The sequence below is a fragment of the Monodelphis domestica genome, chromosome 7 (genome assembly GCF_027887165.1).
Source record: "Monodelphis domestica isolate mMonDom1 chromosome 7, mMonDom1.pri, whole genome shotgun sequence".
Lineage (NCBI taxonomy): Eukaryota > Metazoa > Chordata > Mammalia > Didelphimorphia > Didelphidae > Monodelphis > Monodelphis domestica.
The window spans coordinates 192,745,605-192,817,693 of NC_077233.1; the positions used below are offsets into that span (position 1 = coordinate 192,745,605).

The 72,089-nt window shown below is 35.6% G+C and overlaps 1 long non-coding RNA gene across 1 annotated transcript; it reads right to left on the minus strand.

The window, feature by feature from the left end:
- Positions 1–32,439: 32,439 nt before the first annotated feature.
- Positions 32,440–58,382, minus strand: LOC103093605 (uncharacterized). The gene is made up of 3 exons (XR_470030.3): positions 58,171–58,382; positions 56,748–56,849; positions 32,440–33,203 (listed from the first exon to the last, which is right to left on the minus strand). It is a non-coding gene; the product is annotated as an uncharacterized LOC103093605 (long non-coding RNA).
- Between the last annotated feature and the right edge of the window lie 13,707 nt (positions 58,383–72,089).

The following is a 72,089-nucleotide window of genomic DNA, read 5'->3' on the forward strand; positions in this document are numbered from 1 at the left end:
GAAGAGAAGAGCAATGTCCCCCCAGCACTTTCACATTTAGAAGTCATTAAGAACAACTTTGGGCCCCATCATTGGGTAGAAAACGATGACGCTTTTCTAATATGTTTCCTCTTCACATTCTCTCACGGAGAGACAGGACTTCATGCATCTAGGGGGCTTTCCATCGCGTAGACCCACTTTGTGCCATGCCTCTCATGCAATAGGCATTTAATAAATGTTGAATCCAGTGGAATGATTTGAAGGGAAGTTTATCGACTTGAAGGCCAAGCTCGTGTAGCACAAAAATCAAGCAGAGAGCTCTGGAAGCCTAGTAGACTTAAAAGTCTCAGCCTCACTTTAGAAATGCTAAGATGGATTTGCAAACAAAAAATGAATTTTAAAAGACAAGTATAGACATGCTCTAAAATTCTCATGTCATCCCAAGTATCTGTGTTTATTTGGTATTTTGTGATTTTTTTTTAAAAGACACTGCTTGTCAAGCCAGAACAAGAAATAGTGTTCAGTAGTATATATTTTATAAGCCACAAAAGGAAAAAAAAAGTCTATTTACTTTTTTGAACAGATGCAAAACAATAGTTGATATATTAAAAGTAATGATCTTAAATCTGAATGCAAGTAAGATAAATCTCAGTTTGACCATAGTGAATGATATTGGTAAATTGCTGATTGACCTTCCGTACAATACTTTCTTTACCTTTGGTGAAGTGGGATTAAGAGCTCCCTTACTGCTTTTGAATGCAAGGTAGGACTTGTATTACTTGGAAGGCATTAAGTTTTTAACTAATCTTATTTTGTGTGCATATAATATTTTATTTTTAGTTATTTAAATTTTTTCCAGATTATATATAGTTATAATTTTTAATAATTGTTTTCTGGCATTTTTGAGCTATGATGGATATCTTCCTCTCCCTCTCCCTTCTACCCATTTATTTATTGTCTTGGAGAATATGTATAATATGTACTTCCATGTTCATCATGTGAAACAACATACATATCACTTACACTAGAAAAATACATGGAGACATGAGAATTTATTTTTCATAGGCTATATTAATGTCTATTTAAGGGTCTGTATTAGAGGGGATTTTTGTGTGTTCCTTTGTCTGGATTCTGAATCAAAGACTGCTTTTTACCTTTTCTTTATTCTTAGGAATCCTGATGAATGTCTTCATTTTAACAAAATTTCCTTAATAGAAAAGTGAGGCAAGGATTCTTTTGCTGATCTATGTGATCTTTATCATATGGGAATGAGAAGGTGTAGATAGTTTGATGGATCACCTCTTTATTAGTTGTTTGCCAGTTAGAGATGTCTTCAAGAAAGGGGCTGAATAATCAATTCTTAAAACTCTATATTTGTGACTGATGGAGTTTTGGGATCTTTGGTCTCTTGAGGACACTACTAACCTATTACTTTATTTACTATAATGCTAGCCTAATAATAAATTGATATTATTACGCCAAACAAGTTTTTAATTTAAGAGAGGAAATGAAGTGGAGATTGGCATGCTCCCATCTCCATTCAGATTCCATCAGTGGTTAGCCTTTTTCATCATGAATCTTTTGGAGTTGTCTTGGATTCTTGTGTTAATGATAATAGTTGACATTGACAGTTGCACTGCATAATGTTACTATTACTATGTACATCATTATTCTAGTTTTGCTCACTTCAATTTGCATCATTTCATATGTCTTTACAGATTTTTTGTGAAGATCTTTTTTGTTTCCTTTTTAATTATTAAAGGAATCAGTCTTAAATTGCTTAACTACTTTTTACAGAACTGAAGCAATTCTCATGTTTTAATTTTTCCTTAATTCTATAGCAGAGGTAAAATCAGTTTCATAGCTTACTTCTATTTTAATGACACTTTAAAGTTTACAAAACACTTTTGGAAGCTGGTCGTGAATTTGAATAGGGTGCGGAGTCTAGAATCAAGAAGACTCAACTTCAAATTTGGCCTCAGAGACTCTTCCTGTAATCTTGGGCAAACTAAGCCTCCGTTCATCTTAGTTTCTTCAACTATAAAATGGTGATAACAACCATACCTACTCCCAGGATTATCATTATCAAATGAGATGATGTTTGTAAAGCGTATCATAACCTGGCCTAGAGTGGTGGCTAGAGTGCCAGTTTGGGAATCAAAAAGATCTGAATTAAGTTGTTGAGTTGACTTCTGACATTTACTGACTGCCCATTACACAAGTCCCTTGATCTCTTACTGACTATTGGCAAATCTCTAAGACTCTGAGTTGAGGAACATTGGACTGATTTGTATTGGTAGAGGAAGTTTCCTAGCTTGGAGTTGCCTATACCAGTTAAATCACATATCAAGACAGACACAAACCCCAAAACCCCAGTCCTGGTGAAGTAAGTTGTTCAGACACTGTACTTTCTCATTTTTTGGATTAAGAAAGTGAGACTCATAAATATTAAATGACTCACCCAATATCACACAGCTAGCCAATGTCAAGAGTAGAAATTGAAGCCCATGTCTTTCTGATACCATATCCATCACTTTACCCACTATGACTTGGAAGAACTGCAAGGTTTCCCACAAAAATAGCTATTGAAATTCTATGTGATATACTATATTTATAAGAAGACCAAATTGATTTATCTTGAAGCAATGGGTTAATAATAGAACTAGACTGCTCCCAATAAATATTATGATGCAAAGAATAAATAAATTCAGATTTCATTCCTTGCCCCCAAACCAAATCAAAATAAAACATATATACATACCAACTGGAGGAGGGGGAGAAAGGTGAATTTATTTTGGAATAGGGTTATAGATAAATAGAATATTTTGTTGCCCAAACTCTTAAGTGAAGATTATTGACCTACAACATCAATATCTCTTCATACCAAATAAATTAGACAAATATTTTGTGAAAGCCTCCTATATACAAAGCAGTATGCTAAGGTTATGTGAAGAAAATGAAAAGGTGGTCCCTGTCCTCACAATTATGAATTAGTTGGATGGCCTGCCATTAATCAACTATGTATCCTCTGGTCCATGGTGATGAGTACCAGATTATACCTGCTCAAGGCAAGTTCATAGGATTCAGGGCTAGAGGGGACCTTAGAAATTTCCCAGTATGGTAATTCTTAGCCTGGGGTCTGTGAACATTTTTTTAAAATCTTGATCACTGTATTTTAATATAATTGGTTTCCTTTGTATTCTATATATTTTATTTTATGTATTTAAGAATGTTATTTTGAGGATGGTTCTATAGTACCCAACTTTTTAGATAAAAAAGGTTAAATATTCCAATCTAGCATAATTTTTTAATTTGGTAGAAAAGGAAGTCAAAGCCCAGGAAGATAAAGTGATTAACTTAAAGGAGCACAAGTCAGCAAAGATTTGAACACATAACATTTAATGACAAATACATCTTTCATCAGCATCACAAATGTTCCACGTGTCAACTGTAAAATTAGACTGGATTATGACCTCTAAAATTATGTCTAGGTCTCTGATTCTCTGTGCACCTATTCAAAATAACAAATAAGATGAGACAAGATATATATGGCAAATGTCAAGAGAATGATATAGATATGAAGTGGGAAGAATTAAGTGAAAAGAGAATTGGGTAAAACTTCCAAAACTTGTGTTGATTGAATGAATAACTTTGTGTGAAAAGTCTTTTAAAGTTAAAAAAAATTTTGGAACTATGCCCAAAGGGTGCTAAAAGACTGTCTGCCCTTTGATCTAGCCATAGCACTGCTGGGTTTATACCCCAAAGAGATAATAAGGAAAAAAAACTTGTACAAGAATATTCATAGCTGCACTCTTTGTGGTGGCCAAAAAATTGGAAAATGAGGGGATGCCCTTCAATTGGGGAATGGCTAAACAAATTATGGTATGTGTTGGTGATGGAATACTATTGTGCTCAAAGTAATAATGAACTGGAGGAATTCCACATGAACTGGAATGACCTCCAGGAATTGATGCAGAGTGAAAGGAGCAGAACCAGGAGAACATTGTGCACAGAGACTGATACACTGTGGTACAATCAAATGCAATGGATTTCTCCATTAGTGGCAATGCAGTGATCCTGAACAACTTGGAGGGATCTATGAGAAAAAAACACTATCCACATTCAGAGGAAAAACTGGGAGTGGAAACACTGAAGAAAATCAACTGTTTGATTACATGGGTTGAGGGGACATGGCTGGGGATATAGACTCTAAATGAACACCCTAATGCAAACACCAAAAACATGGAAATAGGTTCTGATCAAGGACACATATAATACCCAATGAAATTGGGCATTGGCTATGAGAAGGGTGGGAGAAGGGGAGGAAGGGAAATAATGTGATTATTGTAACCAATGCATAATATTATAAATTGACTAAATAAATTAATTAAAAAAAGAAAGACCTGAAAGAAACTAAAAAAAATAAAGTTAATTTTTTTCCAGTTTATATAGCAAAGTGACTTTTAATGATACTTTCCTTACATTTTGCAGTCCTCAGAAGTCTTAATGGAGGAGACAGATAGAAAGGTAAAGAAGAGGGATAAGATTTCAAATGCTAGGGAGGAATAGTTTTAGGAAGGTTTATAAGACAGTTTGACTAGAGGGATTAATTCCCTTATAATAGGGGCTCAATTTTTCTTTTTTTTCCCCCCTTATATAATAAGCACCTCATTGGTAGTCTGGTGAACTGAAGCTGAAAAATCTCTTCTCAGAATAATGTTTTGTTGCTTACATTTTTAACTGAAGAAAATCTGAATTTTATTTAGATATCAGAAAAAAGTTGTTTTTTTTTTCCTGCATATAGATTCCTGAACTCTATGAAATCCATCCATAGCCCCCAAGTTAGGAATCCCTCTCCCACTGGAAGAATATGAAATAAGGTTAGAAAGGCAAATTGGGACCAGCTTTTGAAAGGCCTTGAATACCTGATTCAGAAGTATGATTTTTTTAAGGGATTGAAAGTAATTGTTAATGATTGAAGTGAAATGATGTGTAAGGGGATAATTTTAGGGATTTTGACTAATATATTATCCTTATGGTCACCAGGGATTAATTCAAATCCCAATAAAAATACTAAAGTCAGTTAGGGAATTTTATGTTGGTTTAATTTAGAGGGAAGGAATTAAGAAGAAGAGAGAGAGGGAAAAGGGTATAAGGCCTAGCCTGAGCCAAGGGGAGTTCAGAGACCTTCCAGCCATGAGGCCTCCTCTGAGATGAGGGGCCTCCTAGGAGGATGGCATTTTTAGGAGGTAAAGGAAAAAAGGAATCAACCTAAACTCCAAGAGAGCTCAGGGAAGACACCTCACCTGACCCACGATATTAAGCTTCTCCCAGTTACCATATCAAAGATGCTCACCGCCAAACCTGGACAATAGCTGCAGCCATGCAAAAATGCCAAGATGCCAAGCATGCTGCCACCAGTCACCTCTCTGACAAAAGAGACCAGCAAGAGGAAGTGACCAAAATATATAGACCACTTTTATATCACTTCCTGTGTCTCACATGTACCAATGGTAACTTAAGACAACCCAGGGGGTCTGTCAGTTGTTTCTGATTTGTCATTTGCTAGTACATGTCTGTCATAGGCCATCCTTCTCAACACTTAATCCTTAAGTAGGGGTGTAGACATTCCTGTTTTGTTAAACTAAGCAGGATAGAGTAAATCTAAAATTCACAATCCCCTCTGATGATGATTAGGAGTCTAGTCTCCCCAACTGATCACGAAACATAATCATCCTGCACCTCTAAATTCTTCTAACTGCAGGTGCATACAATATTTCACCTTCTAAGAGGAAACTACAATAATGAGATAGAAGAGGGGAATAGAAGAGAGAGAGAGAAGAAGAGAGAGACAGCAAAACCAATGTTTGCTAGGCACATTGACAAAAACCAGTTAGGGGGGAGTCCCCTTTTGGTATAAGACTATACATTCAAATAAATGTTCAATTAAATTTCAGTCCAATCAACCACACCCAAAGTTCATTCTGGATCTTCTTGATGTAGTGTAGGTTTTCTGGCATCTTTCTGCAACAGTTCATTCTCTGGATTTAGGAGTTAGCAAGCTTCTTTCATTCTAGATCTTCCTTGAACAAAATTTAAAATCTTGGATTTTTGTTAAAATACAGATTAAAATGATGGTTGGGAAGATTTCACACATTGGGAACCCACACATATTCCATGTACAGACTAGGTCCAAGCTATTACTACTCCCTTTATCAGGACACTCCAATTGTTACTTGGAATGTGCTTCAGTTAATGTTCCTCCTGAAGCATAGAAGGAACTAAGCATAGGCAAAGCCCATGGCTTCAGGCAAAAGGAGGTAGAAATAATTAATTAACTAATTGATTAATTAACCAATAGCCATTTGTTGAGCACATACTATGTGTGATGTGGTATAATAGATAAAAAGATACAAAAGATTAAGTTTGCTTCTCTACAGAAGAGGACCAGTGAAGACCATTTGAGCTGGCAAAGACCATTGAGGCCAACTTCATTTTACATATGGGGAAAAGAAGATCCATGGAAATAGAGTGACTTGACCAAGGCTTGTCAGTGATAGATCTAGGACCAGAATTCACGTCTTTTGACAAATAGCATAATGCTTCAAATAGAGTTGAGAGAGAAATCTCATTAAGGTGATAAAAGGAAACTTCAAAAAGGCTGAGATAGTGAACTGGGTCTTTAAAAAGCAGAAGAGAGGAGAAGAGCAAAAGGGAGAAGAAACATAAGCAACATTTCAGAGGCAACATTAGAAAAAATGTATTCCAGTGGAAATTGTGATTTGCCTAATTTGACCATAGTTTATAAAAGTGTAATGGGAAGTAAGACTACAAAAGTGGGTTGGATTTAGGTTGTAGAAGGCTTTGAATGCTGGAATAGGAATTTGGACTTAATTGGGGGTCATATAAAAAGTATAATTAAAAAATTCTAAACTTAGTAACAATTAAAAAATTAAGCAAATAAGATAATAAACCATGAAATCATGAATTCCAAATCATAATTTGTTTTAAAATGGTTATATTAACTTGAATAGTAGCAAAATGCCCAATTACTTCTTTGGCCTATTTTCTTTTTAAATGTTGTTTGTATTGTTATTTTTGCATAATTATAGTCAGTAATCTACTGTTCTAATACTGCTTTCTTTACAGCATCATTTCATATATCTTGTAATATCTTACAGCTTTTGTATTTGTTATTTCACATGGCACAATAATATTCTATTATATTCATATGGCACAATTTATTCAACTATTTCCCAATCATTAGAAGTAAAGCTTCTGTCCCCCAAAAGTAAAGTAAAAGTAAAAGAAAAGTAAAAAAAAAATTAGTAGATAACCTTTCCCTTTTTCAATAACTCCTTAAGATACAAGCCAAATAGTGGGCTCACTGGGTCAAATGATATTAATATTTTTGTAGCTCTTATTATATATAGCCAGATTGATTTATAACATTTTATTGATTTTTTTTTTATCACCTACATTTCTTACTGTGCTCCTATCCCCTCTTCCAGAGGACAATCCCTTATTTTAAAAAAGAGAGAATTAAAAAAAGAGGGAAAAAAGTTCAATAAAACTAATGCACATTTATGATGTAGAATGAAATGTTCAATAACTTTGGTCTTCCACATCTACAAAGAAGCAGTTTTCTTCTCATATATCTTCTTTGGGACCAAGTTTAGTCATTGTAATTTTGAAACATTCAGTCTTGATTGTTTTGTTGTTGTTTTTATTATTTCTGTTTGGCCAAATTGATTTCTAAACAGATTGTATCTGTTCATGGCTCTAGTAGGAGCTAATAGAGTGACCACTTTGCCATAACCCTGCTGGCAATGGATTTTATTTCTGTTTATATCTATTTATTGCCAAGATCATGAAATAAGATGATGAAATATCTTTAGTAGTACAATGGTCTTTGATCTATCGGAAGTAATGTGAAGTATGAAGCCCTTTACAAACCTTAAAGCACTATATAAATGCTATCTACTATTGAAAGAGGGTATTCCATCCATTGGAGCTGATAACTGTCAATTGTATAGTGATTAGGACACTGAACTTGGACTCAGTAAGGGTTCAGCTAAAATCCTTCCTCAGACACTTATTGGCTGTGTACTCTCCCGAGACCTCAGTTTCTTCTTCTGGAAAATGAAGGGTTTGTACAAACTCAACTCTAAATTCCTTTGCAGTTCTAAATCTATGTTCCTACAACCTATTTCTTGTTTACACTATCTTCAAATCCTCAATAAAATGTTTATCTAATCCAAATGAGCTTATTTGCTCCTTTCATTAAATTTTAGGCCCAGTTTATGGTCAGTTTGCAGAACTTGTTCATGGCACATGTGTTCACGGATCCACTCATTAGGTTGCCTTTATTTTTGGCTTTTTCTTTGTAGATTTTTAAGTAGATCTTTTAAGTGACTATAGATCTCATTGAGGGATCATTGTAATCAGTACAATGTCATTAGCAAGCAGCAGCATCTAGAAGTAATATCATCTAGAGGAAAGCTCTCTTGCATTAGAAACATACATAGGATATGGTGGTGGTAAACTCCCTCTGTGAGCAAATATCTTCTATTTGATTTGTGCCTCAATTTTTATTAATAAGAACATCATGGAATAGTTATTTATGTGATTATATATGTGAAGTGATCTTACATAACATTAAAGTAGTAAATCAAAATAATTTTAATTTATATTTCTCTGATTATTAAAATTTTAACCATTTTCAGGTGGTTATTGACTTTGTTTTTCTTCTTTCAGAATCTGACTTCATATATATATATTTATAATCACTTCTCCATTGGAGAATGAATTTAAGATTGACAGTTTGTGTCAAAATTCATTTCTCCAATGACTCCTTATCTTTAAAGAGATCCTTAAAAGTAATGTCACTGGCTCCATTACTAACCTTGTCACTAACCTCAGGTAGTGTTCTATTAAGTTCTATTGAGTTGGAATGGGTTAACAGATTGTACTTGGTGTCCATTGATTGACTTAGCTAAGAAAAAAATGTCTCATTACCAGTAGGTTTCCCATGAAGTGATGCATTATTTGATGATGGTAACCCATAAAACAAAGAGTATTATTCTTCTGTGACTTTTCTGCTTCTTCATTGCTGGTGGAATAGTGGAAAATGGGGCAAAACACCCTTAGAATCTCATGGTCTTTAGATACTCTATAAATATTGATTCAACTGTTGGTCCTTTAAATGGGAGCACTTTGTCCAATGACTAATGGCCTGATATAACTAATGGAAGAATAAACCATCTAGTTATTGACATTTTCACTATAAATGAACACAGATGATATAAAGAAGTTGAAGCTAAACAAAAGGAAGGCTCTTCGTACTCTTTGCAGAGAGAAATAAGGGATGTGATCAAATGTAATTTATCATGTATCCAATACCATCAAGAAACATAATTTCAGGGGATACTTAGATATTTTGCCTTGTAATTTTCTGGATGAGTATAAGCAAAGAGGCCAAAATGAAGATAACTGCAGCTTGTCTGTCAACATATATGCGGAGGATAAAAAAGAGACACATTCTTCTAATATCAAGATGCTCCAAACCAAGTCAACATACAACTTGATACTCAGGAATTCCAATATGAAGGTAGATACAGAGGAGGACAGTGAAAAATATTTTTAAAAATATGGTTCAAAATTCATTGAGGGAGGCAGTTAGGTGGCTCATGGGATTGATCCTAAGGTAGAAGGTAAGAGTTTAAAAATAAGAATTCATTAAGGAACATCAATGATTTGTAGACTACTCAGAAGCTTAACATCTGTGTATCATAAGATTTTTTTCTTCAAAAAAGGGAAGGAATTTTCTCAAGTTTAAGTGGCCAAATGATATGAACAGACATCTTTTAAAAGGAGAAATATATTATCTACAGGTATATGAAAGAATACTCCAAATCACTAAAGAAAAGAGAAACATAAATTAAAACAACTGAGGTTTTACCTCATGTCTATAAGATTAGTGAAGATGACAAAAAATGAAAATGGTAAATATTTGCTACAGAAAGGCAGCCAAGAAGTTAATACACTGGGGGGGGGGGTGTTGTGCAGTCATTCAGGCCAGCAATTAGGAATTATACTTTAAGAGTCACTAAATTGTGTATACCTTTTAACCCAATGATACTATCACTGAGCATTTACCTCCAAAGCAGAAAGAAAAGTCCTATAAAATACCAAAATATTTATAATAGAATTTTTTAAGGTAACAAAGAACTGTAATGAAAATTGGATATCTTTCAATAGAAGAATCATTCAACAGATGTTGGTAGAGTATTTAAATGTAATGGCTTGTTATTAAATTGTAAGAAGTAATTAATATGAAGAATTTAGAGAAACATGTGTATACTTGGCATGCAGAGCAGAGCAAAGTAATTAGAATCAGAAGAACGATTTATACCATGACCAAAATAATGTGAAGGAAAATAACCTTGAAAGGCTTTAAAACTCTGCAATGACGACTGGTGAGTTCCGAGTAATAATGCTGTAGCATACTTTCTCTCTCTTTGCAGAGATATGGTGGATCATAGGTACAAAATGAGACATACATTTTCAAATGTGACTATTGTGCTCATTTGTTTTGCCTAACTGTGCTTATTTGTTACAGTAGAGAATTATCTGACAGTGGAGCAGAGGGAGGAGGGTACCAAAGAGGGACTCATTGGGAACTAATAACAATATAAAAAAAGAGAGAAAAGAACTATTGGGTGTCCACACTAAGTCTGGTACCAATAAAGTGCTACCTCATGAAGGTAGTTTGGGAAGGAGAGTCACCAGACTTCTTAAGAAGGGATGTACTGGTCCAGGGCAGAAAAATAGTAGGTCAAAGCTCCTGTGCCAGTCAGTAGAGGGATTGGGCCCATCAATGGTTGATGCACTTCCAAATATGGGCAAGATAGAGAGACCTAATCTCTAAAAAGGAAGAAAAATAAAAGTAAACAATGAAGAAAGGAAGAAAAGAAAAGAGGGAGGAAGGGAAACATTTACAAAGGAAAAAAATGTTGAAAGACATTGGACAAAGAAAAGCATGGATTAGCACACAGAATGAATTTGACTATACCTTAATATGCAAGAAAGAGATTCTTACTGATAACAAAATTATTTATGAATCACTTGTTTATGTATAACCAGACAATGCATTAATTAGAGAAAAGGTAAAAATCAAAGGATAAACATATGAAGCTGTTGCCTGAAATTACAACAGTTTTAACCCAATCTGTGTAACACACTTACAGTACCTATAATCCAACCCAATAGAATTTAAACTCCTTGGGGACAGGGACTATTTCACTGTGATTTTTGTTTCTCCAGTGTCTCAAATGTAATAGGCACTTAATATAGAATTTTGGATTGAATTAAAGGTGAAGAAGCTATTGAATCCAAAGGATTTCTAGGGTCACTGCTCTTTCCTTTTTCACTCCCATCTTCTTGGGGGATGTGGTAATATCTTAGTAAGTTATGAATAAATGAAGTCATCTGTTTGGCACCATGATTACTTAGAATTTTGATGCAGTGAGATATGCCTTTTGCTATATTGAATATACCTTAGAGGAATTCTTTCTTTTACATTGGACCAAAAATATGAGACTCAAATTCACACTAGGGAGTTTGAAGTCATGGAACTTAGGGAGTGGCATCCTCTACTAGATGCTGAAACCTGTAGAATCATAGGAAGAGTGACGTGACAAAGGTGATCAATACCTGGAACTAAATATGGTGAGCTGGGATGATGCCTACCTAGAGAGCCAGAGAGAACTTCATGATAAGAAGCTGCCTGAATCCTTATTTGATTATGACTGTAACTGAGGTTATGTAGAGATCTTTTGGAAAAGATTGTTCATTGGGCAATCTAAAAAAAATCCAGGAATTCTAATATGAGTTCTATTTTGTTTTTATCAACTCTAAAGAAACTTTCCTTCATTATTCTGCGAAATGCATACTTGCAAATATAGTTGGCATCAGAATACTGGAAAATTTCAGGTGGTTATTTCCACATATTTTCTGAGTAAGAATTATGAGTCATAGAGATTAGAAAGTGAACCTGAGCCCTTTGCATTGTGAAATTTCTGACACAAGAATTAAATATTTAGGAGCTTGTCTGGAACTCAATGAAGTACAGACTTGCATTTACAATTGTCATATATTGCAGGTAATCCTTGCAGTTCCCAAGACTGGCAGCTATAGGCCTGGTACTATTACATGTGTTGGAGATGAGTGATTGAAATGAATTTTTAATTGGAACACATGAATAATTATGGACAGCTGCAAAACAATATTGTGGCTATATTTGTTGCCTTTTAAGGACCCAAAAATATATGTAAGTATATAAATATTATATGCATATGCACACATATTTGTACATGCAAAAATCTATCCTTTTGAATCTTTATTCTGTCTTCTAGAGTAAATATGTATATGTAAATATATATATCTTGAAACATATTATATAACAATGTGTGTACATATACATAGTTAAATATATGTATTTGTATAGATATGCTTCTGCACATATATATGTGCATACATACATAGATAGATATTATGCCAGATCAGATAATGTATATCTAAGCTGCTTATCTTCTGTTTTTTAAATTTTCATTTCCAAGAAAAATGATTTTCATATAGTACTAGCCAAAGTCAGGAGAAAAAGACATTATAAAATTCCATTCAAAGTAATTATAAAACAAAATATTTGGCGGTTAAATTGCCATGATGCATGTAAAATTTATACAAATATAATTAAAAATGTACTTTTTTAGAAAAAAGGAAGGCAAGTAATTGGACATAGATTCACTGCTCTTGGTTAGGTTGTGCCAAGAAAATAAAATTGATGACACTATCTGAATTGATTTATAGATTTAGTGCTATCAAATTACCATGGGGATACTCTATAGATTTAGACAAAACACTAACAAAATTCATCTGGGGAACTGATGGGCAAATAATAGGGAAGTAAATAATAGGAAAAAATGCAAGCAAGAGGCTTATAGCATTAGTAAGCTGTAAAATACACGATTAAGCAGTAGTCATCGAAATGGCCTTTTACTTGTTAAAACAAAACAAAACAAAGCAATAGAAACATAAATTAATCAACTAACCCTCAGTAAGTATCTACCATGTGTCAGGATCTATGTTAGATATAGAGGATACAAATACAAAGAATGAAACAATATTCACTTCCAAAAGATTACACTCTAATGGAGGAGAAAATAAATAAGTGTAGGTACACACAAAATACATATAAGAGAATAAATACAAATAAATGCAAAGTAGTTAAATATAAGGTAATTTGAGAGGGAAGGCACCAATATTTGGGGGAATCACATAAAACTTAATATAGAAAATAATGTTTGATCTTCATCTTGAAAGAAGAGAGGGATTCCATATGGTTAAAGTGAGAAGTGAATGCATTCCCCAGGGAGTTTTGGGGGACAGTCAGTATAAATGCCAAAAGATGGGAGATGGAGTCTCCTGTGTAATGAACTGAGAGGGCCAGTTTGCCTGATCACAGAGTGTGGCAGGAAGAGTAATGTACATTGTGACTGGAAGGATAGGTTGGGGCCAGGTTGTGGAAGCACTTTAAAAGCCAAACAATGAAGATGATATTTTATCCTAGGGGTAATAGGGAGACAGGCCCTGGAGATGATCAAATAAGTTGATTAAATGGTCAGATATATGCTTATTTCTGAGGTGTAAATGCCCACTCTGAAAACTGATCAGTCTCTGGACCCAGTTCTAGCTGGCTCCAGCACAATCCTGGTTATATCTATTGATATTTTTCATATGAGATCTGATGCGTTTAAAAAATTATTAATTCATTTAAAGATATAATGATAAATTCATTATGTTAATGCAAATAACATTTTAATGAAAATAACTATTTTCCAAAACAAAAAATTAGCAAGAATAACATTATTGTTTTACATATTTTTGTAAATCTCTAATGTCTGGCATAATAGAAGGCAGCTGGATTCTCATGACTGTTTCTGTATTCAATCTGTTGAGATGCATTGTTTTGGTTGAAGTATATAAATAAAATCATGCCTCACATACATATATAGTTGTCAATGGGAGGACTACTTTAATTGGCAAATAATGTCTTAGTGTTATTACAAAAATAATTTTGACCTCACGTTTCCCCTGAAATGGTTACAGAACTCCCCCTCTCCCCCACCAGGGTCCACAGACCATACTTTTGAGAAATATGAGGCTAGATTGTAAAGTATTTGGAATGGGTTAGATTGCCAGAACCATTCTGAGAGTGGTAAGAAACTGCCCTCTCTGAGATTCATGAACTACCCGAAAGAGTTACTAATGAATAACATTATTGAGCCTGAGTAATTTTGTACTCATGGTATTGATGTATTTTTAAATATTCCAGATAAAGAATGTATTATAGTCTTTGTAATATTATGGATATATTACATTGTTTAGATTATTATAAGCAATTAGAGGGACCATCTTTAGAAATCAAGTTTTGTTTAGTATTTTTTATTTTTTATAGCCAGTGCAAATGGAAAATGAACTGGATTTAGAATTAAATAGAAGAGTAGGAAAGGAAATTGAGGATGGTCTTCCTATAGATGGTGAAGTCTTCTAGATGACCTCTAGATGGTCTGTGACCTAACTTAAATTATTTTGATAATTATACTTTAAGATAATTCATTTCCTTTATAATCTATGAATTTTATTATACACTTTTAGAAACATTACTCTTATAAGAGGACATAGACTTCATCAGTCTGTCAAAGAGGTCCATGACACACAAAAAGATTAAGAACCTCTGGTCTAGATATTCTTATATTGGAATAATATTGGACTGAATGAATCAAGCCTCAGAATAATGTATGCTTAATGAGAACCACACCACTCAAAAATGTTTGATCATCAACATCTACAGAGGAAAAACCAAAGAAAAGAGAATGTCTTTTGTTCAAATTATGATATGAAGTTACATAAGCAACCTATAGAGCTCATTCATCAGTTGCACTTATTTTGGATGAACACATCAAATAGAGACTCATTTTAATCCAGATTTAAGTATGAGAAGAGTGGACTGGATAATTTTGGGGGAAATGACAAAAAATTTTTCAACCAAGCCTCTCCTGTAAACAAATTGCCCACATTTTTGTTAGCAGTATTCTTTTTCTGCTGTTGCATGGCTTCTAGTCATGAAATACTTCAGTATATGAAGAAATTAAGTTGAAAATCACTCACAGGACAACTGAGAAGTGCATTATGGACAAAGGCTCACTACAATATATCAGAAAAGGAATTAGGAAGGAGAAATTATGTAAAGGATATCATTAAAGAAATGTATGATTGAAAATGAAGTTGGGAAAGTCATGGGTGAAAGTGAAGGATACTTGTTAAGTTCTGTTAGCATCTTCAAAATGCCAAAAGAATGGGAGAAAAGCCCCCAGGAATCATATATGACAGGGAGGTATGAATTAGTCATGTTGTATTCTATATCCCAAGAAGGAATTCCTTCATGGATGAGGTCACAGATACAAATGAATCTTTGAACTGAATTAAGATCTGCCTTCTTAAATAATCATTTTGGTCATGTGAAAAAAACAAAACAAAACAAAAAACCCAATTATTTTTATCATTGTTATTGTTGAAATTCAATTCCCTTGAGATCCTAAATGTTTTATTTCTGTACATTTAAGAAAAAATTTATGCCTTGAAGAGAAGTCCATAGGCTTTACTAAACTATCGAAGAAGTACATGATATACAAAAAATAAAATGATGTGAAATCACCGAATCTCTGAGATGGAAGAATTCTTAGACCCCATTTAGTCAAACCCATACCTTAGCAAGAATTCTCTATAAACACTGATGATAAGTAGTCATCCAGCCCCTGCTTAAAGTCTTCCAGGTAGAGAGAAACACTATTTCCCAAGGCAGTCTATATTTTTATTTTTTTAAGGAATTATTTCCCTTCATTGAATTTAGGTCACTTTGATTCCTTTTTAATACATTGTACTTGGCTTTGTCCTCTGGAGCAAATAACAGACCTCTCTGAGCCTCAGTTACTTTTCCTGAAAAATAGCAATATTGATTCTTGATAAAACTATAATCTACACCCATAGTGTTGCTGTGAGAAAAATGCCTAGCAAATCTAACTTTTTAAGGTTAAATCTAAGTTTTTCTGCTTGAGAGCTGAATGACTTTAAATGAGACAATGACTCTTCTTAATCCTCAAATTTTTATCTATAAAATAGGCCAACAAAACTTGCCCTCCTATTCTATACTATGGTAGAGAAGTAGAAAGCCAAAACAGAGTAAAGTCACTTAAGGCAAAAAAAGCACTCAGGTCACACTTGACTTGTGTAAAGACAGAAGAAAAATTTCTGATTGTTCCATAGATTTGTGCTTAAACCCTAAGTAAAGATGGAAAAACATGGGCAAAACATCCTTTAGAAAATAATTTGTGACCACTGCCACCTCAGCAGTAATTCAAGTTTAAAAGAAGAATTAGCTCATGCTAAAATGCTTTCCTTTACCAGAGGTTTATTATATCTGTCTGCAAGTGCTGAACATAGATTCCATGTGTCAGTATCTCATACCTACAAAGAATTGACCACTTCAATTTCTGCATTATTTTTTCCCAGAAAAAAGTATACTTGCATTTAAGGGTCACTATCTCAGAGACTGGTCAGTCATTGATAGGTTTTGATCTGTATTATTGGAGGGAGTGTCCATATTGCTGAGATCACAGAAATATTTAAACAGCCAACTGAAAGAATGTCGAGACCCTATTCTTAGAGCAAATCCTATTATGTTAACGGCTAAGTTCAAGTTTCTTGGGAAAAGTTGTCATTGAGGAAAAAATATTCCATTGAGATATTGTCTATTGATAGATCTTCTCAGTGGAGAGTTGATGATTTATGACAATGATTTCATCATATATATTTAAGATATTGTGCACTGTGGAAGGAACATTGTATTAACAATAAAGAGGCCTTGAAATTTGATACTGGTTCACTGTGAACTTGAATAAGGTACTACTATTTCCTTGGACCTCCATTTCTGGATCTGTAAAGGGAGATGATGAATTAAGATAGATTTGGGTGATTTCTGAGGTTCCTTTGAATCAAAATTGTCTAAAGTCTCTAAAGGAACTCTCCATTATTAACATGTTTAAAAAGTCACGTTTTTGTGTGCTTTCTAAAAAAATGAAACATACAGTTTATCAGTACAGCTGCTCCTGATTTAAAAAAAATCATTCTGATGAAATTTGGTCCCAGTGTAATCTTTCATGATGAATTCCTGTAGTTACAGGTTTGAAATTTGGAAGGTTATTGAGTTCAATATACCAATGAATCCATGTTCAAATAATTTTTGGACCTTCCCATTAGGGATACAGATCACAAACTGTCTATGCAATTGATTATAATTCTCTCATTTTAAAAATGAAAGATGTGACCTAAGAGATTCAGTGACTACCCCAGAGTCAAACAACTAGTCTGAGGCATGATTCCAACTCAGGTCTAACTGATTCTATATCCAGTGCTCTGACCACCACACAACACCACCTCCCTCCTTTTCTTAGAAGCTTTAGTAAAACAATCATTTGTGATGTAACTAAAACTTCCATTAAAGTTAGAGTATTGAAAGAGATATGAATTCCAAAGGGATAATTTGTGCCACATACCTCATAGAATCATTGAGAAGAAAGTAATTTGGAAACCTCAAAGAACTATATAAACATGAGCAGTTTTTTTTTGTCTTTATGGAATGACTTGATTTCCTTGCATCTTGGTCATAGTCAATTCCATAAGATAATAAAGTGGTATGATAGTGTGAGGGAACATTTGAGAAGTTTCTACCTCAAAATATCTTGCCTACTACTTGTTACTATGTCTTGTGTTACCACAGTTAGATTATTATTCTTTGAGTCTTGTATGCTTTTAGATGTCCAAGAAAGGAACAAAAAATTTTCACAGAAAAATAGTAATGAAAATAATTTGCCTCAGCTCCCCTTTATGGAACTCCCTTCCCACTATCCTGTAGTACTCTAAGTTAAGTGAGAGGCAGACTCTTATAGGGGCTAGAATGCTAGGCTTGGAGCCAGAAATATTTGGATAAAAAGTAAGTTTCTGACAAACATTTACTGTGAAAATGGGCAAGTTACTTGATGTCTCTGGGCCTTTGTTTTCTGATGTGTAAAAAAAAAGAGGTCTGGATTAAACTACCAGCCTCCAACTCTATGATTCTAAGTGACCTTATGCTTGACCCCATCTTCTCTTTTCAAAACTTGCTTTCTGAATGGAGCTGACATTGGCTACTCATACATTCACATGAAATCCAGTCAATGAGGCAGTCTACAATATTAGATAGAATGTTGATCTAAGAAGATTTAAGTTCAAATTTGACTCAGAGATTTACTATGAGATTCTGGACAAGTTACATAATTTGTGGGTGCCTCATGAAATTCAGACTTAGTCCATCTCCAGCTATGATTGGTTTTACTCTGTCTTCTGTGACTTCATTGTCACCTACCTTGCTATGCCATGTATACATATTCTTTCCTCCTTGCATCTCCCATCCCAAATCTGACTCTGTGAACCATAATCAAATTAATTTTGACACTCTTCCCCAATGGGGGTATATCAATCAAATCTCCTTTGATCCTACATAGTATCCCTGCACCTTTCAGAGCTAAAGATCACCTGTTATAATAAGCCTCTCCTCAGCTTGTGTCATTTCCTCCATTAAAGGGTAGGGATTACCTTTGTGTTTTTCCTCCAGGGATTAGCACAATGCTTGGCACGTAGTAATATATTAATAACTTCCTTTTTATTCATTTAATGTATTTATCTTTTAAAATATTGCAACCTGTGTAGGAAATAAAAAAAATCTTCAAGTGTTTCTATATGAATTAATTTGATGTTTCCTCTCTCAAGGGTACTTAAATGAGAAACTTTATATTTAATTATGAGATGAGAAACTTTCCTGCAACTTAAAAGCATTTCAGGCACCAGAGAGCTAGTGGGAGAAGGTTTTATGTTTGTTTCTTGATAGCATAGTAACCCTGTGCTATCAAATTATATCTGTGACTGAATATTCAACTTATAAGGCTAGTTTTATTCAAAAGGTTCCATTTAAAATGCAGATATCTCTGGGATGGGATGGATAACATCTTAAAAAGCAAACAATTTAGATGGAAGGAGTGAACAGTTAGCTTTTCCTTTGGTCCTATTGGATTGGGGCAGAGAAAAGGCATTTAGAGGACAAATGGGACAATCCCTATTGCTTCTTATAGAGAGCCAGTCCCCCCCCCACCCATTGGGCTCTCAACTTATAATGATAATGCTGATGAATACAAGCTATCATTACAAAAAGTCTCTGGATTATTACTAAATTTGCTAATGAAAGAACCTCATGTTGGTAAACGGAGGAAAAGAACTGTTTAATCTTACTGTACACTGGAGCGAGTCCTGGCGTAGAGCTAAACTGACCTGTCTGAGAGTGAGTATGTGTCATGCCTCAACTCTCTCTAACTGGCCAGGTCTCTGCAAGTTGCTGATCTTGGCCTTGACCATCAGTCAGGCCAAGGACAGGATAGCTCTCTCTTCCTGCCTCTTTCTCAGTAATTGCTGATGAGATCAATGCTAACCACCCTTTATTTCTTGATTTCTTTATCTACAAAATGAGGGAGCTGGACTCAGTGACTTTACGTTTCTTCAGTCTTCAAATATCTCTTGATTCTGGTATCCTTGTTATTCTGAACCATAGACTGGTTAGGCTAAAGTTCCCTTCACTGACCACTATTCTATAATTCTTGTCAGCCTATAATTCTTGTCTCTTCTGTGCTCCTAACATACTCTTCCTTACTTTTCTATTGTGTCTTCTAAAATCCCAATTCCTCTCTGTAAAAACAGCCACAACAACAACAGCAACCACCTATTTTCTTATTAAATCTATTTTTACAGGAAAAATACTCATTATATTTTATTTTTCCTCTTTCTTTTAAATTTGGATAAGGAGGTGTGGAAGAAAGAAAACATGTTTGCTAACTAAAAAGAAGAAAAGATCTTATTCTTTGGGGGAATATATATTTAAAATATATTTTGGAAATCTTATTACATATAAACATTTTATTATGTATTATTTTTATCTATACTATATTATATGTTTAACATGATTTTGTTATATATGGTCTATTATTTTATTATGGATATTTTCCCAAAGAATATATATATATATATTTAAATAAATAAGCATCTCTTTATGCCAATTCAAAATAAAAAAAAACTTTTAAACTTTATATGTATATATGAGCCCATGCTATCTAACACTCCCCTCAATATAATGTAAACTCTTTAGGGGCAAGGATTATTTCATTCTGTCATTGGATCTCTGGTTCCTAACTTGAATACAGCATGAGACAGGTGTTTAATAAATGTTTATTGAATTGAATCAGTGGAAAGATTTGAACCTGTACTACACATTTTAAACAGCTGCTTTTTTCAAATTTTCTTTTCCCCAAGAGGAAGAGTTACAAAGTATTTGATACCAATTGGTTTAGTTACTTCCAATGTGGGAAGACTATGGGTGGGTGGCAGGGTTCTGAAATCAAAAGTATAGAACTGTCATAGGCTTAGTCTGAAGGCCTCATTTAAATCACTTTTTTTCCCCAAATGATACTGTGTCTATTCATCTTCTTTAAGGATTTGTGGTGAAGTCATTTCATTCTTGATTTTATTCATTGCATTTGGACATAATGCAAAAGGATAACTTAAAAGAAGGAGTGATAAGTAGGGGTGAAATGTAGGGATGGAATTGTACTTTTTTGGACTAACAAGTCATTAAAATTCATTGTGTTGTTTCTGGAATTTGTTGTTGCCAAATTGTCCTTTCAATAATGAGTGAAGTTAGTGCTGACTCAGCTGCTAGTGGATCCTAAGAGACCTTAGGAAAACTAAGGGATAGTAAAGGACAAAGTCATGAGAAAAAATACCTCCATATTTTATAATCTTCCCTGAAGATGGGACCCAGCTCTAATGGTCACTCTGCATCTTATAATAACTTGCCAGGAATTATTAAATGCTTTCAGTTTCACTATTTTAATTCAGTTTGAAAGCTTTTCCATAGCCTTGACATTGGTGAAGCCTTGTCAATAATAGTCAACAGGGAGAAACACAGAGTAGTTGCCAATAATTGGCAACCATTGGGTCCTAAAGCCCATCATTGTATCAACTATTTGAAAAACACCTCTGCCAGCACCAACTATGAATTTACAGGATTCAAAGGAAAGGCCATTTTTGCTTTTTGGGTTGGGATTACTTCAACTGTAATTTTTGTTTCTATTGATATTAACTGCAAGATAGGGGAAAAATTGAGTATTGGGAAAAAAACAGTTGGAGGATTCTGAAATTATTTTTTAAAATTAGTTAGGAATGAAGACGGTCTCCCATTTTAATAATGATCCAAGGCCAGACATCTTGTAATCTACAATAGTAATCTCTATACTTTTACTGGGATTGTTATGCAAATCTAGAGCCACTGCCAAGTTAAATGTCCTAATGGACCACTTGTGTTCACTCTGTGGTGGTGCTTTCCGAACTAGTATTGGACTGATCAGCTACAGCTGAACAACCTCTACCCTGATCCCAATGTTTTGTTGTTATTTGATCTTCTTTGAAATGAAAGATGAACAATAAAACATATGCATGGATTCCACTGTGGTTCTATGTTCCTCCACTTGTATGGTCTAAGTTGATTTACACATTTACAATGAATCAGGCAATAAAGCATTCACATTATTATATCCTCTTTCAAGAGTGTACAACATATTGCTTTATTGACAAACAGTAGCTTGAAAATATCCTCCCTTCAGCTCCCCTAGCCTTTTGTTATAAACAAAACAGACCATTTTTAGCCTAATTTATTATAAGACACAATTGCTGAATGAGCAGGTTCTGGAACTTAACTACATTCTTTTAGCTTTGGAAGGAAGCCAGGGATATTTACTTTAAGTACAGTGCAATCTTACCATAATAAAATACTGTATAGGAAACATTTTCCAATAACTGCTTACATTAGTGTGTTATGTAGTTAGCCATTACTGTACTACCCTGGGTGCACTATATCACAGAAAATGCTAAACTTTAACTATTTCCTCCTTGGGGAATCTGAAGGATCATTTCCCCCATATTTGGCATGGATTCCTCAGCTAGAGTCTATATCTTGTCCAACTGACACCTACCTACAGACTATTATGATATGGCTATACTGTTCATGTGTTTGGGTAAATGCTCATGGGGATACATGTGTATAGAAACCTGGACCCACATGCATAGCATCCTAAAAAAATAGCCTATGACCAACTTAGCATGGCATACACACATTAAGTACAGGAAATACCTCTTCAGAGTTGCAGACACTGGTTTGTTAATATCTGTGATTACTTTCATATGGTATACTTTGGGCTGCTAAAACACAGCTGCCACACATCAGAAGGGACCAGAAACAATCTGGCGCTCTACTCTACAATAAAATGGCAGCAAATGAATTTCAGAAATCCCTGACATCAGTTATGTGAACAAGCTTGCCTTAGAGAGTGTAAGTTTCAAATGTGCAAAATATACCAGGAACTATCTGCGAAAGTTAGCAATCAACTCTTTATCTTAGGCATCTAGTCTAACTGGAATTTAGGAAGCAATCAGTTTATAACATCTATTGAAAATATATGTAATTTTGCCCAAATACCAGATATCCTAGTAGGTATCACACAGTGCTAAGTAGGTGCTTAATAAATGATTTTGGACTTGATTCCATTTGTTGATTTGACTTAATTTTCCCCTTGGGCTTTCATAGGAATAACTGATGTCTTGAGTTTGAAAAATCAATTTATGTACTATATTTCACTTGATTTTCAAAACAACCCTATAAGGGCTACAGATATTATTATCTCCATTTTACACTTGAGGAAATTGGAGTTTAGAAAAGTTAAGTTGATCATAACTTTCAGGTAGTCTAAGAATTCTTATATTGTCTCTTCTCAATGTGTTTTCCAGGCCAGTTGTTTTTGTAATAAAATGTTTCATATTCTTTTCTATGCTCCCAAGGTGATTAGGAAAAAAAAGGAAAGAAACAATATGTTCTAAAATGTTCAGAGCAACTCTTTTTTTGTGGCAAAGACTTGAAATTGAAGGGATGTCCATCAATTGGAGAATGGCTAAACAAACTGTGCCATATAATTGTGATGGAATACAACTCTGCTATAAGAAATGACAAACAGGTTAATTAAAAAAATTTGGAAAGACTTATGTGAAAATGAAATGATCAGAATTAAGGGAACATTTTACACAGAAACAGAAATACTGTTTGAAGAATGATTTGCATACATACATCTCTAGAGAAAGAATGATAAAATAGAAGCATAGAAAGATGAAATTAGATATGTATGTATATGTATATGATGCTTTCTCTAGTATGGGGAGGGAAGGCAGGATGGGAGTCTGGGAATTTTAATGTAACAAACAAATTAATTAATTAATTAAAAAGTTGACTTGCTTATGGTTGCACAGCTGCACAACTAGTACTTTAATTCAATTCAATATAACTGTCGATTGATAAGTACCTACTAAATATCAGTTGCTGCACTGGTGGTGTGGATATCAAGAAATAGTCTTGGAGCATAAGGTAGGATTTGAACTCAGATCTTTTTTATTTTAAGTCTACTCTCTGCACTATCCAATTATAAAAATTTAGTCTTTCTGGAAAATAAGTGATTTATTAAATTAAAAGGGAATTGCTGTTTTGACTTCAGACAATGGAGATTCAATTATAAATCTGGAAAAAATCTCAAAAGGTGATTCACGTTTATTCCTAGCCTCTAATTACCAAGATAATCGATCTAGGCCAGGTAATATCTACACTAGACTTTCTCCATGAAAGAGTTTTTGCAGCATCCTGCAAAAATCCATTTGGTCTCACACTATTCATCTAAGAAGAAGGTGGGAGGGGTTTGGAGAGCATCAGGAGCTATTCTGCTGAATGTAAAAAAAGTTGAGATTTAAATGGCATTCTGCCCTTTACTACCTGAAATGTAGTAATGGCTTGTTCTAATTAAGTGTTACTTTCCATAGTCATCATTTAAGAGGAGCTCAAATACAGGCACTTTCAATCAAGGAGATAAACAGCTTGACTGTTGTGAAGACATTTACAAATGTAAATAGAGAGTGGATCATTTCTGCTATTGTGTGAGATCTGGAGATATGTCATATAGTCACTCTAATTGCAATGAAAGTAGAAAAGAGCATTTAGAATGGTGGAATCACATATACCATCCAAGGAACACAAATGGATTTTAAAGTGTTATTGGAAAATGGAAATTGTTACTGAGGTGCTAAGATATTGGAACTGGGGATTCAAAAACGAACTGCAAAGTCAGAGAAACAGAAAACAATTTGTATGAACTGACAAACAACAAAGCAAGTGGGTCCAAAAGAACAGCATATCCAATGACTATAATAATAGAAATGAAAATTACACTAAGAGCAATCAAACTCAGTTTAAGCTCAATGACCAGTTTTGCTTCTGAAGAACAGATGGTTAGACATATCTTTTCTCCTTTTTGGTGAGGAGGTAAGGGCACTGTGGATAATGGAATGCTGCATATACTTTCAGATTTACTGTGTTTGTTGTCAATTTTTGTTGTTAATAAATAACACATAATAACAACAGCATTTATATAGCACTTTAAGATTTGCAAAACACTTTATAAATTTTGTCATTTGATACTTATGACAACTTGGTGAGGTAGTGCTATTCATATCTCCATTTTTTAGATGGGAAAACAGAATAAGGGAGGTTATATGACTTGAGTAGGGTAAGAAATCTAATAGGGATCTGAGCCAGAATTTGAAGTCGTCTTCCTGCTTCCAGATCCAACACTACCTAGTTTCCAATAAAGAAAGATTTATAGTGAGGAAAGAGGTTGGAAATTTACTGTGGTGTAAAAAAGGCATGCATAAACATTTAAAAAAATTAAACACACACAAATTTATTCAACAATAAATTTTTTAAAAATGATAACTTTGTGCCTGGCTCTGTGCTAGACACAGATGCAAAGTCAAAAACAGTCCTTATTTTAAGAAATTTACCTGAGTGGTCAATTTGAAGTAGAGGCTTGTGTGATACTTTAAAAAAATCTGGAGTATGGGTAGAAGAAAAAAGGAGGCATAGAAAAACATACATGTTTACATTGTGTCAGCCTGAAAAAATTCACAGGAGCTAATGGTGAATGCTTTTAGCACAATTTTTATTGCAAATAAATGTCAGTTGTTAAAGTATGTGCACATTTTATTGAAATACCCTGTATATTATTATTGTGGTTTAAAGCTCAAATTCAGGGTGAATTGAAAAGTTCCCTGGATATAGAAAGCCTATTTCTGCTTAGGAATATGGCTTTACATTTCTATTACTTGTTTCTCTAATTGTCTTGAGATTGTACCCAGTCATCTCAGAAGGAAAAAAAGGGATATTTTAAATATTTCTAATGCTATTTGGTTATTTTTGTCTTGGCTTTTTGGCAGTGTATTAAGTTATAAAGCACATTAAAGAACAATTCCACACCAAGAGGGATCCTAGCCCATCTCTTCTTCACCATCTTCCTAATGCAGTGTTGTTCCAAAAGATTTCAGATCAAAAGGTTGCTGATCAGAGTCATATTTCAGGTTTTTTGGGAAGCCAAAAAGTGCCCCAAAGTGGAGGAAGAACATTCCTAAAAATATTGGAAGAACATTAATATTTGTTGTACATGAGATATGGAGTGAAGTAAACATTTGAATGTAAGAGGTAAATGATAATATCTCAGGAAAGAAAATTTCCATTTGATGAATGCTTAACTCTTCTATGTGTATCTGTTTGTTCAATCTACAGAGAAGTCTTCTTCTTCTTCTTCTATTTTTTTTTAGTACTTTCTTGGAAGTTCCAAAATGTTCTAGGAAGACAAAGTTTAAGTGGGTAAAGTGTTAGGTCAATTTTCTTTGAGAGCGTCCAAGTGCATACTTTCATAGGTGAATGCTTTGTCTGGACTGGTTAGCTCAATAGAGGGTGCTCAGCATTGATTTTTCCCCAAACTCCAGTCTTATCCCAAAAGTATTATATTCAGCAATTAAGTTCAACAAACACAGATGCTGCCTACAAAGTATAAGGCATTAAAATTATGTATTAAGAACAGAAAAGAAAGAATAGAATTGTCTCCATCCTTTCTGTTCCCTTTGGGGGTGGGGAGGCATTATATATGAATTTGAATCAAGTAGAAAGATCTAAGTTCAAATTTAATCTCAGATACCAGCTGTGTGACGCTAAGCAAATAGCTTAGCCACAGACTGCCTCAATTTCTTCATATATAAAACGAGAATTAGCACCTACCTCCCTTGGCAATTATGAGGAAAAAATGAAATACTTTTCTTTTCCTCCTCTTCCTCCTCCTCCTCCTCCTGCTCCTCCCCTTTTACCTCCTCCCTTTCCCCTTCCCCACCCCTTCCTCTTCTTTGTCATCTTTTTTCAGCTAAATCTAGTTTTTTAGACAGAAAAATGAATTTGTTCTTTTGAAAATAGTTCCAACTACAGGTTCAAAAACAATTTTTTTCTGATAAATTCAAATGAAGAAAAACAAATGCCTTATGTTTGACATTCCCATTGTGCAGTGAGCATATTATAGCCCCGCTTTCCTATATATGAATACTTATTAGAGTACTATACATGTGTATACATATGCATATGTGTACAAATATACAGAAACCAACTATATTTACATTTCTTTGATATATACATATATGTGTACATATATGTATGTATATTTTATAGGTATATATTATATATATTTATTAGAAATGCTAATTTCATGTTTGACAAATGAGTGGAGCATATTCCCATGAGACATTGCCCAAGAAGAATCAAGGATGGTGAGAAAAGCTGTTTAAAGAAACTGAGGATAGAAACAATTGTGACATGATCCAGTTTATAAAAATAACTTTGGCTCTGAAGAAATACATAAGCTGACCACAGGACTGGCAATTTGTAAAGCATAGGTAGCAGGAAACAATCATTGAGGAGAATTTCTCTATGCAGAGATAAAAGATCTAGGGAAAGAAGATGATAAAGAGATGCTGAGTGGAATATAGGAGAGACTACAACCACCAGATCAAAGTTTAGGTGGCTTCAAAGATGGCAGTTTTGATCTGTAACTCGAGGATTATGTCTGGTGTCCCCTGTGGCTACCATAGAGAGGAAGCTGGCCAGCTTTGGGATAAAATAGAGAGGTAACTATAAAGTATAGGTTTTAAAATCTGACTTGATTTGTTTAGTAAAACTACTATTTGGATATGCACTAGTACATTGTCAGTAGATGGGTGAATTGGTCTAATTTCTAACTGTTCTAAATATTGTTTGGAATTATGCAAAAAGAACAACTAAACTGTCTACAGGTTTTCACTTAGTGATCCCACTATTGAGCATAGACTTCCAAGGAAGTCAAAGACAGAAAGAAATAGTTAAAATGTAGCATAGTAGTCCTAGTATTGCTTTTTTTGTGGCAGCAAAGAGTTGAAATAAAGTGGGCTCTTAGTGATTGGGGAATGGCTGGACAAATTGTGGCATACGAATGCAAGGGAATGATAGTGTGGCATAAGATAGAATGAATGTGAAGAACCCATAGAAACCTAGAAAGGCTTGTGTGAAATGATACAGACTGAAATAATCAGAACAATGTACATACAATGACTACAGTGTAAACCAAAAGTTCAATAAAAGACAGCTGAGTTCTGAGTGAAGAAAAGGTAATAATCAATAATTGCCTTGCAGAGCACATGAAATGCTAATACCTAATAAATATATCGGAGAGGTGAATCAGCCCCCCCCCTTCCTGACAAAGTGGTATGTAAAATACAAGGAGAAACTGGTTATATTTGAGTTAAACTTTAAAGGGTTGCTAGGAATTCCATTTCTTATTGGTATTTAATAAATGTTAATTCACTGAGGCATTAAATTTTTTACTTATTCAATTTTAGTTTTTAATATATAATAATATACACATGTTCTATTTTAAGTATGTAGTAAATTAAAATAACTCTGCTTTTCCATACAAAACAAATTCTCAGAATAGCTATGTCCAAAAATGCATCTCATTCTTTTTACCCTCTCCCTCTCTCCCATCTCTCCCCTTCCCCAAAGAAGGCAGATAATATGATATAGGTTATACACTTATTATATAATATATATTTCCCTGTCCATCATGTTATGAAATAATACACATATTGCTTATACTTGAGAAAATTTCATGGAGGAAATAAAATGCTTTTGGACTCTATTCCATCTAGTAGTGGATATCTTTTTTAATCGAATTACTTGGAGTTATCCTTGCCATTGCTGATAATAATTAAGTTGTTTACAGTTGATGATCAAATATTATTGTTGACTGTGCATAATGTTTCTATGGTTCTGCTCACTTCATTTTGCATCATTTCATATAAGTATTTCTAGGTTGTTGTTAGGTTTGTGTGTGTGTGCGTGTGATCATCTTGTTTGTCATTTCTTCTGGCACAATAGCATTCCATTACCATAGTATACTACAACTTCCTTAGCCATTCCCCAATTGGTGGGCATTCCTTCAGTTTCCAGTTCTTTGTCACCATAAAAAGAGCTGCTATAAATATATTAGAATGCATAGTTTCTTTTCCTATTTCCTTGATGATCTTGGGAAATAAACCCAATGGGTAGGAATTCTTAAGATGAGGGAAAAAGGCATTACAATCATAGAGAACAAGGTATCAACAAAGTCACAAAATTATGGAAAGAATGATGACATAGAGAAATCTAGTATGGAGAGGAAGGTAATTTGAGATGATAATTAAGAAGTAGGATGACATCATATTAAGGATATGATATAAATATGGCTCTTGGATATAAAGAAGGAAGGAAATATTAAGCATCTATAATGTGCCGCCAGGCATGTGCTAAGCATTTTACAGATATTATCTCATTTGGTTCTCACAACAACCCTGAGAGATAGGTGCTATTATTAACCCTTAACTGCTATTATTATTATTAACTTAATTTTCTAGTTGAGGAAATTGAGGCAGACAATGGATAAATTACTTTCTCAGGATCACACAACTAATAAGTGTCTGAGGCCAGATTGAAATCCAAGTCTTCTGGGATCCAGGCTAGTGTTCTACACACTGCCTACCTCTAGACAGCTACTTTTTAAGGAAGAAAAGTTTGAATTATTTTCTCAGACAGCAGGGAATCACTGAAGATTTTTGAGCAAAGAAAAGGTATAGCTAAATGTATGCATGAGGAATACTAGTCTATTAGTGATGTGGAGAATGGATCGCAGAGGGCACTGTGTCAGTACTAAGACCTACTAGGAGGCTTCTATAATAATGCATGTAAATATGGGAGATAAAACTCTATCTTGGAATTAGAAGACTTAGGTTTGAATATTGACTTTATATGCATGACTGTGGGTACCTGCCCACTTAATCTCTCTGGGTTTGATTTTCCTTTGCAATAAAAAGACGGATTTGTACTAAACAGTATCTAAAGCCCTGTCAGGCTCTAAATCAAAGGGCCCATGCTCTCCCTGAAAGAATGCCTGCAGAAGTTACCAATGATGCACTTTGAGGAGCCTTGGGTCTTGGGGCATCTGGTCTGGTTTCTTCACACTTCATCAGAAAATCCAATTACTAACAACAATTCATACCCCAATAGTTAATGGAGGTTGTAATGTCACTGGAGACTGTCTCTTGCGTTTTCACAAAAGCAGGGATCACATGAGTGGTCCAAGAACATTTCTGTATAGTTTAATACAAATATATTTTTGGAGCAGGTCTGTGATTTTATGAGTACAGGACATTATGGAGCAGTTAACTTCATCAGGAGGTAGGGGATGAGGGCAGAAGGACACTCACCAGATGCCTTGTAACTATTTGCTTTCAAACAGGAGCATGAGAAGGTGAGTTTTACTAATCATGAGTACTGATGGGAGGATTCCAACTGAAGGGTTTTTCTGTTGGATGTTAGGGCAGTGTCATCTTTATTTACAAAGGACAATGCATTGTAAAGTAGGTGAGGGCTTAGTTATTTAGTGAACTGATCATGGTTCCTGAGAAGTAGTAGTCCAATACAGAATAGCACAACATGATCTGAAAACCAGCTATCAAAGCTTGCTCTGCACAGGAGATCCTGTCCAATCACAACTCTTTTCCACCTACCAAATGGATATGACTAACTTCGAGGCATTTTTCAGCAAGGGTGGAAAATGAATGTGGCAGTGAGATAAAATCACCTTTCTTTCAGAAAAGAGTTTGATGCTTTAGGGGTGAAGGCACCGACTGTCTCTGATTAAAGGCTTTCTGCAGTGAGAGTCTGGTCTGTAGAGCCTGGTTTACAGAACAATGGGAAGAATGTTGTTTTAAGACCCCCAGGATTCTCATGTTAAATATGGCACTCAGCAGCATTGTCCATTATAGAATTTGGTGGGAAATTTGACATTTTAAAAATAAATCAATGAAAAATTAGATGGATTTGAAATCAATATCAATATGCATATAAAATAATATATTTAAAGTGCTTATCATAGTTCCTGGTACATGATAGGTATTGAATAAATGTTATTCTCTTTCTTTCCCTCATATCAAATATATTTTCTGGAGGTGAGCATCCTGAAAGGTAATGTGGTGGAGTGATTAGTGAGACTGACTTGAAATTAGGAAGATCTGGGTTCAAATTCTACCTCTAATATTTACTGACCTTATAATCGTGGGAAGTTGCTTAAACTCTTGGTCCCCTTATCAATTCTTCAAATTGTGTATAAAATATTAATCTGCATTAATTAGAGGAAGTTTCTGCATTGAATTCTTTATGAAATCATAGGACTAGTTAAAAAACTTTTTATAATTAAATTGTATAGTACAATTAAATTATAGGATAAAAGTTACTATGGGCTAGAAAAAAATCTTGGAGAAGCACTATAATGTGGATGCAATATGGTGAAAAAAGTGACTGAATTAGAGAGACCTCGGCTTGTATCCTACCGCTAACACTTATTAGTCATATAGGCAAGACCTAGCTAACATAAGTTTCTTCCCCTATAAAAGGGAAATGGTGATTGAAATACTTAACATCAATTATGAAAGTGTATTTAAAGTGAAATGGCAACATTAGTTGCTACTATTATATTATCATTGCTAAGAAGAAATTTATTTACTGAAAAACCAATTAACTTAATTAGTATGAACTTGTGATGAATAAATGAATCGATGAAGTAATACTTGAATTGAGTTTAATAACTGTGTCAAACTCTTCTTCAGATTTTGGAGTCTTGTTGAATACATTATTGAATATAATTTCTCATGGTCTTTACTTCCAGAGGAATTTTAATAGAAATTCAATTAACTCATTCCTGATTTCCTTCTACTTCCTCATCGAAATGAATTTTCAGGAGAATAATTTAATTGCCCTTGAAGTCATTGAAGACATTTTAGAAGTTTGTTTCCCTTTCATTACTGAAAGCTATGTGCTTAGATCAAGAAATAAATTCAAGTTCTTGAAACTGATTTGAAACAAGACAAAATCATGAAAACATAACTTGTTGCTTTGAGAGAAAAGATGGATGAGGCCAACCCCACTGAAGAAAAGATTCAGAGAAGAAGCTGATATAAAAGGAGTTGGCAATGTTCAGTATGTCTTATGTCTCTATATTCCTCTTACTATATATAAGACTTCAGGGAACTTTCCATTGGGTGAGATATGGGACTCTCTTGGTTAAGCTAAGTTACCTCAGTCTCAATGGAAGAGTTCCTACACTCCATATTGTTTGGAATATATTCTCTTATGAATATTTTAACTTTTATTTTACTACCAATTTTTGATAAATTATTTTTTCATTATCTACTATGTATATATTCATTTGTGGAATTGGCATTTGTTGGGAAAGGAATCAAGCTTTGGATATGAAACTTGGAGTTTTACTTCTTCCCAATTAAATAGTAATCAGAAGTTAGTTTGAACCTGAAAACTTCATTTCCTAACTATCATTATTTAAGGGCCCAGATAGAAATAATTCTAGTCTTGTATGCCCTCTCTCCTTGAGGAGAGCAGAGTGGCCAAGATTCTGGTCCCAAACTGAGGACATACTGCCCCTTCTAGCAGGATTAAAATTTCCTCTGGAGAAGGGTGGATTGAGAAGAGCTAGATAGGGGAATTCTGTTACCCTTTGAGTCACAAAATGACATCCCCATATTACATGTTGGGGCTATCCTTCACTTCATATATATTATCTGCTTTGATCCTCATAGTAAGCCTATGAGGTATGTATTATAGATATTTTCTCTCCATTTTACAGAGGAAGAAACAAGTACAGAAATCAACATACCTTTTGCAAGCTATTCCCCCCTCCCCCCCATCCTTTGGTCCTATAAAATTCTCTTCCATGATGTCCATTATAAAATTTTCAAAAAGTAGGCTAGTTTGAAACCAATGTCTAGATATGTAATTACAATTTCAGATGATAATGGCAACTTCTTGCTTTATTGCATTAGTTGAAGTTGTTCAATGTGCACTTTCTAAAGTATGTTCCTCAAAAATCCTTAGTATCATCATGTGCTTTTCTTTTCCCCTGGTCAGAAGAACGAACGATACCTATTTCTCACAGATTAACATCTTTATGGAGAGCTGTAATCATTTGATCTCCTGCCTCCTTTTGGAACTTGCTTCTGGAATGAGCTAACCAGGGGCCTTGTGAAGTTGAAATGAGAAAATGGATGCTAAGTACTTTGTAAACCATAAAGCTCTACATAATTATATTAGAAGCAATTAGTGGATCAATGGATAGAGTGTTGGGCCTGAAGTTAGGAAGACCTGGATTCAAATCCAGCCTTAGATCTTTACTAGCTACATTACTCTGGATAAATATTTTAACAACTAGTACCTTCAGGGAAAAAATGTAATCACATTTTTTTTTTAGTTTAAACTGCATTATTAACATTTTCTTTAGTCTAGACAATCAACAAAAAAATTATCCTTGATTTTTAGTGATTGTTGTTATCTGAGATGTACATGCTCATATTAGAAATTTAACAATTGCTCTAAGAAGTTGCTTAGATCTGGCTCCAGCATATCCCTGGATCTACTATTCATGCCCATCCAATATCACATTTTGCTTTTGGTATATTACTGGAAAAACCTAGAAGAAAGAGAAAGAAAAATTCCATTCAAAATGACTAGTGTATAAAAATACCTGAAAGTTGCTAATGAAAATACACAGAATTATATGAATGCAAAATTTTTATAAAACTAAATAATTGGAGAGGTGTTAACTGCTCATGTTTGGGCTTTGCCATTGTAACAAACATGGAAATATTACCTATGGTTATTTATTCAGTGCAAAAGAAAATTACCATAAAGTTGCTTTATAGAACTAGAAAAATGGCAACAAAATTCACCTGGAGGGCCAAAAGGTCAAGAATCCTAAAGACAAGGAAAATAAATATTGTGAAGGAAGGATGTCTAGTAGTATAGGATTTCAAAGTAATTATCAGTTATTGGGTAACAGCTAAAATTTAGAAGAACCGATCAATATAACAGATGAGAAACACATGTCAAATAAACATTAATGAAGATTTTATAAACTCAAGGACTCCAACTATTGAAGTAAGGATTCATTATTTCAAGTGATAATAAGTACTATTTGTATAACTGGAAAGCAGTAAGGAAGAAATTATGTTTAGACAGTATCTAAACTATAATAAACCAGGTCCAAATGGTCTCATGATCTAAATATAAATATAATAGGTCATATCTTAAAAAAACATTATAGGAACAAGGAAAGATATAACTTTCATAAATATCAGTAGACAAAAGAGTTTTTAACTAAAGAAAACAAAATCACAGGAGATAAAATGAGCAAATTTAATACATAAAATAAAAAAAATCTGAAAAGAAAATCACTATAGTTAGAAATAGAATAGAAACAATTAACTGCATAAAATGTTAGTATTGAGTTTCTCAGATAAATGTTTGATATCAAAGACACATTATATTAATACAAATATAGAAGAAAAAAAGCCATTCCCCAGTATATAAATGGTCAACAGATATAATTAGGAATTTTTCAAAAGAGGAAATGAAAACTCTAAATATTATTAAAATCTTACAAATAACATAATAAAAACACACTAAAACAGTTCTGATTTTCTACCTGATAGCTAAAGGTGACTGAAACAATTACACTTGTTAAAAGAGTAGAATGAAGATAATACATTTATGTGCTATTGGTGGAGCTGTGAAATGGTTCAACCAGTCTGGAAAGTAATTTGAATTATGCCCCAAAGGTCACTTAACTATGAATACCTTTTGACTCAGAGATAACGATATTTGGCTTATGCCCCAATGTGACTAAAGAAAAAGGCAAAGGACTTGCATGTAGAAAAATATTTAAAGTAGCACTTTTTGTTGTAACAAAGAACTGGAAAAAAGGTTATGACTAAACAAGGAATGACTAAACAAAATATGACAGAAGTGTGTAATGTGATTTTATTGCAAGTAAAAAATGATGAAAAGGGATAATACATTGGCAAAATGGGGTAAGGCCCCCTTTGAGGTTCCAAATCTCTTAAATTGGTTAGTATATTCCCACATGGGATATAAGGGATATTCAGGAAAGACTACTAACTCTAGTGTGAGGGTTTACCATTTCCTTTATACAGCTATTTTCCTCCTTTGGAGTCCACTTGCCACTCAGCTCTCACCTGTGGCTCCAAGAAGCTATAGCATGCATGGTGACTACTTCCTATTCAAACATCTCAGCAGGTGGGCTTACTGTTGTTGAAGTAAGGGGATATCTATCCCAGGAATGTGAAGACTTCTCTCAGTGGAAGGGACAGATGAAAACAATTCATTCAAATAGCCATGCAGATAATGGAAGTGGGTGCTCTGGAGCCACTTAGAACTTGGTGAGGCATTGAAGAATCAAGGTCAACCACTACATCCCGTGCCATTACCAGTCTTCTTTACTTTTGCCTTGCCACTGAATTTTGATCACTCTGGAAGAGAAAATGAGGCTAACAACTTTGTGCAACTGTTTCACTTTAATTTTATTTGCAAGTCAAAAGACATAACCAGTGGTGCCATTTTGGTCTTCTGAGTACAAAGGACAATGACCACCAACCAACTACATTTCCACATAATCATATTAATTATAGCTCATCCCAAGTTGAAGTTGAGTTTTGTTCTAAGTGGTTGAAACTTTCTGGGTTTTAAGAGCAATAGGGAGTAGAAACTGGGAGTTTGTGATACTCAGAAGCTCAGTATTAAGTATTAAAAGTTAGGAAGTAGGACAAAACTCAAGGAGTATAAGGACAAAACATGAGAAACAATGTCTGGAACAAAAGTACTGTCACAAGATAGGATTAAAACAGAGCAGTAAAATAAAAGTCAGGATATTTTTCTGGTTTTCTCCATCCTGGAAAAGTTTTCCTTCCCCATCTATTCTTATTCCTCATAGATCTATGAAGTAATTAAGTTGTTTTTTGTCAAAGATATGATCACCTTATGTTTCAGAGTTTAGAATAAGCATTTACAAATAGACCCCCATGAAAATAATGGCAGTTTATGTTCCAACAAGAGACAGCTTAATATGGTTGATAGATACTGACCTTCAAACCAGGAAGATATGGGTTTAATTTTTGCTTCTGATACTACTGTCTATCATTCTGAGTAAGTCTTTAAACTCTCAATGCACTAGTGGAACACTAAGGGTCTTCCCAATCTTTTTTTCCCTGTATGTTCCTTAGCACCATGACACCAAGAAGAGGGAAATGGAAGTTTCTGATATCACTGCTCTGTAGAAGATAACTGAACTAGATTGAATATTTTAGGGCTTGTCTGAGCCCTTAGTCAACATCATTGAACTTGAAGCAGTTTTAGCCAGTTTTTCCTAGAAAGTGTAATGAATGAATAACTCATCTCCCTCTTCTCATTTTTGTAGGACTGATAGGTATCTGAGGAAGGTATTAAACATTTAGCTTTTCTTTTTCTCAGGAGTTTAGAAGATGGTTGGGAGGGAAATTTAACTCATAATCACTGCCTTTGATGGGTTTGGAAGGAAACAAACTATCTTGCCTAGGCTTACTTCTTACATCACAAATCTTATGTAGTAATAGGGATTGAGCTTGCTCCTACTCCCTATTACAGGAAAGTAGAAAAATTATATGGAAAACTCAATAAAACTTCTCAAGCCGAATTAAATTTTCCTTTGGTCTGCAGTTCCTTCAAAGCAACATTGCGTATGAAGTAAGATGTTAATAACTATATTGGAAAACAGAGGTCAGAGTAAGAAATGGGAGAGGTAAAAGGCCTTCACATTTTTACAGATATCTCATGCTTACATATTATGAATATAAAGGAATTATTCTTTGTTTTATATGAGAGTGGTGAATATAGTTGTCAAATCTGTAATTCCCTGTTTTGTCCCTGTTAATGATATTAAATATCACAAAATGGTGAAAAGGATTCTCTCATATATTTTGAAAAATCTTGAATACTTTTGACATTTGTATGACAGTGTTGGAGAAGGACATTTAAAAAGCCATTTTGTTTTATGGAGGATATTTTTTGGTTTTGTTTTTGTTTTTTAAAGCCAACAAAAACTAGACCACAATAATTCCACAGTCTAATTTGTCTCTTTCAGTCAATTGTATAGTTGTAAAAAGACAGTGTACTATGTAGGACTATTTGTAAAATCCTGCCTTTTCCCCTTTAAAGCCTTCATTAAAGATATCTTCAGTGTATGTGTAGGTTATTCTCATAAAAATATGAGAAATTGGTCATATAGTTCCATAATTTTTTATGTTCTCTTGGCTCTTTTTATTTGGCAACAATAATGTTAAAAGGTTCCCTCCAGCTACTTTTGTATTATCTCCTCTTTAAGATAAATTGAGAATCAATCCCTCATCAGTTTCACAATTGTGTTGCCTCTACCCTACTTCTTTGTATACCCTTGGACTAGTTGAAATGCTTTGGATATTTTTGTTCACTTCAGTTATCTAACTGCCCTATAAGCACATCCAGAATTATGATATTGTGTCCAAGTGTGGTGGCTCTATTTTCAAGGTGAAAGGAGCTTGTTATTCAAATCTTTGCAGATCAAAGAGTAAATCTCTATACGTGGTGAAGTTCTCCAGATGCTTCTATTTGAAGATGGCACTTTACTAGTTATATTAGATCCCAGGGAATTGTCAAATTTCTTGGATGACTTCCAAAACCACTCAAGAGAGTCTGGCCTTACCAATCATGCAGTAAATCAGGAATATCTATTATTCAGAAACTGATATTTACATAGGTGGAAAACCTATACAATCATATGCTTATGTAAAGGTATTCATATATTTATATGTACACATATTTAAATAAAATGAGTATTACCCACAAGGCCATGGGAAAGTGCATGGTGTGTGGGCAGTCTATAAGACATTAAGTACAAGGAATGTGTGATTGAAAAGGATAGGCTAGAACTATTAGTTTTTAAGCTGTTTGGGGACAGACTGTCTTTTGCCATTTTTTGTATCCCTAGAACTTAGTGCCTGGCACATAGTAAACCCTCAATAAATGTTTATTTATTGATTGATTGATAGAAAAAGTTAATAACTAATGGATAGATTGCATTCTATGCTAGTATTTTATTGATACAGAGAAAAAGTGAGGACACCCTTCCTAAAAATTGTGAGTAGGCTCTTGTGTCAAACTTGTAAAAGAACATAAACTAGAGCTGTCTACAATAGGTAAACATGAGTTATGAACTGCATCATTGAAAATAACATTCAAATGAAATAACAGATTCATTTAAAAAATTGAGTACTTTGAGAAAATAGTGGGGAGAAGCTGGATATAGTAAACATCTAAAAAGCCTGAAAAATAAAATCAGATTATCATTTAATTGTATTTATAGTATAGCTTTAGAATTAGATGAAACTTTAGAGGCTATATAATTCAACCCTTTCCTTTTACAGGTGGCAAAACTAAGGCTCAGGGAGATTAAGTGACTTTTCCAAAGTCACATAGATAGTAAGTGCTATGTTATATTTTAATTGATGAGAAATTACAACTTTCTCATGAGGGATTCATTTCCAAATTAGGTGTCTATTTAGTCAGGACACTGATTTGTTCTATAAAAGATCAAAATCAATGTCATATTAAAATATATAAGCAAGAAGATGTGGCATATAAGTAAGGTAGCTCTATTCTGATTGACTTAAAAAATCACCAAAACCTAGGAAATGGATAAAATAACTGATATCCATATAAGCTATTGCCACTTAAGGAAAGTTAAGCAATATAAGTCAATTGCAATAACAAAGAGATCAAAAGAGTCTATAAATCATCTGAGGTAGCAGATGCTGGAAGTTATGGCAGTCAAGACCATACTGGTTTAGAATATATATTCATTTCTAGTTGTGGCAGAAGACAATATAATGAGGAGGGAAACAAGCAATTAAGTGCCTACTATGTTCTAGATATGTTGCTAAGTACTTTGTAAATATCATGCTGGTTTTATTAGATTCTATAAGGTTGTATGCAGCATCTTTCAATAAAATAGTAAACAAATTTAATGCAAATTTCATGAGAACCTCATATAATTGAAGATGCTCCCAAAGGATTTAAGGAAGAAATCTGAAGTGTACAATAAACAGACAATAAGTGGAAAATGTAAACAAAATTTTTTATAAAAGGTGCTTTTTTAAAATCATCAATTATAGTGCTGAAGTCACACATGGACAATCCTGTCATAGTACCTGATGTGCTACATGGAAAAGTAGACACGACACTAGAGAAAACAGGGGAAAATCAATTTGATCAAATCAAGTATATCTAGAGGAGATTTTTGCTGGAGGCAAAAACATTTTGAAAGTATCAGAGGGTTACTGCTTAAACTATCTGAAAGAAGGAAAAATATCAAATGTTTGGAAAAGAAGCTTAAACTTTACCCAAAAAGTGAAGCAAAAGAATCATTATAACTACTGACCCAAATACTTAATTTTCATCTCTATTAGTTTTTAATGAAAATAATCTATATGAGCATGGAAGACATTCTTCTTGAAGGCAGGAAAAAGAAGAGAAATTTTTCCAGACTGTGTTCTATAATAGAATACTTTTCATAGTCATACAATTAACTAAAAGGTGAAGAAAATTCAAGATCCATTTTTATGCTTATTGAACATAAATTTGATTTGAAAGAACACCACCTTAAAGATAAGCATTCAAAAATTGCTGCCCATTTACATGTCAAAATCATAATTTTTTTCTTGAAAGCTTTATTGAATGAATGAATGAATCAAGAAATGTATATTAAGTATATACAGTTCTAGGCATTAGAGATACAGAGACAGAAATGAAACAGTTTCTGTCTTCAAGGAGCTTATATTTTATTGGGGAAGAGAATATGTACATAAATAAACCTATAAAGTGGGAGGTAAAGTGAATGAAGGAAAGCTTTGCTCTTCAAAAGAGATTTGATTAGAGAAAATAAAAATCTACTCTTTGAAGCATTACCTGGACAAAGGAAAGACTAGACTGTCCTGCTCTATACTGTGAGAGGGGAAAGACCATCAGAGCCAGGGATTAAGCCTAAGTGAGGTACTATTGGGCAGGTAGGTGACACAGTGAATTAAGTCCTGCGCTTGGAATCAGGGAGACTCATCTTCCTAAGTTTAAAGCTGGCTTCAGACACTTAATAACTGTATGATCCTGGAAAAGATACTTAACTTTGTTTGCCTCAATTTTATCATTTGTAAAATGAACTAGAGAAGGAAATGGCAAACTACACCAGTATCTTTGCCTAGAAAACCCTAAATGGGGCCACAAAGATTTGGACTCCACTGAAAAAAATGACTGAAAAACAAGAATGGTACTGAAGAGATCGGATCTATGTTTTATGAAAAATCACAAACCATTTTGCTTAATGAGCTAACACTGCCTCTGAGTCCAGTCAAGAAAGCAGACTTTAAAAGTTTTATAGACACTAAACGGAGGATTTGTTTTCACAGAAAGAATTTTAGTGGTCTAAATTGAGCAGGAGGCAAGAAGTTGTTTTGTCCATCAGTAGAGCAGAGAGGTCCAGAAGAAGTACCTGGCACTTGGCAGGTGATGTATAATATAGACTCTTCCCAAAGGAAATAAAAGACATTAAGAGTTGAAATCCAGAATTGTGAGTTTCTCTGGACAAGTGGGATTCCTGTTCTTGTGCTTCCTTATCTATTAATTTCTATAAGTTTAGGCCCATTCTTCCTTATGTGTTGTGTGTATATATTGGTGGGAGAATGTGGCATAAGGCTCATGGTTAGTCTGTTATTTTATTACTTTTCTTTGTTTTGCCTCTGTGTTTAATAAATGTGTCATTGTAAAGAATTAAAGGTAAATATAAGCCATTCCCCAATTGAAAAATGGTCTAAGGATATGAACAAGAACTTTTTAGATAAAGAAATCAAAGCTATTAATCTGAAAAAAAATGTTCTAAATCACTCTTGATTAGAGCAATATGAATTAAAATAACTCTCAGGTACTATCTCATACTAGTCAGACTGGCCAATATACCAGAAAAGGAAAGTGACAAATGTTGGAGGGAATGTGGCAAAATTGGGGCACTAATGCATTGTTGGAGGAATTGTGAACTAATCCAACCATTCTGGAAGGCAATTTGGAACTATGCCCAAAGGGCTATAAAACAGTGCATAGCTTTTGATCCTGTAATACCACTACTAGGTCTGTATCCTAAAGAGATTTAATAAAAAGGGAAAAGATATACTTGTATGCAGATATTTATAGCAGTCCTTTCTGTGGTGGCAAAGAATAAGACATTAAAGAGATACCCATCAATTGGGGAATGACTCCACCAATTGTTGTATATGATGATAACAGAATACTATGGCATTGTAAGAAATGATGAAGATCATTTCAGAAAGAGCAGGATGAAATAAGCAGAACCAGGAGAACATTGTACAAAGAACAGCAATATTGTGGAAAGATAAACTATGATAGACTTAGCTACTCTCTGTAATACAATGATCCAGGACAATTATGAAGGACCTATGACAAAGAATGCTCTCCACCTCCAGAGAAAGAACTGTTACAGTCAGGAAGCAGATGAAAACCTATTATTTTGACTTAAGTTAATATGGGTTTTTATTTGGGGTTTTGGTTTATATGATTATTCTCTTATTAAAATGAACAATCTGGACATATGTTTTGCATGATGGTATGTGTATAACCCAGATCAGATTGCTTGCCATCTCTGGGAGGGGGTAAGCAAGGGAGGGAGGAAGACAATTTCGATCATGTAACTTCAAAAAACTTATATGGAAATTTGGTATAATAAAATATATCAATTAAACTTAAAAAATAAAAAGAATTAAAAGTATCATCTTGCCTGATTTTTAAAATCAGAAGCATACCAATGGGGGCTCAGGGCTATAGTTATAAGTAGTAGATTTTTAGTTTTTCCCACACTTACAGTTACCTCTATGATCCTGAGAATAAATTGTAGTTTTGCAACTGATCTTTTAGGGAACCAACTCTCTTCCAGTGCAGGTATAAGAGGAGCGAGTGAACCAGTACTAACCTAGCTGGAAAGGAGTTTGGGGTCAATATCATGCATATACTACATAACATTGACATACATCTACATATATACAGTGTAATTGAGCAGGGAAGTTAGACTCTAGTAGCTGGTAGATAAGGAGAGGTCTCATATAGAAAGTTGGGCTTAAACTAAGTTATGAAGGAAACAAGGGACTCTGAGAGGTTCAGGCAAGGAAAGAACACATCCCAGAAACAGCTCATGCAAAGGCATGGGGGTATCATAAATGGAGTATCATGTACATGGAAAAGCAATGAAGTCAATTTTACTGGGCTGTAGAGCTTATGAAGACTATTATATATATATATATATACACACACATATGGATACATATAGATTTGTGTGTATAATACATATATTTATAATATAATCATCATTTATAATAATGATTGAAATATTGGTTGGGGCCATATTATAAAGAAATTAAAATGACAAACAGAAGAATTTGTATGTGATCCTAGGGGTTATGGGTCACCACTGGAGTTTATTAAATAAGGTACTAGATATAAGAGGAAAAGAACTTAAGCAGCTGTAAAGATGGATTGGATAGGAGAGGAACTTGAGGCAGGAATACCAATTAAGAGACTACTGCAATAGTCAGTGACAGTGAATCTTTTAGAGATTGAGTGCTGGGCCCTGCCCCCACCCCATACCCCAGACCAAGTGCCTTCTCCACCCTCCCAGAGACCATGAGCCATGTCCCTTCCCTGCCCAAGTGCCAGGTGTGCCCTGCACTCCCCTTATCTCACACAGAGAAAGATTTCCCATTGGGCTGCTGGGTGGAGCAGGGGACAAAGTAAAGAATGTCTTTAGCTAATGTAGAGAGGGGGAAGGGAGTGGCCCAATAACTCTGCTTCCCTCCAGCTCTGCCAACTGTGAGTTGCCCACCTTACTTCCTGTACACTCCCATTGGGCTGCTGGGCATAGGGGTGGATGATATGAAAAAATGTCATCAGGCATGGTGGAGAGGGGGAGGGGAGCAGTTCTACTTGAGTCCCTCTGTTTTTCTAGTAACAAACTCTGGTGGGGGTTGTCATGTGCCCACTGAGAGTGCTCTGTGTGCCATCTTTGGCACCTATGCCATGCTTTCACCATCACTGGTATAGTTGATAAGTGATGAAGACCTGGACTATGATGGTGACTTTGTGCACAAAGAGAAGGAAATAAATATGGGAGATATTACCCCAAGAAATAAAACTTTGAAAATTCTAAATATCAACATCAAAGCATAAAACAAGAAATTATGTTCATCCAATCATGGAAGATATCTAGTGTAGTCTTTAAATGGAAGAAGGATTACCAGTTGATGGTGAGGTTCTATGGCACTTTTGTTTGCTCATGAAGATTTCACCTCAAGTATCTATATGGAAACAACTAAGCACACAATGCCTCCTATCCAGCTTATATGTCCTTGGAAGGACAAACAGCAGGGATGGATGGGCAAACCTATAATTTGAATCGATACTGGAAATATACAATGAACTGAGCTCTGGTTTCAGTGGGAGAAGAGTAATCATGCCATGTTTATTGTCCCTAAACTTTTCCATGATAAAAGCTTTTTAATAGCAGTTTGGGTGTGCTTTATGACTATGAGCCATGAACTGTTACAGACATATGTGTCTTAACAACTAAAGTGAATGAAAATTAATTTGTGTTGAAAGTTTTTTGGGTAGAGATGTGATCATTTGAGACCCTTTTGGGCATTGTCAAGTATGATTACATTGCTTTAACACACAGGATAGGTACCATGTATAAGAAGATTGCTGTCCTTTATACTTATCTATGAAGATAATACTCAGCCACCATAGATGTACTCTTTGAATTGTTTTTTTGAGCTAGGATGTAGGTTTGTGTCCCTCCATCCACTTTCTTTCACCATGTTCCTCCCTGTGATATTTTGATTGCTCTCAGCTTTTTCTCTGCCCTTATAATACAATGCATGTGTTATAATAGTAACCTAGTTGTTCTCCTTAGTTTATCTCTCTCCACCACAACCCCTCATACACACTAGAATAAGTTTCCTTAAGGCACTATTCTTACCATATCATTTTCTAGACAACCTACTGTGATTTGAATCAGTAAGGCTGGGTAGCTGGTAGCAAGATTATAGAGGGCTTTGAAAAGCACATTTAGGACTTCAGAATTTACCCAATAGGAAATCAATCTACTATCACCTGTTCCCACCTCACTGCTTTAACTTTATCTGCCACCATTCACCAACATGGCTCTTCTTCTCCAACCAGGTCATTTTAGTCATAAGAATCACAGAATATCAGAATCAAAAGGGACATCAGGGGCCAAAGAACTTAATTTTTCTCATCCATCCTACATTTCTCACAAGTGGCCATATTGCTTCTACTAGTACACCACCTGTGAAGGGAATAAAGTAATCCCTCACCTGTGGAGGGAATTATGTTCCAGAGACCACCAAGATAGGTGAAATTTCATGAAGTAGTAGCATTATATTTATTGTATTACTTATATATACTTTAAGGCTTTATAAACCCTTCCCTCTCTCCTATAAGCCTTTTCCACACTTTTATTGACTTACAGTCACTGAGCCAATCAGCTCTCAGGATACAGAGCACAGCTCTGTGGTTGGTCACGTTTAATTCTATCAGACAATAGTGTGCTGTGTACAATCTCACCGTGGCAAACTTTTGCAAGCAGTAGTGCATTTCCATTGTATACAGTATGGTATTCATCCACAAAATCTGACAGTATAGAGAAAACTCCACGATACAGAATTTTATATACATATATTAAAAACCCCGATACAGTGAAGCTGCGATAAGTGAACTATGATATAGCAAGGGAAGACTGTACACCAGATCTTGAGAAATCCAATTCAGTTTTGTGATTGCTCTAATTCCTAGAAAAAATTTTCTTTACATGAAGCCTAAAGCTGCCTCTGCTCTTTTCCCTTTTCATGGAAAGGTCTAATGCCTAGTCCATTCGAGAGTCCCTAAGATACTTGAAGATAGTTAATGTGTTCCCCTGAATATATTGTTCTATAGGTGCAACTTCCTCTCTCCTTCACTCAGTCCTCAGGTCTCTTACTGTACTCGTTGTCCTCCTCTGGATGAACCTCAAGTTGGCAATGTCCTTTCTACAATATGGATGCACTATCCCAGATGTGGTTTTACCAAGGCATAGGATAAACACTCACCATCCAGATTTTAAATATTATGTCTTTCAGTGAAATTGGGATTTCTGTGAGCTTTCTGGTGGGAGACATCTCACACTTATAGCTCATTTTCACCGTGTGTTCTACTAAGACCCTCAGGTATTTGTTACAAAAAGCATTGTCTATTAAAAAAGCAACATTGACTAGCCATTCTTCTCCCATTTTATACGTGTGAAGCTGATTATTTTAACCCAAGGGTAAATTTTTCCATTCCCTATTCCCATTCAATGTCAATATAATCATTTTATATTTGATCCTTTGTTCTAATAAGATACAATTTAATAAGGATAATTACAAAATTTTACTTTTTCCCCATTAACCGTTATTGTTCTTTCCTCCTTTTATTTGCTTATATATTGTTCTTCCTTTTATCCCCAACTCTAACCCTCCCTTCTTCTCCTTTGCAACAAATGAAATCTTTTTACCCTTTACAAAACCACAAAATTCCAGCTTTGGACAGGGTACTAGAGGCCACGTAATAGAGCCACTAGTTGAATAGAAATCTCCTTCTATGAAATCCTTGACATACCATCCTAACCTATTATTCACCTTTTCCATCTCCTTTTGCTAAATTAGTGCTCCTCCTCTGATTATACTTCATTTACTTTGAATTTCCTTATCCTACACATACATTGTCTGTCACTCATTACTATTCACTGACTTACATTTTATCTTAGAACATTGGAGATGACAAAAAAAGGCAAAAAATAGTCCCTGCCCTCAAGAAGTTTCCAGTTGAACAAGGGAACTAACAATCAAACAACCATATAAAACAAACTATACATGGGACATATTGTAAATAATTAGCAGAGGGAAGGCACTAGACTTGAGGGAGAACAGGAAACATTCCTGTAGAATTTAGGATTTTAGCTGGGATCTGAAGGAGGCTTGGGAAGTAGGCAGAAATGTTAGACAACATTTTAGACATGGGAGATAGTCACCAAAAATACCCAGAGTGAGGAGGAGGAACTGTTAAAGGAGGAAAAGTTTAAGGAACTGCAAGAAGGCTAGTGTTATTGGATCTAGAGTATATTGATGGGGAATGTAAGGTATAAGAATGATTAGTTAATGAAATCCAGACTAGTGAAGGAATTTGAGTATTAAACTGAGGATTTTATATTTGATTCTGGAGGTAATATGGAGTTACTAGAGTTTATTGAGTAGGGGGTAATATAGTCAGACCTGTGTTTTACGAAAGATCATTCTAATAGCTAAATAGAGGACAAATGGAGAAGGAAATGATGGGCAAATCAACCCTTGAGTTATTTCAATGTCAAGGAATAAGTTGATGAGGAACTGTAGCAGGATGGTGGAAGTATCAGAGAAGAGAAATATTGTTAAACTCAAAAGGACATGCTTCGATAACAGATTGAACATTGGAGGGGGTGGGAGGTGGGGAGGCAGAGAGAATGAAGAGTTGATGATGACTCCTAGGTTTCAAATTTGGGTGATAGGGAGGATGGTGAGAACCCTAAAACTAATGGGGAAATTAAGGAAAGAATGTTTAGGGGAAAAATAAGCTCAGTTTTAGATGTGCTGAGCTTAAGATGTCTATGGGACATATCAAGATAAGTCTTTGGTAAAGTATCATCTGATTTACAATAAAAAATAAAAACAGTTTATATTATTATTCCATTTTAATTTTATTTTTGCTTTAGCAACTCATGGAACTTTTATAAATAAAATCATGCCTTCCCTTTAACTTATATTTTAAATTCAGAGATGCTTTATCTTCATTTCTGATTGACTTTTAATTGGCAGTGGTTCCCCACACTAAGAGAGTTCCCTATTAAAAAGGAACCCTGCTGTGATTCCATTTGTAAAGTGATGAATCCTTTTAAAGTGTGAATAATCACCCCCTGATCTGGCTTGTAAATTTGGTTGTTCATATGTAGTGCTTAGTTTTCTTAAAACAGGGCATACCTACATTGTCTTTATGAGAACCTTGAAACTTCAAATGTGCCTTCAAATTAATTAAATGAATCATTCTGTTCCTATAAAATATATGATAGATTATATTGTACCTTCTATTTATTGTCTGATAGGGCATCTCTTCTATTATCCCTTTTATAGAACATTTGAAACAATTCAATTTTTAAAATGTACTCAAGCATGCAGTACTCTTTGTTTGTTCACTTAGTACTAAAATAATAACCACATATAGTTTGTCCCTGAAGAGCTCAAGGCACCTTACATACTTCATAATTTTTTCAATTTGTATCTAAATTTTCTTTTAAATGGTGTCTATGTTAACAGTAATGAACTCGAAATATAGACTGCACTCCCAAAATATACTATGAATATGTTTTAATGGCAGGAAGAGAATTCCAATCCCCCAATGGACTTTTGGACTCATTATTTATTTTTCTAAAGATATTTTATTTTACCAATTACATGTAATAAATTTCTATATAAATTCTCTGAAGTTCTATAATCCAAATTGTCTCCCTCCCTCCCTTCCATTCCCACTTCTAGAAGTAGAAAGCAATTCAATCTGGATTATACATAGATTATCATGCAAAACATATTTCCATATTAATCATTTTTGTAAGTGAATAATCATATAAATTCAAAAACGAAACCCCAAATAAAAATCACATCATATCTGTGTTCCTGGACTCATATGTTAGGCAGCAGAATTCCCCATTTTTTAAAGGTATATATTTTCTTTTGGGTTTTAAAATTGTTTCCTTGCATATCATTTCCATCTCTTTAAAGCTGTAATGATTTATTCTCTATTCCTAGAATGTACTCCGTTCTTACCCCTGTCTTTTGGAAACTCTAGTTTCTTTCAAGGATCAGCCTGGGCACTGACTTCTATTTGAAGCCTTTTCTTATTCCTCAAGCATTTCAAACCTTTTCCTTCCATAACTACTTATTACTTATTTTGTAGATGTTTAGTACATATGTGCATCATTGTCCCCTCCTTTTCTCTTATGAAATTAACAAATAAGTCAACAAGCATTTTACTAAGTATTTGCTATTCTCCAAGCACTGTGCTAAGGGCAGGGGATACAAAGAAAAAAACAAACAACAACAACAAAAACACTCAAGTGAATTTTTCAGTACCACAGCTAGTTAAATGAGAGAGTCTGGGCTTCAACCCATGTCTTCTTATTTCAAATAGAATTCTCATTTTGCTACTGTCTTTGGAAAGTGGGGAAACCATCTGAAAGACAGTGAGAACTATGATTGGGGTTTCTAACACCAGGCACAAGTTCAGTTAAGGGCAGAACTGGTGAGAAAATTTACATCTGTATATTCAATACCTTCTGTAAGTGGTGACCTTGGACAGAAAATTTCAAAAGCCAGTGTTAAACTGCTGACAGGAGGAGTTGGAAGGGAATGGCTTGGGAAAGCTCATTTGGGGTAAAGGAAGCTCCAACATCCCTTCTCTGTTATTGTATCATTGCTTGGGTACAGTTTTTTTTCTGGAAGAAGTAGCCCATCCTCTGGAACAGGGGACTTTAATCTAGAGTTTGTGAACTTAAAGAAAACAATAATTCTATCTGAATATAATTGGTTTCCTTTGTGACTCTCTGTGCTTTATTTTATTGTCTTAAAATTGTGAGAAGGGGAACATTTGCTCCACCAGGCTGCCAAAGGGTCCCATGGTGCAAAAAAGGGTCAAGAACCATTGCTGTATTGCTTACCCAACCTTATGAGGAAGATGTGTTGGATGAGAAAGCAGTCTTGGATGGGGGATGCCCTCAGGAGAGAGACTTCATAGTAAAGGAAGCCAAACCAAAGAATGGTCTGAGGTCAGGCAAGAGAGAAGAAGATGTTTAGAAATGTGGGACAAGAAGATCATAATACATAGAAAGTGTCTGGACCAGCGTAGGGTATGTGTGTCACCCCATCCTCTCCAACAAACGTCAGCACCATATGACAAAACCCCAGTCACCTCTCTTTAGTTATGACTCTGATAATAGCAAATTTGTTTTGGAAGGGACAGTTTCTATGTGCAAATAACTCTTAGCAAAAATTGAACCTGAGGAGAAAGGGTGGCTCTGTGAGATGGTGAATGGCAATGGCCATTGTCACTTTTGTAATTACTACATTTCTCCAGCCATTCAATTTCCATAGGCTGATGATGAAGTGTGTAGAGCAGTGAAACCCCATATATGTTTGTATTTGAGCTAGTTTACAGCTATCCTGCCGTCCTGATTAATCCTCCCCTCTCCATGACACTGAAGCAGCAGCATTCTAATGCCATCTTTATTATTGTTCGGCAGATCCTATACTACTGCATACAAAAATAGTGTAAATCATGGTACTAGTGTTTGGGGTCCATAAAATGCAAGGTTATGAATATTTCATTACTATTCATTTTATTTCCCTGTCTCTTCTGAATCTCCCCAAATGTTGGATTTGGGGGGGGGTGGAGGGTGCAGAGGGTGGGAAGAGAGTTACTGCTTACAAGAGATTTGTAATTCTTTATATGAGGCACAGGCCAGCTCTTCCACCCCAGCCTTGCGTTATATTGGAACCGAGTTTCTGGGCTTCTCTCCCACACACATCCTTGTCTGTCAGCTGGAAGACTTTCAGAGGTCTTCACAGTTATTGCATTGATTTGAAAACCCAGTAAATGGACTCCCAAACATGCCTTCTTTCAACTAGTACCTCATATTTAAATTTTCCCCAACTACTTATTGTGCTGGGCTTTGGCTGAGGTAAGCAGATAAACTTATGTTCCAGATCTTGGCAAGGAAAATCACATCCTGCAATTACCTTCCCTGCCTGAGCCAGGACCAATGATTTGTATGAATCAGCTGGTCTTGCAAAAGATGCAGCAGTTGTATCACCTGGGTCTGAATCTTTCCCCCCCACAAAATTCACATGAAGGAGCAGCCAGGGGAAATTCAGTCCAGCTTAATATGGGCCAATATTGTCTGCCTAAGCTGGTGACTTTTTTCCTTAGGGGGGCATAGACTAGGTATTAATACAAATCTTTTGTCTATTCTGTAAAAAAAACCATCATGATTATTTCTACTATTAGCAATGAAGTAATTCTTTCCATCTCCTCACTGTCATCAGAATGGTTGTAGCCGGCAGAATTTGTATGTTCTGACTCTGAGACATTCTATGAACAGAGAAGAGAAAAAAGACACACAAATACACACACACACACACACACACACACACACACACACAGAAGCAAGTTCATTTCCCAGCTCTGAAAAGGCCTCCCGACAGAAATATTGCTTTTAGTGTTATTGTCTCACTTGTGTTTGTGACCGACTCTTTTTGGATAAGGGAAGCTTCCAAGCTGAGGTGGAATTGGGCTAGGATTTCTGATAAATCTCTCCATTTCTTTTTCCCTTTCCTGCTTTCACCCATCCATCCCCACATATCCCGACATGGAAATAATTAAATAGCTCTCTGGATAATTCTAAGGAATTCATAGATCGGTTGGGAGTGGGTATCAGAGAAATAATGGGGGGGGGAAGAGAGGGGAAATGAAACCAGACAGGGTGTATATCTGCCAGGTTACTCTTGGAGACATAAGGGAACATAAGAAAAATGCATTCTGAGTGAATCTTCAAATCCTATTTATTGTGATAGCCAAGACAAATATCACAGCTCATATCTAACATTTGAAAAGCAGGGCTAAATAAAATGATGGATTAATAAGGCCAAGGACACAATAATAGAGAGGAAATATATTATAGAGAATGATTCCAGTGTCAATCTGAGAAGAGTAAAACGAAGAAGCTGAAATGGAATAAAAACCCCACCACTGCCACCTTAAATGAAACCCCCTTTTTGCAATTATCCCACATAAATTAGTGTTGCTCCAGACCTGTTTTGCAGTAGTACTTCTGAGATGGCTGTCTTTAAACCATCTTAACTGCTTTTTGTTACAATCTGTCTGATGGGCAATAAGTCATAATATTAGTGGTCATTTATATAGTGTTTTAAAGCTTGCAATGTACTTTGCATCCATTATCTCATTTGAGCCTAACAGCCTTAGGAGCTAAGTACCATAGGTATTATTAGAACTCCCATCTTAAAGAAAAGCACACTAAAGCTCAGAAAAGTTAATTGCCTTGCCTAGAGTCATATAGTTAATAGGTGAAAAGACTGGATTAGAATCCGGGCTTTCTTGACTACAAGTCTAGCACTCTATTATTTTTGTAATTACAGGTAATTTTAGTGAATGTATATTCACATTCCCCTTTTATTAATATTGATGAAATCAATTCAGTACTTTTTGCACAAGTGGTTCTGATATCCAAAGCAGGGGTACTCTTTGTCATTGGGCATTTTTGGTTTGTTTTTTTTGAATTTATGATTTCATCAATGCAAGGAGCGCCCATTGTGGAAACTCTCTTCACCAATGGTGATCAGCACTTATCCTTTGAGAAGACTTGCTTGGAAGATACTACACTAAGAGATTTGCTCATAGGCTTGCCATAAACTATGTCAGAGACAAGACTTGAACCCAGATGTTCCATGATCTATACCATGCTTCCTTCCCCATGTTTTCTGGGGTAGAAAAGAACACCATCAAATTCATTTCTAGGACACACACATTCTTGTGAGTGACGATGTTAGAAGTAGTCATATGGATAGCTGTAGTGCCTGAAGAGGTGATCCATCTTGCTTTCTCAGAATAGTAGTATTAAAGTCACACTATGAAGCAAGCAAGCACTGGGCATTTCTAATGTGCTAAGCATTGAACTAGCTATTGGGCATGCAAAGACAGAAGTGAAAGCCCCTACTTGAAAGGAGCTTGAATTCTCACTGCCTCTCTTTTATGCCATCTCTCATCTTTCTGAAGGCAGTCATGGAAAGTGAATAAGATTCAAATAGGAAGACATGAGTTAAAATTTGAACTATCACAACTATTTTTTTTTACATTGATTAGATCACATTACCTTTCTGGGACTCCTGATCCTATAAATCTCTTCTCTACATCATCTCCAATTGAAGATGTCTAATTACTGTAAGTATAAGGGCAGCTCAGGGGATAAAGTACTTGGTGAATGGTGGATAGATCTTTGGGTTTGGAATCAGAAAGATTCCTCTCCTCTTCAGAAATTCAAATCTAGCCTCAGACACTAGCTATGCAACCCTGGTAAAGTCACTTAGTATTGTTTGCCTCAATTTCTTCATCTGTAAAATGATCTAGAGAAAGAAATGGAAAGCCACTCCAGTATCTTTGTCAACAAAATCCTAAAAGGAGTGAAGAAAAGTCAGACATGACTGAAAAGAGAAAACATCAGCAACTATAGTGCATAGTAAAGATTATTCTTTAATCAACATATGCCCAAATTTTAGTGCAGTTTTTAACTTTAATAGCTTAATGGTTTTTTAATAGCTTAAATATGCACTAAGACTTTTGGGATACCCTGTATATTACTGCATGATACTGGGTAAGGAGTCAAATAAGTTTAGGGCATCACAGAGAAGAAAATAAACCCAACATTTGCTTTCAAAGAAGAGACTTCTACAGGATTAATTTTCCTCACATTTTTAATACTATAATTACCTGTAGAACTTGCAAAAATTCTGTCAGTCAATGAGTTTTATTCTTCTAGGTTCTTTTTATGGACAAAGCTAATTAGTCATCAACAAGCATCTTTCATAGAATTATGAACTGAATACTCATAATAATGGGACCAGGCTTCCTATGGGACAAGGTAGAATTAGTTTTGTTAAAATTTTAGTGTTCATTTTTTGATATTTGCCCTGCCATGGAAAGCCACCATCTTTTCTATTTTCATTAATGAGACAATGTGGCAAACCAAACTCACTTTGGTAATATATTTAGCTTTTAATGAAAATGACTTAGTGTGCCTTTATTTCCTTATTCTATTTATGAGATGTATCTGCTGTTCCAGACCTACAGACCCATTTACAAAGGTATATAAATGAACTAACAGTCCCTTCCACTATGACTCAGATAAATTAAGCAATAGTACATATCTTGGTGGTAGAGGAGGCTGTCCTATTGCTATGTGAAGTTGCTTCACCACACATGTATATATGTGTGCATACAAACACACACTCTAATACTATGCTCCATCTGTGATTCATTGATATAGATGTTCCTTCTAACAGGGAGATGACAATGCATTCATTCCTGCCTATCGTGTGTGAAACTTGTCTATGTTCTTCCATAAATTTGCCACAGGGTATCTACTCAAAGTTCTGAGATCCTTCTTTGATTTCTCTTAATATCATTCAGATTGACTGTCTTCTATCCTTTACTCTCTCCATGTGACTAGCCCATTTCTTTGATGACATCCTTTACTTTTTCTCTGAAGTTCTTATTTTTTGTCACTCCCTGTTCATACCTATTATGTTTATTTCCAGAGATCACAATGTTCTATGACTCATAGTAAAAGAATGTGGTAGAGTGCTGGTATTAAAAAAGATGGTTTTAGTTTCTGTTAGAAATTTTGGGTCATTAAAGGAATTGGCAGTTTCCCTAAGAAGACCTCTCTCTCTCTCTCTCTCTCTCTCTCTCTCTCTCTCTCTCTCTCTCTCTCTCTCTCTCTCTCTCTCTCTCTCTCTCTCTCTCTCTCTCTCTCTCATCTTTCTTTTCTTTCTTTCTTTCTTTCTTTCTTTCTTTCTTTCTTTCTTTCTTTCTTTCTTTCTTTCTTTCTTTCTTTCTTTCTTTCTTTCTTTCTTTCTTTCTTTCTTTCTTTCTTTCTCTCTTTCTTTCTTTCTTTCTTTCTTTCTTTCTTTCTTTCTTTCTTTCTTTCTTTCTTTCTTTCTTTCTCTCTTTCTCTCTTTCTCTCTTTCTTTCTCTTTCTCTCTTTCTCTCTTTCTCTCTTTCCCTCTTTCTTCCTCTCTGTCTCTCTGTTTCTCTGTCTCTCTCTCCTTCCTCCCCTTTTTCTTCCCCCTTCTCTCTCTTTTACACAAACACACATAATGCTAAAATTTCATTACTGTTAGTCAGGCTAGTGTCTGCCACTTTGGGGAGGGAGATAATGGTAATGTTGGGGAAAGCTTATGCAAAAATTCTCCCTAGTTTTTTTTTTCTTCTGAAACATATTTGCTTTCCTATCATGACTTCTAGAATACATTGGCACAGGTTTTCACAGCCTAACTGCAAAGTTCATAGTGAACAAGTCTTATTACCCCTATTTTATAGAAGAGAAATACAATGCAGACACTGAAATAATTTTCTTGACTCTATGACAAAACAATATTCCAGAATTCACTTAAACTAAACTCTTTCAGTGACATTCTGAAAGTGATAGACCTTATTATTGCTGTTCTTCCTGGTGCTGGACTTGGTCCCTCCCATACTGTGGTTATTTGGAAGGTCCCCAAATTAGCCTCCTAAAGGATATTCTCCCTGCCACAGGACATAGCATGAGGGTCATTATCTTAATTTCTTTCAGAGTGCATTTTCTAGTTGACTTATTCACTCATTGGAAGTAAAAAATAAATAAGTAAATAAAAAGGTGAGTGTGTCTGAAGTCCTGTGAGAGAAACTGCCTAATTACAGCCCTTTCAAAAGATGAAGAGCTGAGACTTTTTTTATATACTGCTCTTGCTCCCAGAGGATTCCAAAGTGCTTTACAAATATTTGTACTGTTGAAAGATTAAAAATCATGAAGGTGTAATAAAACTTAAAAATTAGTTCTATAAACTATCATCCATCTGCCTTGGGAAACAAATATGATGAGTTATCTAATTCTTTTTGGAAAGTAACTCATGCTGCAAGTCTAATGCCTTATAGCTAAGACACAGGATGCTGACCTCTCATTTGTAAATGACAGAATTGGGACAAAAATATTTACAGGTGGGTGAATATTTCAGGCACCAATTGTGGACAACCTAATCATTCACATCATTTACACGAACTATAAATAATTGCTAAAGGAAACCTCAAAGAGAATGCTATTTAGGATTAGGAATGTGATCATAGTGAGTTTTGAAATTGTTTTGGAGAAAATAAGTGGAAACACATTTATCTTACTAATAAAGCCCAATTTATATAGTTCTATGAGATATTCAACACAATTTACATACATTATACTTTTGAATCCTTATAACCATTCTATGAACTAAATGCTCATATTTGGATTTTTTAGATAAGTGCTTTTAAAGGTGAAGATCCTTAGCATCCCACAACTTTGCTATCTCCCAACTGACTGGGGGATTAAGGCCCCCCCTGCCCACTTATTATTATTATTAATAATGGTTTTATAAAAGGGTACTTGGTTATGGAGTGGAATGCCACACAGAGTTATCTCTAGACATGAAAGTTACTTAGGATTCTTGACAAAATATGACAACAAAAATAATCTTGTTTGACCATTTGAACCTAAGCATAAGGTGAGGCTTAAAAACCAGCAAATACATACTCACTAAAGATGAGCTGTCATGGAAGCTATCCAATAAATAGATCAAATTGAAGAAGTACTCAGTATACTCCTATTCAAGGAACTTGTGCTGATTGAATTAATCCTAAGAATACTGCAAAGTATTCTGAAAGACATATGTAAATACTCAAAAGAATTTGACCTCACCTTCCAAAAAGGAAAAACTAAATGGATGAAAAACATCAGTTGTTTAGAATATGATAGATGGACAACTTATGAAGCTTATCCATTTAGATACATAGAGATGCCATGAGGCAATTGTGTAGCTTAATGGATAGAGTTTCAGTTCTGGAGTGAGAAAAACCTGATATTAAATCTACCTGTGTGATCTTGGACAAGTCATTTAAACTCCTTTAGCCTCATTTTCCTCAATAATATCACCTCCTTTTCAGATTGTTATGGGTATAAAATGATATTATAATTATAAAGCACCTTACAAACCTTTAAAAGTTATAATAATGTAAGCTATCATTATTATCCATTACATATACATTAGGCATAAATGCAAATAGATACTGAGCTGAACCCATTATTAGACAGAAAGAGCCAAGCCAGTTGGATTGACTTTCAAAAATCATAAACTTCCTTGAACAATTCCAAACATTTTTCAGAAATAAAGGCCCATTGATTTATTTCACTTTAGTTTTAAATTTTGATTCTGAACTTCATAAGCTCCAAAGAACATTTTCATTTTCAAAGCAGAACAGAAAAAAATGGCAAAACTATAAATCTCTTTATGTACAGCTTGTTTTTATATATAAGTTCATTCAAAAATCTCTAGGTTTCTCTGAAGTCATGCTTTTTCATTATTTCATAAGACACAGTAATCTTCTGTTATGTTTATAGATCATCATTTTTTTAGCTATTTGCCCAAACTATGGGCAGTCTTCTTGTTTCCAGTTCCTTACCACAACTCGAAGAGTTGCTATAAGTACACACACACACACACACACACACACACACACACACACACACACACACACACATTTGTTCAGTTTGGAGTATAGGGCCTATCATTTTTAATGTTTTTTTATTTTAATGTTTAATACTATTTTATCATTATTATATAGTTATGAGTCATGGAATGAAATAGTCCCTGAAAAATTAACCATGAGTATCACATGGAGGGCAATGGAAAGGTGTTTCACGGGAGTGAGTAGGCTGCAATATATAACAAGGAATGAACTTCGAGAAGAAGTGGAGTAAAGAGGGTCATCAGGAAAATGTCTGGTCAGAAGAGGAGATGAACTGGTCAATAAGGAAGACTAGTTTCAAAACTCCAGTTATATCCTGGAGGGTTTAGAAGAACAATGACTGGCACATGGTAAGGACTTAATAAATGCTTCTTGAATTGAATTGAAACTGAGAAAGGTCTCCAGAACATCAGATGGACCCCTTGAGGTAAGCTTATAGTAGAACATGATTAAGTAGTACAAGATGAGCAGTCATTGATAGTAGTGATTTGCTTCATGAGTAAGAACAGTTAAATTGATAAAGATAATATGCATTTGTGAATTTGAGAAATACAGCTAAGGCGACTAAGACCAAGAGGGTTAGGAGACTTACCTTGGGTTGCAGCTCTTTCACCAACCCTAAATTGTTTTGCAGTGCTCCATGTTCCCTTTCTTGTAAAGGTTGTATTCCCCCACATTTTGTGTTAAGCTACATCTAGGAAAGTAAAAAATAAGATATTCTATTAATTGATGAAAAAAGGACTATAGCATCTCCACTGCAGTTGTTATGGAAAGCTTTGATTTGAAATAAGCTTCAAAATCAACTAATCATCACATTACTGATTTGAGTACTAATTAAAAGGTTTTATTGTTGAAAATGACTGTGTTGTTTATGAATCAGTTTATTTCCTTGAAGAGGAAAGCTATCAGTCCATTTATTTGCTGCTACAGGATATTTGATAAGTCTAAGATTTTTTTCAACTTGTGATGTGATATTTTAAGATGTTATTTCAATTTCTACATATTTCACTTCCTCTTGGATTGGTACTTACTCTACTTTGTTGTCAATGACTAACATACAGAAGGCCAATTTGTACTAACTAACCCCTCCTTTTATGATACCCAAATATCAATTTCCCACTTTATGGCTCTAAGTAACTACAAAAAATATGACTTTCAACCTACTTTCCCCACAAAAAGAGAATCAATCAGTATTTGTTAAGCATCTACTGCATTTCAGGCTTTATGCTAGGCCATATAAAGATATAAAGTTAAATATGAAACAGTCCTTTACCTCAAGAGTTTTAAATTCTATTGTAGTATCCATATGCATATGCAAAATTTATATAAAAATAAATACAAGGTAATTAGGGAAGGGCAAGTCAAAGTCAAGGACAAGCTGTAGGGCATCAAGAAAGGTCAAATTTACAAAGTGTTGCTTAAACTGAGTCTTGAAAGAAACCATAGTTCTTAAAAGATGGGGGTGAGGAAGATGAGAGATAGAGCTTTTATATGTGAGAAACAAAGGGTCTATCTTGACTGGCCCATTCAAAATATAAAGGAAAGTAATATAGAATAAAATCGTTAAGTGTAATGGAGAAGTTTGTTGGTGGCAAAGAGAAAACAGGATCCAGGAGAGACAGCTGATGATTTAAGGTTGGCTCAGAGAGAGAAGGGGTTTTGGTTAGTTTTTCCCTTTAGCATTCCCTCCTCAGCTATGTCTGCTCTCACAGATGAGCTCTTGTCCTCTTCCACTACTAGAGCCTAAAAGATTTCTTCTCAGGAAGATTTCTCTCCTCTCCTGTCCCCCTCAAGCTATCTCACTCACATTTGAGTCACTTGGGAAAGTATAACACCTTTAATATAAATTCAGTCAACTAGGGTAACACAAAGAAAATGGCTGGCAGGGAAAGAATGGGTGAGGAAAATGGGAAGGGTGTTCCTTTCTTTAATTACCCCTTTTCCTCCCTCCTCAAGTTTGGGGAACTCATGCCTTTGCAGCCTGAGCCCCCTGAGAGATAGTCAGTTTGACTGACCCTGGTCTTTGGCCCCTGGACACAGTTCAGATGCAGGGCACCAGGAGCTGTGAGGTAAAGTTTTGAGAAAGGCTCAAAATGTCTTCTTCAGATGTTCCTTTAGTTTGGGAACTGGGAGGGGGGAATATCCAGTTACCAGGAGAGGAAAGAGATGGATATATCTTAGGATAGAGGTTTGGCCAGACCTCTCCTCCTACGCTTCTCAAGGCTGAGAGAGATATCCAACTGAAATCCCAATCAGAATCTTCTGTCTTCTCAGCATTCCAGACCTCCTGGGAGCCCTCCCCCATTGAGGTGAATAGATCCACAAAAACTCTTCAACCTGGCACTTTTCCTATCTGCAAACTCTCTGTTACATAAGGTAGGTAGAAATAGGTTAGGGTTAGGCTTTAAGTGCCAAAGATAGGAGTTTGTATTTGACCTTAAAGTTAAGGAGACCATGCAGTTTAAAGAGTAGGGGAGCATCTGAATAGTGGATGAACATGAGTTCAGGGAGTCTTTTGAAAGCAAAGATTCAACTTTTCAACACTAAAATTTTATTTGTGCTGCTACTAAAATATTGAACATAACTTTCTCTGAATATCTAAAGAAGAGTATCATACACAGAGCAATGGAGAGGCACATGGTGGTTGTGAGTACAACATAAAACCCATAGGAGAATCCAAAGAAAAACATGAATAATTGATGCCATCTGATTATGTGACAACAAGAAGGGTCAACAAGAGGATGACCAGAATGATCAATTGGTACCCTTGCAGAAGAAAGAGAGGAAGGTCTCTGTCACAGTGGGTGGACCTCAGGTGGTGAAATTTGGGGAGATCATGGACAAGAATCACACAGGCTGGAAAGGCATAGATGAGCTGTTACCTGCAGCATTGGATGAAGCTCTAAAATTAGTAAATTCAAACATATATTTAACTACTGAATATTTGAGTAGAAGACAGAATGGAGAGAGGTAGGGGGAAAAGAACCAACTAGGAAGTCATTGCAATAGTCCGGGCAAGAGGCATTAAGAGTGATTATGTGAGTAGAGAGAAGAGATAAGTAGAGAGAGAGAAGAGAGTAGAGAGAAGTGGGAGATGTGAGGATGGTAAAATTGATGGCTCAGCAAATAATAGGATAAGTAGGGAATACAAGGTTGAGGAATTGTGTATGACAACAAGGTTTTGAATCCTGGTTTTCAAGAAGGTAATTTGAAGGATGGTGATGCTCTCAGCAGATAGAGGGAAGTTCAGAAGAAGAAGGGAATAGGAGATAATGGATCAAAACTTGAATATTCTGAATTTAAGACATCTAGAATATCTACTTCAAAATGACATGGGACTGAATCTTAGGCAATATGGGTCTGGAACTGAAGAGAGAGACTAGAGTTGATCATTTAACCATGGGATCTGATGAAGTCACCAAGAAAGAGAGAATATAAAAAGAAGAGGACAGAAGACAAAATTTTTCAGGAAATTCATAAACATAGGGTGAAATGGAGTGATTTGAGAAATAGGAAGAGAACTGTGAAAAAAGCAGTTTCACTAAATAAAGGGGAGAGAATATCCAGGGGTGATCAACAGTGTCAAATGGAATTATTAATGATAATAATAATATGCATTTAAATGAAGATTTAAGGTTGGCAAAATGAGTTTTAAAATACTTTAAATATATATCCGAAGCAACCCTAGGGAGTAAGTACTTTTAGGGTGTATTTTTTCATCAGAGAAGAGGATAGCAAAGAGACCTTAAGTGACTCATTCAGAGTAATGCAATCAGTAAATATATGAGTCTGGATTTGAACCCACCTCTCCTTGGTTATACTCCATTTAACACCTAAATTCCTAGCCAGATAATCCCAAAATAAGACTTGAGAAAATATCATCAGTTTTGATGATTAAGAAAGTGCTGGTAATTTGGGAGAGAGTAATTATAGGTGAATGATGAGGTCAGGAGTCATATTACAAAGTCTGAGAAGTGGAGAATGGAGGCAATATTTGCTCTATATGTTTTATTCTAACTGTTGTTGCTTGTCGTTTGTTTTTGAAGAAGACCAACAACATCACAGGGTAATATCTTGAGTTGAGTGTGAATTAGATTTAAATGAATCAGAGGTACACAATCAGCCTTATTTTCTCTTCCAGAGTCACCCAAGACCAGTGGCTAGACAAAAGTCAGGATGATTGGTGAAACCTGGGATGTAGTGGATGACTTTGACTTCTTTGGTGACTGTCCAAGCTCTAAGCACACCACAGCACCTGCTTCAATGTTACCTGTGGCTCTAAGAAACTGTAGCAATAGTTTTCATGTGAAAGAGAAAGAAATATATTAAAAATGACAGCTTAAAAGATTGTTAGGTGGAGTGAAACTTTTTTAAAAGAAAGGATAGACATGGGAATGTTTTTAAACAGCAGAGAAGGAATGACTAGCTAGGGAGAGATTTAAGATGAAGAAGGGGATAATTATGGGATCATTCCTCTGGAAGACAAAGTAAGAACGGGATCAAGGTTAGATGTAGAGAGGTTGGCCTTTGTGAGAAGATGATTAACCATCTCATCAGAGAATCAAGTAAAGAAAGGAAAAATGAGGAATGAGAGTAGGAAGTTTTGAAATGCACAGAAATGAATAGGATGAAGTCATTCCCTAAACTTAGTCTTCTCCAAGAATATAATTCCCACTTCTGGTTACTCCTTTAGGGGTTTACCAGCATGTTTGATCTTGAGCACAACTAGGGAAAGAAAATATCACAGGATTAGAACTGGAAGGCTTGGGAGACCTTTTAACCCCAAACCCTCATTTTACAGGAATATAAAAACTAGAGAAAAATGAAGGTCACAAGGGTAAAATGACTTGTCCAAAGATATAGTCATTATGTGGAAAAAATGGGCTTAAACTCAGTTTGGACATTTTGAGTTTGAGATTCTATTTTGAGACATCCAACTGTAGATGTCCAGCAGGCAATCATATTATAGAAACAGTGTTAGGAAAAAAATTAGTGCCACAGATATAAATTTGGGACTTGTCCACATATAGCTGATAGGTGAATAGAAGGGAGTTGATAAGACCACCAAAGGAGAGGGTGTAGAGTAATGGGCTCAGAACAGCGGCTTTAAAGGGTGCCCATGCTTACTAACTGATAGGAAAGAATCTAGCAAAGGGGAAGCTAGGTTGCACAGTTGCTCTGGGTCTGTAGCCAGGAAGACTTGAATTAAAATCTGGCATCAGACATTTACTATTAGTGTGACCCTTGGTGAGTCATTCAATTCTGTTTGCTTCAGTTTCTTTATCTCTAAAGTGAACTGAAGAAGGAAATGGCAAAACACTTCAATGTCTTCACCAAGAAAACCTAAAATATGGTCATGAAGAGTTAGACATGGTTAAAATGATGGAATAGCAACAAAATCTAGTAAAAGAGATTAAGGAAAAGTCAGATGGGTTAACCAAAAGATCATGGTGTCCAGGAAACCAAGAAAGGATACAGTATCCAGGATGAGGGTGGGGATAAAGCTACTGAGAGCTAAAATATTATGACCAAGACAATAATTTCTTGCATATATTATATGAGATATCACTGGTAATATTGAAGAAATTAGTTTCAACTGATTAACATGGTTGGAAGTCATATTGAAAGTATTTGAAAGGAGATTAGGAGGTGAGGAAATTGAGGCAATAGGCATAGAAAAAAACCATTTTTTTGGAATTTAGATGTGAAAAGGGAAAGTGATAAGATGATAGGAAGTTTATACAATAATAGATTGAAATAATAAGTCAAGTGAATTTTTTAAGAACCTCTTTGTAGATGACGAAAGAAACAATGAATAAGGGGAGATTGAAGAGAAAAAAGAGGGAATTATCAAATGGGTAAGCTCTAGGAGGAATTGGGAAGAGATGGAATTGAGAGAATAAATGGAAGCATTACCTTTGGCAAAGAGAAGACTTACCTCATCATCAGAGACTAGAAGGAAATATGTTTGAAGAAAAATAAGTCACAATAAATGCTGGTTTAACACTGATTATCAGTGATGGGATGTCTTTTTTAAAAAGCTAGAATAATTTTACTTTATGAGAATATATTGAGATTTAGGAGAGATATGAATTTGGAGGAATAAGGATAAAGTAATTAACTATAGAATGCCACTAAAATAGTTTGATAGAACTAAATCTAGTTACTTTTTTGTGGGGTATATGGGTATTCATGGAGATCTAGAACCTCTGGAGTGAGGTTTGTCAAGTCCTTTTCAGGGCTGCCCAGTCACCATTGGTGTCCACTTGGCACTCAGCTCTTACTTGTGACTCCAAGAAGCTGTAGTATTCGTAGTGGCTACACCCTATTAAATTATTTTGGCACATGGGTTAAATCATGTTGAGGGTAATCAGTGGGTCACAAACTCCTCAGTGAGTTAGAGGCATGTCTACCCTAAGCATGAGAAAACTTTTCCTGGTGGAATGGGAGGATGAGAACATTGGGTTCCAATGGCCATCAAAGTGGTAGAAACAGGCACTGTAGAGTGCTTGGAACTTGGTCAGACATCAAGGAGGCCACAGTCATCTACTGCATCTTGGACCATCACCAATTACTCTAACTTTTGTCTTGCCACTGGACGTTGATGACTCTGGAAGAGATAGGCCAAGAACTTTATGCAACTGCCTCATTTGAATCCAATTCATGGACAAGTCAAGACATTATTCCATGATGTCTTTGGTCCTCTTCAAAACAGAAGGAGAAAAGACAACTTTTAATAATATATCTCATGTTCATGCTCCAACCAACAACAGAGACAAACATAATTTTATAGAAATGTTTAAACATAATGTGTTATTTATATCATATATAATGTTCATATACATATATGTATGGTAGCAGGAAATTCTTTTCACACTATTTTCAATGATTAACAAATTTTTCATTACAATGGCCAGAAATAGAGGCAGCTAAATGGCTCAGTGGTAAGAGAGACAGTCCTGGATATGGGAGGTCCTGAGTTCAAGTATGGCCGTAGACACCTTCTAACTGTGTGATCCTCTGCCAAGTCATTTAATCCCAATTGCTTAGCCCTTACTACTCTTCTTCCTTGGAACCAACACTTAGTACTGACTCTAAGATAGAAGGTAAGGGTTTATATTCTGGGAAAACAGAAGCAAAAACAAAATAATTCCAAGATAAAAGAGTGGCAAGTGCCCAGGATCATTATTAAGAAGTATGAGAGGCCAGATTTGAACCTAGGATTTCCCATCTCCAGGCCTGACTTCTTATCCACTGAGCACATAGCTGCCTCCATTCTATAGCAGTTAGAGATACTAGGTAAAGAAGAGGATGTGAACAAAAATCTGCATTAATTAATCCTTATACACCCTCTCCCTACCCCACAGGGGCTGGGCAGCAAGCAACATGGATGACGAAATGAAACAGGTAGGTGGCATTCCTTTTTGGATATGCTTTTGTCCTAGATTGTTGGTAAAATGGGAAATAGAGCCAGGAAAAGCAAGAAAGCTGAATATCTGTGTGACTTGATGAGTCTGGCCTCCTATCAGGGGGATGCCATGATTAATGGTGGTGCCACATTCAACCGATAGCTGGTAATCATGATTAGAGCAAAGCTCAGAGCTAACAGAGAGAAGTGATGAGCAGGAGGAAAAATGAATCAAAATGAAGTGAACATGACTCAATGAGTAGTGAAAATCAATGAGGCAAAAATGCTGTTCTTGAAATGAATGAGGAGAAAATGGACCAACAACTAAACTATATCCTTTCCTGGATTCATAGTCACGCTGACCTTCATTGGTTCCCATCTTAGACTCCTTCTACCTACTAGCCCTTCACAACATGTCCCTAGAACTCTCTTTCATTTCTTAGTTTTCCCCCAGGGCCACAAAGTGAATCCTATACCCTAAACCTCCCCCACCCAGTACCCATTTATTTCACCCCTAAATTATTTGTATACAGTTGTATAAATTTTGTAAAAGACACCCCCTCCCAGGCTGCCTGTCTAAACACATCAGGGAGACCTCAAGCACTAAAAAGACTGCTGGGAAAGACAACCTCTATCCCCCACCCCATTTTCCTTATTGATAGTCAATAGGACACTGGAGACACTCAGAAACCTCATCATTTTTCCTTCAGACTCCTTAACTCCAGTCTCCTTTAAGATCCCTATAAGCAATGCGTATGCCACAACTAATGAACTTAAATTCAATAAGTATTTATTAAATATCTATTAAGTGCCAGGAAGGCAGATTGACACAGTAGATAGGGACTTGGCCTCTGAGTCAGGGTTCAAGGGTAAACCATAAGTTGGTTGGGTGGTCCTGGGGAAATCATTTAATTTTTCAGTGCCCTAGGAAACTCTCTATGGTTATAAGTTGCAGAAAAAGATGTTGATTGGCATGGGCAGTTAAGTGGTGAAGTGGATGTGATGTTGGGCCTGGAGTCAGGAAGTCTCTTCTTTTTGAGTTCAAATCTGACCTCAGACATTTAACTAGCTGTATGACCTTAGTCACTTAATCCTGTTTGCCTCAGCTCCTCATCTGCAAAATGAACTGGAGAAGGAAATGGCAAACCACTCTAGTATCATTGCCAAGAAAACCCTAAAAGGAGTCACAAAGAATAGAACATGACTGGAACTCAACAATTAATTGGCATTAGAAGAGAGAGTTTACTCATTAGGAGTTCCTTTTCTCAATGAAATCACAATCCAAGTTCCTATCCCAGCCCTAGTCTGCATTATGTGTCAGGTACTCTGCTAGGAATAGGAATTGAATTCAATCTCTGTCTTTGTATCCCTGTTCCCCAAATTCCACTCTCCACAAAGTAAAGTAACTGTCATTTCTGCTCCAACTGGATCTCCTTTACATGTCTGGCTTTCTGAATCATCTTTAAATTATGAAGCACTTCATTTGGATCAGGGCTTTGTGTACTTGAAAACCTACAATCTATATTTTCTTTTGAGGAAAAAAAAAGTCCAAACTCATTAGACATCTTTCCTTCCATGCCCCCATTTTACTTTCAGTGCAGTTGAATTTTTCAAGTTGTTTTCATTTCTTTTAAGTAACTCAGGGTGGTTATTAGATGTTTGCCTCAGAAAGCTATGGGAAGCCAACAGCTGTTTCTGGGACTTGATTTGCATATGGACCCCAGTGCCCTTTGGTAGACAGATGAAGAGGATTAGGGAATGGTGGTGGTGTCATGTCCTAGATATGTGAGTTCAGACACCACCAACAAACTACTAAAAGACTCAGTGTTATAATAGCCTGGGACTTGGGGTACCACTTTAGACAGTATGACCGTGTCTTGTGCTAAGAGAGAATTGATGGCTATATAACCAGTATCAGCCGGTTAACAAGAAGGAGCTACTAGCATGATACCAGTGTTATCATCTCATAAAGATGCAATTAGCTATTTCTGGGACCCCAGGGAAAGCATCCCAAAGAAATTTCATGTCAAGCAGCCATAAAATGTACCCTCAAATCAACCTTATAAATACATTCAGTCAGTTGGGGGTTAGAAAGAGACACTGGAACCTTGAGACCTAAGGCTTATGGGAGAAGATACCCAGGGATACAAATCTGAGGTGCACACAGAGACCATCAAGCAGAGCCTCTAATGGGTGGTGACCCTTAGTATATACTGTAGGTAGAGGGATCAGGGCAGCACTGGGCCAAGAAGGTGCTCACCTAAAGTGTGGTTATAGAGGATAGAAAGTTTGTCATATGGTTGTTTCCTATTTTAACTGTTCTGCCTAACTAGGTGCTAAGTTTAGTTTTTTAAATGCTTTAATTTTGAAGGAACATAACTGACATAAGTAACCTAGGCTATAGAGAAAGTCCTTGCTGTTCTACTCTAATTATAACTATATTATCAGATTTTTTATTAACATTCCTTTTTTTTATTAACATCACTTTTGTTCAGTTGTTTCTGACTCTTTGTGACCCTGTTTGGGGTTTGCTTGGCAAAGATACTAGAGTGGTTTGCCATTTCCTTTTCTAGTTCATTTTACAGATGAGGAAACTGAGGCAAACAGGGTTAAGTGATTTGCCCAGGCTCACATAGCTAGTAAGTGACTGAAGCCAGATTTCAACTCAGGAAGACAAATCTTTTGTCTCTAAGGTGGTGCTACTGCACCACTCAGCATGGACTCAACTCCCCATTCAAACTGGCAGACTGGATCTCCAGAGGGCAGCTGCAACTTCAGATATTTGGGGTGGGGTTCTGTGGTTTCTCTGGCACTAGTCTTCACCAGTGCAATTCCCCAATTGATATGATTCAGTACTTAGCACTGGACTTGCCATAGTAGGCCCTTAATAAATGTTTATTGATTGATTACCATAGATATCAATTAGCCAGATTTAATTAGATTTTGGAAATAGGTATTTACTAAGATGATATAATAAGAACAGTTGGGACAAACATGCCCTACACCAAAGCCCCAGAGTAGACTCTTCCATCATCATCATCACCACCACCATCATCATCATCAACAACAACAATCGAGCATTTATTTAGTACCTACTAAGTGTCAGGCACTATGCTAAGTCCTTTACAGATATTATCTCAATGTATTCTCACTACAACCTTGGGGTTTAGGTGCTATTACTATTCCCATTTTACAAAAGAGGAAACTGAGAATTTAGGGAAAATTGGGCTGGATCTTAGGGAACCCATGTGGCAACAGGCCTCTGGTTGCTTCAAGCTTTCAGTTGTGTTATGACTTTTCCCCTTGCCTCTTAGTAGAATCTTGAACTCTTTTTTCCTTATGGCATTATATTGTCCTCAGCTCCCTGATATGCATGCCATTATCAGTCACTGTTGTTCCTAATGCACTTCTAGAACAGCACTGAAGATGAGACCCTTGAAAGCTCTTGACCCTTCTTGAGCCTTTAAAGTTCCTAAGGGGATGTCCTGGGTAGGAAGAGTCAGGGAGACAGAAGTTCAATTGCCTCAAAGTGATTCCTCTGAGAGGCTTGATGGAAACTTTTTTTTAAAAACCTGGAAACTTTTGCCCCAGAATAGTTCAAGTCACCCTTAAGGGAAATGGGAGTGAATGATAAGAATCAAGTGGAAGACCTCAACTAGGGTTGTGCACCATGGATGAACAACAGACCAAATGCATTTTTATGTCAGAACTGTACTAACTTTCAGGGTGGTGTATTCTAACTCAATCCCCGTCATTGGTTCAGAGCAATACATGAGAAAGCAAAGAAGAGGACAGCTTGAAAAAGTCAGGCTGAAATGTGATGGTCTGGACTGGATGGTCCAGTCTTTCCTGTATAGTTGAGTGTGGCTTTAATTACTATCTCTGTGGGAGAGCAACCATAGAATTTAGGAATGCTGAGTTTCCCTGGAGGCCTTATATGGTCCATGGTCAGGTCCTATATTACTTGAGAACAGGGCACAGAGTATATCTAAAAGGGCATCGAAGCAGTGATGATGGGTCCCACAGATTCAGCCTAAGGGCTACGCCTCTGATCCTTTACAGATAAACTCAATCCCCCATCTCTGGGGGACAATGCCTAGTGATGGGCATCTTCCTAACAGATTATGACAAAGCATATGCTTTTTTTAAGGAGGAGATAGAGATACTGATGATGCTTAACCCTGAGTTAGGGTTCACCTGAACTCTAGAGGCACTAGAAAAAATATGTGGTAGAAGTGGTACAGTGGATAGAATGCCAGGCCTGGAGATTCCTCTTCCTCAGTTTTCTGGTCTCAGACAATTAAGTTACTGAACCCTGTTTGCCTGGTTTCTTACCTGTAAAATTAACTGGAGAAGAAAATGGCAAACTACTTCAATATCTCTGCCAAGAATACTCCAAACAGGGTATGTGAAGAGTTGAATATGATTGAAAAATAACTGAACAACAGAAAATCTAGGTTCAAATTCTTCTGTCACTTACTGTAAAATGCCGCATTTTAAATCATAAATTCCTCGAGATTAGGGATGTTTCGTTTTTATCTTTGGGACTAACTATGGACGTAGTAGTTATAGTCAGTCAATGAAAGTTTATTAATATCTACTATGTCAGGCATTGTATGAATAGCTGACAATATAAAGACAAAAGACAGTCCCTGCTCTCAAGGAGCTCACAGTCTAATAATAGAGACAAAACATAAACAACTATGTAGAAACATGCAACATACAGGATAAAATGGAAATAATCAAGAAAGGACAAGCACGAGAATCAAGAGAGATTAGGAAAGACTTTGCGCAGAAGGCAGGGATTTGATGGAATCCAGGAAGCATTGGAGGGTGATCAGATAGGAGGTATTCCAGGCATGGGGGGAATGAACTGAATGGAGGTCAGAACTCCAAACAATCTCATTTTCAATAAGAGAAAAGAGAATTGTAGTTGACTGAAGACTGTTCCCATCCAGCTTTGCTCAGAGACTCTATGATTAAATTAATTATCACTTATTAGTTATCCTTTGTATTTGACCATTGTCATCATGGTATAGTGGTGGCGGTGGCTGTTTTTTCTGTGAGACAGAGTGATTCTCTTAGCTCAGGTGCTGAGAATTAAATATTCTATTGACATCACAAATCCAAACACCACACATTCTGCTGCCATGAAAACTAGGGAGAGAAAGTGAGTAGAGATGATATTTCTAGATTGGTCTGTCAAGTTCAGTGAAATGTGTAAAAGTAAACAATACCACAAAGAAATGAAAGTAAATTATGTATCTAAGACTTCCCTTTGCCTTTTTACTAATCTCAGCCTCTATTAGCAGCAGATAAGAAAAAACACGCTAATTTTAAAACACTGTATATGATTTTTATCTTGATCGGGCCCCTCTAATGGAATGTACATAGCATAAATAAGTAATGTAATCAAGTTTATCTTGGCAAGAAAAAGTTAATAATCTTTCATCCCACCAGAGAGTTAGAAATAAATGGTGCTCTTATTGCATTTATTACGAATCACAAAAATCAGCCTCCCCCAACTGGTAAGTATTTATCATTTTAATGTTTTAGATCCATTCTTGACTTCTTTTACTTTCTAAGTTGCCTCTAGGGAGAGGAAGACAATGTGTACAGTGTGGGGGGATACTGTACAAGGATGAGTTGTAGTGACATAGTGGGAAGATTCACATCTGCTGGATGGTTTTAAAAGGAGCCAGACATTATGTATCTTGGAGACAGTAACTAAATGAGCATGAAACAAAGAGTATGGGGGTGCCTGGGCTCATCACTTGATGACGTAGGAAAGTTATATAACCCACAGGGCTATTTAGGGGCTGCTGTGACGAATGCTTAATAAAACTGATCCACACCTTAGAATCTTGAAAAAAATGCTTCATACCTAATTGTGTGTGTGTATATATATATATATATATATATATATATATATATATATATATATATATATATATATATATATATACATCTGTTCTGTACTCTGTACATGTACTGCCCTGGGAACTGGAGATACAAAGATAAGCATTAAACAGTATTTACCCTCAAAAAGCTTACATTTTGTTAAGGGAGAAAGTATGTTCATATAAAAGTATTTAAGTGCCTACTATGTGCCACTCACTGTGCCAGAAACATAAATATTAAAAAGTGGTTTCTTCCTTTAAGAAGCTTGCATTCCATAAAGGGGATATGATACATATTGGAGATGAATAGCCAGAGAAGGGAACTTTCATCTACTCCAGGCAATGGCAGGGATTGTGAGAAGAGTCATTGGGTAACAGGTGGCTATGACACTTCCAGGAAGGGGGTTCAGTGGCATCAGGCTAGATGGATAGACCCTGGTGTCATGAAGCAGGCATACACACACATGTAACATGCACATCTATAATACACGTGTTATCTGCATTGTCATGATCTGTTGAGCCAAAAATCTGCCTTGCAAGGTAATTCCTGTAATTTTTTTATCTGCAAATATTGGGTGCATTCTAAGAGGGTGGGATCTTTGGGGTGTCCAGGGAAGACTAGCATCTCTCTTTTGAGAATTTGCTGAGTCCCTTTTAAAGTGGCCCATCCACCTTTGATGTCTACCTCTCACTCAACTCCTACCTTTGGCTTCAAGAAGTTGCAGCATGTGCAGTAGCAGCACCCAGGTAAAACCATCATGGCAGATGGTCTAAATCAGGTGGAGGGTAACCAAAAGATTTCAAATCCATCAATAAGTTAGGGGGATATCTATTCCAAGCAAAAAACGACTGCCCCAGTGGAACAGGCAAATGGGAACAATTTGTTCCAACATCCACGAAGGCAGCTGAAGCAGGTGCTCTGGAGTGCTTAGAGCTTAATCAGATATCAAAGATGCCAAGGTCATCCACTGCATCCCAGGCATCACCAATCATGCTGACTTTTGTCTTGCCACTGGCCTAGGATGACTTGAAAAGGGAGTTAGGCTGATGACTTTGTACAACTCTGCCTCACTTAAATCCAGCTCTCACACAGACATTACTCCATGATCTCATTTGTTCCTCTTTGAAAAAGAACAGACAGCAACAACAATGACATAAGAGAAAACTCAGGTGCAGAAAAGGTAAACAATTTCACAAGGTCCCACACTGGCAGAGTAGCAGGGACTTGAATCTATGTCCTCTGACTCTAGTGCTCTGTCAGTGGGAAGTTCTTAGTGCAGGCTTGCTGGGTGAAACTGAAATGTAAGATATAGTGGATGAGTCATCTTGATGAGCTATGAAATGATTCCTGACAGAACTCCTTCAAAACTGATAGATTTAGGAGGAAAGTGCTTTCTAAAAGAGAAGCAAATGTTCTTTCTGGGGGTGGGGAGAATGGCATTTTTGTTAATACTATAGGTTCCCATCATGCAAAATATTCACTTATTCCTGTCATGGAGATTTTCTGTAGAAGAAAGCTAGAAGGCCTTGTAAATCACCTTTCTGACTTAACTTGGCCATTGTCTTTTATCTGCAGGAAACTAGAAGAAAAGAACACAGATTATAGAAGGAAATGGTTGGAGGAAATGCAGCAATAAGATTATGAAGTGAGGCAGGAATCTGCAATATTAGACTGAGAAATGGAGGAGTAAACACAGGTTTTACTTACTAATCTCTGTGGTAACAGTTAAATGAGGGTGAGGCATAAGACACATCCTGGAAGGATCAATATGGAGCATATAAACCAAGATGAAGCAGATTACCTGTGTAAACTTGGGCAAATTACTCTTCTTCAGGTCTCAGTTTCTTCATGTGTCAACGAGGGAACTAAAACAAATGATCTCTATCATCTCTTCCAGCTCTAAATAATAATTTCCAAAGTCTGATGGAAATGTAGGCAAGCATTTCAAAATTACCTTCAAATCTTTCTTTCTTTCTTTCTTTCTTTCTTTCTTTCTTTCTTTCTTTCTTTCTTTCTTTCTTTCTTTCTTTCTTTCTTTCTTTCTTTCTTTCTTTCTTTCTTTCTTTCTTTCTTTCTTTCTTTCTTTCTTTCTTTCTTTCTTTCTTTCTTTCCCTCTGTTTCTTTCTTTCCCTCTTTTCTTTCAGTTGTTTGTTTTTAAGAGATTCTATAGTCTCTATCGCAGGAGTAGCCAACAAAATTTGAGATTAAAAAAGTAAATTATGCAAAGTCCTTGGCTTTTTATGCTCTATCAATTACACTTGATTTCCCAAGAGGATTATTAGTCAACTATCTTCATAAAATCATTAAAAAAATTTCCAGATTACATGACAATATAATTTTTAATAATCATTTTTTGAAATGTTTTTCTCTTCTTTACCCCAGATGTCAGTTAATATGATATAGGTAGTACATGTGTTATCATTATGTTCATATAATTTTACTTCTTTTGTTTCTACCATAGTAATGGGCATACCTGACTCATTTCTTTGAAAAGGCTGGATACAGGGGGTATGGTGGGTAGTAACCTGGGGAAGAGAAGTAGAGCGATCATAAATATTATATCTGAAAAGGATTTCAGAGGCCATCTGGTCTGACACTATCCATTTTTTCAGGGTATCAAATAAC